Source organism: Lygodium microphyllum, chromosome 8 (genome assembly GCF_053477565.2).
Source record: "Lygodium microphyllum isolate KBCC chromosome 8, Lygodium_microphyllum_v1.1.10, whole genome shotgun sequence".
NCBI classification, from domain to species: Eukaryota; Viridiplantae; Streptophyta; class Polypodiopsida; order Schizaeales; family Lygodiaceae; genus Lygodium; species Lygodium microphyllum.
In genome coordinates this window covers 866,412-938,500 of record NC_141142.1, presented here as the reverse complement: position 1 = coordinate 938,500, position 72,089 = coordinate 866,412, and the positions used below count along the sequence as shown (strand labels likewise).

The following is a 72,089-nucleotide window of genomic DNA, read 5'->3' as shown; positions in this document are numbered from 1 at the left end:
ACTTATTAGCAGACATTTCTAGTTCAACATTCTCTTGACGCCCACTCTTCAAGTTGTAAACCACCTTTTGATCGTGGCCTCAACTCCAGATCCCCTGTTGCCCAATCTTACCTAGCTCCGATGCCCCTAAGCCAAGTTCTCCCTAGGATGAGGGGATATCATTCTCCCTTTACTGGCATCACATAAACATCCACTGTTGCAGTGATTCCAAAAACAAAAACTCTCAAAGCTTTCACTACACCCACACATGTGACCGCATCATTGTTGGCCATCTTTCCCTAAAGGTTGAGGATCCTATTTCTAAGCCTAATTGATACATAAGCTTTTCTGTCATGACACAAACCTTTGCTCTACTATCGATGTATGTTTTTCGAATCCATTGACATTTGATTTGAGCCTCCACTAAAGGCACTATATCTTTGAGGCCATATGCCTTAATTACACTAACCATTTTACCTTGCCTTGTCCTTGTCCTTACCATTTTTTACCATTGTCGTCGTAGCTTTGGAGAGGCATGAAGTAGTTGTGGCCAAGTAATTTTTGGCCCTTGAGAGCTCACATTTGCTGTCAGATCATAAGGTTGGGTTCGAGAACCCAAAGGGAAGTCGGAGATATCAATTTTAGACCTAGTTCGAGTCTTTCTCTTCTTCCCTTCATCTCTAGGTGCCCGTGATGTACTTGCCTCATTGATTGCTTCCTTGCTTGCCTCAATTTGGACACGTACCCGCTTGATAGGCATGGTCTCTACTACATCTACCTTCATCTTACCTCTCACTATTTCTTCTTGGAGCCTTCTATCCCTGACCACCTCCTCTATTTTTATGACATTAACATTTGGTTGAATAGCAGGGGTTTCAGCTTGAACATAAGGTGGTTGTAAAATTGCAGGTCGTGACTGCTCTTGCTCTTGAGTCCTAGCACGAGGAGGACTTACTTGTTGTCGAGGACCTCTGGCAGGGTGATCATATCTTCTAGGGTGAGGACAATTGTACATGCCATGTCCATTTTCTCCACAGTTGTAACACAATATCTCCCTTGCTTATCACCGCATTTGTGGTCGATTCCCACCATTCCCCTCGATAGGTCTTCTTGCACCTTGCACAAGATTCACTCTCAAACCCTCTAGTTGATTAGTAAGATTGTTTATTTGTTGGATCATGTCTTCTTGACCTCTAACAAGGCCTGGTGCATTAGATACATTGGGGGAACTTGAGAGGCCTCCATAGTTGTGATGTTGTTTCCTAAAACTACTTGGCTAGCTTGGGCTTGGTAGAGAATCTTTCGATTCTTTTTCCTAGTGATTCTCAAAGCATCTTCAAAAGTGTTTGGAAATTTCACCTTTACCTTCTCCCTGAGCAAGGGGTACAAACCTGAAATAAATCGATCATTTTGAAGGCAGTTTGGAGCTCTCTCACCAGAATTCAGTGAGTCTGACCACTGCCCCCAAAGCTTTAAAAACCCTTCCTCATAAGTTGCATAACCATAAGGATCACTTTGATGGAGGGCCAAAAGCCATTGCTATAACTCTTCAACTAAGTTAGTTTGTTATAATCTCTGCAAGAAAGCTACCTTCAATCCCTTCCATTCAGCTCTTTGGGCCGGATTTAGAGTTTGGAACCACATTCTAGCTTCTTCCTTGAGCACCAAAGGAAAAGCCCTCAACTTTAAAGCTTCATCATCCCTCCCAGAGACAAGGAAGGCCATCTCAAGCTTGTCAAAAAAATCCACTGCATTTTTCCCATTGTGCCCAAAGAAGCTTGGAAATGTCATGTTGCCTTAGTAGAGTACAAAGATGAACACGTCTAGACTTAAGTTGTATTTTATGAGGGAAAGGATGAATGGGTTCACAAATGCATTGATTTCAGCAAGATGTCTAGGCCCCAGTATGCTTCTAATAATGCCTTGGAATCTAAGCTTTGTGCTGGCTACAATGTGCACAGTTTGGATAGCAAGAGGTTGGATTGGTCCATACAATAAAGACATGTACATTGAAGGATGCATTGTAGTCTAGAATTGAAAAGATTATAGGTTTTGGTGATACAAGAATCTCCCTTAATCTTTCAACCCCAAAGTACATGACAAGATACTACTAGAAGAAAATCTTCCTACTGATGCATACATTAACTCGGATGTTTTGTACAGAGTGGAAGGTGTAGAAATTCGGGCCATTATTATTATTCATAAGTGGAGATTACTTGAGGGAGTAGAGAGAATGCACTTTCTTGAATTATAAAGGATTTTTCCCAGAGTATTTCTTTCTGGAACCCACCAACTTTGCTATACAGAGAATTTTCTCACCAATGACTATTCTTGCCTTAATGTGTCCATTCTCGGCGACATATATTTCATAAGGTGTGATGGCCACCTTTTCAACCACACCCAATCTTCAAGCTAGCAACAGTTGAAGGTAGTCTCCATACTTTGCACCTCCACAAAACTCCACACCGTTCATGCATAGTTGTCCTCCTTTGATGTGGATTAGGCCAGAGAGAGAGAGAGGGATTTGATGATTTGGAGATGAGGACCTCCCAAAAGGGCCTTTACTTTGTTTGCAAAACACTCACCACAATTATGAGAACCTAGCAATTGATGGCAACATGATTTTTTCCATTGTGAGAGAATGGAATTTCTAAGGTGAACACCTTTTACCCGTATACGTGCCGCCATCCGATAGGCATACTTCCTTTCTTGGGCTTCCTTAGGAGACCATTGTGGGAGTCATGGACTTCGACCGGCTTCAAAAAGAGTTGGTGAAGGCGTTGGAGAAAAGCCACTTGGAACACTTATTGTAGAGGATGCACAACTATGTGTTGTATCGTCCCACATAAGGAGATAGAGAATTTTGGATGAGAAGTTCCTCAGTGGGGGCACCTATTTATGACAAAGGAAATTCGGTATGGCAGCCTCTATACTATACCAAACTCCCTTTTGCCACAAAGTGAATGAGGTAAGGGCACCACCTAGTCATGGAAGAGCGGACTAGGACGCTATGCAAGAGGGAGAGGAGCTTGTGAGGGAGAAGAGAGGAAAACTGAGAGAGAGAGAGAGAGAGAGAGAGAGAGAGAGAGAGAGAGAGAGAGAGAGAGAGAGAGAGAGAGAGAGAGAGAGAACTACAAAAAATAGACGAATCAATAAAACTTAAGAGGGCACAAGAGATGGAGAACCCTCGAGACATAACCAATATACATGATATGGACACCAATAGCATGGGCTTATTACACTGTAGAGCATGCATAAACTATAGTAAGGGAATGAACTGCATAAGCTCATGAGAGAAAATGGGGAAGGCTCAATAGGATTGAAGAAGGCCTCTTGGCTCTCTCTTGCAAATTACAAAGGAGAAGACCTCTTTATATAGGCCTTGAGAGTGTTTAGGGAGGAGGTTAAGATAGAATAGGAATTAACACCACCAAAGCTACATTAAGGCGGTTCCACTAATGTGGAAGCTCCATCTAAATGTTTTGTTGACCAATTTTGTACTTAATCAAGTTCCATCATAGGTGAGTTGTCTCTATTCTCCCCCCCATAGCTTGAGTCCAAGAGCTCTCCTATATAAAATATAGAGAATCTTCATAAAGTAAGATCATATCTAGCAATAATGAAGAGAGAGTAGTGAGAATTCATACATTACTACTACAATTAAGGATGATTTGAGGGTGATTTAGGAGGGGAATTCTAATGGTTTATTAGCTTGAGAGAGAGGAGAAGAGAGGGGAAAGGGTTGGGAGTCAAGAAAGTGTGGGTGCGTATAAAATTGGGAGGTGGTCTCCACCGCAGTTGGAAAAAGTTGGTGTCCACCATTTTGACCATATCTCCCAATATGTAGCTCCAAAAAATTATAAAAAAATACCAGCAAAAACTTCAGCTCATGCGCTACAACTTTTATGTTGAAAAGTTTTTTTGGATCAGAGTGAAAGTATTTTTAAAAAATCTTACAAAATCATGTGTCTGATTTTTCTTCCACTAATGCTTCCAAGAATGGTCCCATTTGTTTGAATTATCACCCATGTACACACTAAATTAATGAAACGCCCGAAAAGGACAGGCGTCCCCATCAACTTCTCGCACAAAGAATCCACTTTGTGTATGAGCCCTGGTCATCAAAGTTTACGGAATCCACCGTGGCACGGGATCCACCGTGAAATATGCTTCCTGGCATCATACCCCCGGGGTGGGATAGCAATTGACCTCAATTGCTATTAGCTCAATGTGGAGCTAACAGAGTGGGGAAAGCATTTAAGTCTCTAGCGTACATCCATTGTGCTTCCTCTACAGGATGGTTCTTAAATTTAACTAGATATCTAGAATATCTTCGGCCAGTTCTAGTGGTCATAAAGTCAGTGTCTATGATAGCTTCGGGTTCAAGTATTTCAGTCTCTTCCTCTAACAAAGGTGGATTTTCATAAACAGGGTGTACAGGTAATTGGCCTCTAAATAGTCTCAATAAACTAATGTGAAATATGTTGTGAATTTTCCAATGTGGTGGTAATTCTAACTTGAATGCATTGTCATTAATTTTATGAATGATCCTAAATGGTCCATAGAATCTAGGGGCTAATTTCACAACTGGATGTCTATCTACACTTTGTAGTCTACGTTTTTCTATTCTCAACCAAACATAGTCATCAACTTTGAAATTCATTGCTTGTCTTTTCTTGTTGGCTTGTTTGGTATATGATTGCTGGGCTTTGGCAATCATATCTTTAACCTCATCAAAAATAGTATTATGCATACTAGCAATATCATCAGCACTTTGAACTCTATTTGACAAAGATGCAACAGGTGTAGATAATCTATATCCATAAATCACTTCAAACTGTGCTTTCTTTGTAGATGTGTGTGGTGTATTGTTATATGCAAACTGTAATAAATGCAAATGTGTGTCCCATGTCTGTGGTTTAGAGATACTATATGCACGTAAAAGATCTAAAATTGTGCTGTTAGTGGCTTCTGTTTGTCCATTAGTTTTTGGATGAAATGCAGATGAGAAATCAATCTTTGTGCCTAGGTTAGTAAACAGAGTAATCCAAAAGTTGTTACAAAATCTAGAATCACGATTTGAAATAATAACTTTTGGCAATCCATGGTTAGTAAAAACAGTTTTCAAAAACAATTGTGCTGCTTGTAATGCTGTTAAAGTTTTCTTACATGGAATGAAATATGCTTGTTTACTAAATCTATCTACAACTGTCCAAATCATATCATGGTTAGATTTAGTATTAGGTGAACCAGTAATGAAATCCATAGAAATTTGTTCCCAAGGTTTAGATGGAATAGACAAAGGCATAAGTAATCCATACTGTTTACCATGATGTCTCTTAACTCTTTGACAAATCAACCATTCAGAAACAAAGTTAGATACATCAGTGTCCATATACGGCCAATAAAAATCTTCAGTTAACGTACGTAAGATAGATATGATACCTCTATGACCTTGATATGGGGGACAATGAATCTCATTCAAAACAAAAGATCGGAATGGAATTGTAACACACAATCTCTTTTCATAAAACATAAATCCATCATTATATGACAATGAATCAATAGGAATCAAATTATTTTGGACTAATTTATTCCAATCAGCATGAAAAGTAATATCCTGATGATAAGTATCTTTCATAACAATCAAAGAATCAAAAGATATAACAGAAATGTTATGAATAGCAGGTCTTCTACTTAATGCATCAGCCACTACATTTTCTTTTCCAGGTTGGTATTGAATAATAGGATGAAAACTTTGAATAAAGGAGGCCCATTTGATATGACGGTCAGAGATTTGGGGTTAGCTAAGTAAATGTCTAATACTTTGCTGAGATCGGTCTTAATCATAAATTATGAACCCATTAAGTAGTGTTTCCACTGTCTTAATGCTTGTACAATTGCTAATAGTTCTTTGTCATATGTGGAATATTTCAGTTCAGAGGGTTTCAGCTTACAACTAGAATAGGCTATAGGATGGTTGTCTTGCATTAGTACAGCTCCTATTCCTGATCCACTAGCATCGGTCACTACTAGAAAGAATGGTCTATTAAAATCAGGCAATTGTAGAACAGGGGCATGGGTTAATGCATGTTTTAATAAGTCAAAGGATTTCTGTTGATTTTTGGACCAATGATAGACAATACCTTTCTTTAGAAGTTTGGTTAATGGTAATGCAAGTAATGAAAAATTACGTACAAACTTCCTATAGAAACTAGCAAGACCAAGGAATGAGTGTAACTCATGCACGTTTTTAGGTACAGGCCAATTCAATATTGCATCTATTTTCTTAGGATCAACTTTAATTCCATCAGATGATACAATATGACCTAAATACTCAAATTCTGTTTTAAAGAATTCACTCTTTTCAAGATTTGCATACAGTTGATTTTCTTTCAATAACTGAAAAACCAATGACAAATGCTCATAATGTTCTTTATTATTTTGACTAAACACCAAAATATCATCAAAGAAGACAATTACACAATACTGATATTTCAAAAATATACGGTTCATTATTCTACTAAACGTAGCAGGTGCATTAGTCAATCCAAATGGCATTACTAAAAATTCGTAATGACCAAACTGTGTCCTAAATGCAGTCTTGAATATATTTGACGTATCTAGTCTCACCTGATGATAACCAGACTTAAGGTCTATTTTACTAAATATAGCAGATCCTTGCAGTTCGTCCATAAGGTCATCAACTCTAGGAATGGGATACCTATTCTTTACAGTGATCTTATTTAAAGCTCGATAGTCAATGCACATATGATAGGTATTATTGTTTTTCTTGACTAACAGGACAGGTGCACCGAATGGAGAACTGCTAGGTCGAATCAATCCTCTATTTAGTAATTCCTCAACTTGACTCTAAATTTCTTTTTGCTCTATCTGGTTATGCCTATATGGTGCTTTGCAAGGTGGTTGTGTGCCAGGGATCAAATCTATCTTATGGTCTTCTAGATGTGAAGGAGGTAAACCAGGTGGTAGGTCTTCTACAAAATAGTCCTTAAAATGTGCAAGAAATTCTTTATGCCTAGGGTGCATATGATTTTCTTTTACTTGCAATTCATTCACCCAAATGAGATAGGATTTACTACTCTTGCGTAATGCACGTTTAGCTTGAGTATGCGAAAGCAGTGGAAAAACATTAGATGTATGCATACCATATAATGTAATAGATTTTCCTTGAAAGTTAATATTCATTGAATGTGTGGAATAATCTATATCTGGGTTATGCTGATGATGCCAAGGCATACCTAAAATAATGTCACTCGACTGTAATGGAACAACTAGAAAATTTCTTCTTTCTGTGTATTGACCAATTTGAATCTCTAAGTCATGCACTTCCTGTGTACCATTATATCTAGTGCCTAAAAATGCAGCTTTGATGCGATAATGTATAGGTACAGTCTGTAACTTCAATTCCTTTACTAATTTTGCTGAAATAAAATCATGAGTGCTACCGTCATCATGCAAAATAATATTTTCCTTTCCATGCACCAAACATTTCATAGTCAATAAAGAATGCGGAGTAGGCATACCTGGTAAAGTATTCGAAGGTGTAGTAGTGTCGTCCTCATCTTCTGTGAAATCAGGCATATCTTCATGTTCATCTTTGTCCATTGCTCCAAGGTAGTTGATATGGGAAGGTGGCTTCTTTGAATGACAATTTGCTGCTAGATGTCCAGGCTGGTGGCATTTATATCATACTATTGGCTTGGCTTTGGTTACATTGTTTGCAATGGCGGGAAGTCTAGGTACATTAGGATTTGGCTGTGGAATGGGCTTAGGGTTTTGATTGACATTGGATGGTAATGCAGGTGGTTTTGCCCAATTTTTACGGAAAGATGATGAAGAGAAACGACCTGGATTAAATCTTCTAAAATTGGAATTGAATTGCTTAGATCCATAATTACCATTGGCTTGGAATTGCTGTGAACGTCTGTCTCTACCTCGTAGCTTGTCTTTAGTGTCGTGAGCTAGTGAAATGGCGTCTTCAAGAGTAGCAGACTTGAACATGTTAACTTCAGCGTAGTAATGCCCAAGGAGTCCAGACATATACTTGCGCTTGTGTGTCGCTTCAGGTACGTCTTCAAGCATGCGTAACTGGAGTAATGCATTCCAAAAATACTCTGTATACTGAGGAATAGGCTCACGATCCCGTTGCTGGAGAAGATCCCATTGCTTAATAGCTTTCTCATGAAATTGTGGTGGAAGGAAATTCTGTATGAACTTCTTCTTGAAATCTTCCCAAGTAGCAGGACAATCTATACTCTTGCGTACTACAGTCCACCAAAGAGATGCTCTGTCTACTAAATGATTAGTGACACACTTGATTTTATCTTTTTCTGCATAGGTTTCCTCATGGAAATAGTCATCAAACTGACTAATGAATGCTAGAACAGTTTTTCCTTCTCGTATGCCATTGAAAGTACGAAATTTGAAACTTCTTTTACTTATCTTTGATTCCTTACGGATAGTTTGAGCTTCTAGAGTTGCGTCGATGGTACGTCGAATAATATCTTTAGCTTGAGGTTCTTCTTTGTCGGTAGACGCTCTTTGTAAATTTGCCAGTTGAACTTGCAATGCTTGCCTAGCCCTTCGTTCTTCATCCAATTGCATCATGATTAAGTCCAACTTTTGCTCCATCGTAGGCTCAGGTAGGTTGCCTTCAGCCATAAAATCATCCATATGTGGTTCCGTCATCCTACAAAACTCAAAAGACATTTCTCACTCAAAATCAAGTTAGCGGGATGAGCGTAGCTCAAGTTCGGGAATACAAGGCTTATGTCTTTTTGGGTATGGCTTTCTCAATCTTTAGAAAATCTGTGTTTTATCCTTCTTCGTATGCTGAAAATGCTTCAGCAAACCTGCGTATGGGTAGAGTACCTTCCAATGAACAACTTTACAGTTCGGAGTTTCTGCGCAGGAACAGCCCTTCTATGAGTTTTGAGCACAAGTCAGTTCTGACTCCAGTTGACTAGTCTGACTTGCAGAGTTGCAGACTTATGTGACTTGCAGACTTGCAGACTTGCAAAACTTAGTCGCTTTATCTGACTTGCAGAATTTGACTTGAAGATACTTGCTGAACTTGACTGTTTGGGTGTGACTTGGAGTTAGTTGTGACTTGCAGGATTGAAGAGCTTTGTGTGACTTAGGAAACCAAGCTTTTAAGCTTAGCTTAAAAATCGTGAAATCGTGGGGGGGGGGGGGGTTCTAACGCCACCGAAAAATCTGCGACGTCCTCAGATACCTCGCGGGATGATTTTGAAGCTTTAAAGCTTCTTAAAGCTTATAAGCTTTAGTATTAAGCTTATTAAAAGGAAAAAGCTTTTAAGCTTATTAGCTATGGAGGATTTCTCACTGTTTATCCACAACTTGATGAAGGAGATGTAGGAGTGGTCCTCCGCCTCTGTAGCCCGGTCCTTCGCGATCCAATGACGGAAACAGGGGTTCTTGATCGCCAGAAGTCTGCCTATATCGACGGTTCGCGATGAGATTGACCGTAGAGCCCGATCGTTCCAGGAGCTCCGCCTTCGCACGAGATGGGTAGTGATTGGAAGCTCTTGATCTCAGCTCTGCTCTGATACCACTGATGCGCAGATCGGATGCTGTATGCTCGCGTAGTGAATGCCGGAAGGTCCCCAAGAACAATGGAACTCTACTTTTTGCACAAATTACAAGGTAAAAAGCATGAAGGACAAGAGCAAGAGACCAATTGGGTGCAATCTCCCCCCATGCCTTGTGTGAGCGCTCCACGAAGCATGTATTTTATGTATATTTCATCTTCATGCTCAAATAATAGCCCAAATTACAAAATAGCAAGCTTTTAGCTTTTGAGTTTGCTTTTACACAAAAATAGAAATAAAGCTAATGGACGGTGCCCAAAGAGTCTGGCACGCCCAATACAATGTCCAAATAGAAATAACATAACCGTGCGCCCATGCGCATACAAAATAATAATAAATAATCGATGCCTCAATAAATAGGCATGACAAAATATAGGCGTGGCACCTATCAAAATATAATCCATAAATCGAATACTCGCTATCCTCCAATGCTTTCCTCCGCCACTGTTGCTATCTCTACACATCAACTGAAGCATTCACAATCATTAGTAAAATAATACAATTAAACTGACAAAAGTGAATACCTAGCAGTCTTCAGCTACATAAATAAATCAACTGGTTAGAAATAAATCCTAACCTTAATTTATTACGAGTGCGCACTCAAAACTCATAAACGTTTATTAATTTAATATGCATTTTGCGGAATCACCCGCTATGGAATCACCCATGTACACACTAAATTAATGAGACGCCCGAAAAGGACAGGCGTCCCCATCAACTTCTCGCACAAAGAATCCACTTTGTGTATGAGCCCCGGTCATCAAAGTTTACGGAATCCACCGTAAAACCTCACGGAATCCACCGTGACATAGCCAACCATAGTACAGTAAAGCATAAGACATCTATCATAAGAGCATATGGTATTCAGCCATAAAATCAGCCCATAACCATAATGGCAAATATGACTCTGCAGTACATCAGACCACATAGTAGCATCCAAGTCAATGCAAGACCGGTAAGTGGCATAAGATCCTATAATGGTCAAGCTCCAGGAGAAGCCCAAGTATCTGTACAACAACATCCAAATAAGTGGCTCTGTAAAGTACATGACAATAGACAAAGTGCATAGCCGGGTAAGCATCAAGAGCAACTGCTCTCTGACCTGTATGGGCAAAAGCAACCCAACTAGCATAGAAGCTAGGAAACACAGAAGCAACAAAGCCATAAGTGCTAAACCCAAGCACTGTCAAGAAGTCTAGTGATCAAGGAGTAACCCACAAAGTACCAAGCATCAATGAGCAATGAAATCCCAATAACCAATTGCCGAGACAATGGAGCAGGCGCTGCTCAAAACATGTATCTACATCTAAGTAAATCCAAGATCCATAATTGGGGCATTAAGGGCCAAATAGCATCCAAGCTGCATAAGTGATAAGCCAACCAAATGCAAACTGCTCCACAAAATTCTAAAATGCAATTCGATTCAAGCCCAAACATTTGTCATACTACCGTCGAACCCAAAAGCATCCACATTAGACATGAGTCCCATAATGAGTAGCACGGGGCATAAACCTTATCAAGTGAAATGTCAGCTGCAAAGAAAATGACAGTGAACCAAAAATTGAGCTCTACTCTTTGGTCAAGAAGCATTCGGGAGCATAAACATCAAAGTGGAATCATCCAAATACATCAGCATATCATCCCGAGTAGTCGGGAGCACCTGTAGACCATAGGCATAACCAAACTAGAGGTAAAATAACCTGTCAACCAAGGTAGCATAAATCCCAACCAACAATGAAGTGACCGCATCCAAATCAAGGCTCAATAGCTCTCAAATAGCATATCTGGGCATAAACCATGATGACCAAGCATCAATACATCCAATAGGACACCCGAATGTCAACAAAGAGTATTATGCATAAGCCGTCCCTGATAAAACCTTGCTGCGCCCAAACAATGTACAGCAGTAAATCCCTGCATAAATCAAGCTATGGAAGCTCAAACCAAGTCCCAAAGCATCTCAAAACATTGGGCAAACATTCCCAAAGCATTTGGGCATTAAGTACCAAGCCTTGGGAGCCTCACATAAGCTAAGAGCATGGAATTTTCTTATTGTAAATCAACTCAGATATGTTACAAAAAAATCTGTGATCAAAATTTGGCAATCTGATATCACCATTGCATTCGGAGCGTGCCAAAACCCCAAGTTAGACTTTTACCTTGCCTAAATCGGGTTTCGATGGATACCCGAGATATGAGAACAAATGGGATTTTTGAGCCAGATTTTGAAACAGGCGCAAAAAAACATGAGCTGCTACTGTGGGGCCTCCCGGTTATGCTGAGGATAAGGGGGCAAATGGGGGCATACAAGGTGCCCAATGAAGCCAATGAACATATGCAAAGAGCCTATGAGGGCCAGGGAGATGCATAATATGAAATCTTACCTCGAGGGGAAGAAGCCATGGCTAGCATCGAAGCTCCAAACTCTAGGTCTTCAATCCGGGCTGAAGTAATGTCGGGCCAAGCTCCACGATCAAGCTCTGATCCAAAGCTCAAATACCAGTTAAAGGGGATGCAATGGCAGTGGAGAAGGAGAAGAGGAAGATGCGGGAGAGAAGAGCACACACAATGTAGGTGATGTCCAACTGAACTTACATCCTTATTGCACTATCCTATTATATATGAATAAAGAATGGGCGGTCACAGTGTACACAGGCAGGCTGAGAGGCCTTTTACCCCAACACCTATCTATTTATTTCTCTATCCTGGCAAGTGACATCGGCTTTTTTCTTTTGGATTTCCACCATCATTACATTTCTATCTATTTATTTCTCTATCCTTGCAAGTGACATTGGCTTTTTTCTTTTGGATTTCCACCATCAATACATTCCTATCTATTTATTTCTCTATTCTCAAATTTGCTCAAGATACACCAAGTCTTGTCCTCCAACATATGGAAGTTTCATAATACTAACTCCCTATCATTTTAACAACCCTCTCCAAGGATTATTCTCTTCCCCTAGCTAAGGAACTTCCTTACTTTGCTAGACTCTATGTATTACATTTTATCTTGCCAAGCTTTACTTCAAAGGCATACGGGTTAGGAGGTACTACAAGGGTCCAAGAACAAATAGAGCAAAGAACATATTAGAAGAAGTTTGTGTGCTATGATGGCCCCAAAGTGGTGGAGACTTGGAGTGGAACAAGAGGTTGCATGTTAACGAAGTCCCATCACCAACTTCTATTTAAGAACCTTTGGACAAATTTAAAGGAATTTTGATTAATTAAATAATTGATTGATTAGTTACATCTAGTTGGCTATTATTATTACTTGCAACAATGAAGGGTGAATAGTAGTTTTTGTCCATAAAGTCAAGATCCTTGAATATCCTTAAATTATTGTGCATTTAGGAGGGAATTATAGCTTACAATGTCCTTATAATATAGAAATTAATTTTCTACTAGAAACTAATCGTGATTATCCCTTAAAAGATGTAACTACCAGGAGTAATGATAGATGCCTTTCTCATGCATGTTAAAATGTTGCATGTTAAAGTGTTCATTTAGAGAAAAGCTTATGACCTTTGAAAAGTATCAAGAGGGTTTAAGAAGTATCGCATCCTAAACACTAGGGGGACTATCATGTATCACTTGATGTGATTGCACTCTGAGGAGAAATAAGTTATGGATTGTAACTTCTATTGTGGGATATTCAAAGGGAACTATTTTGGTTTTGATGAAATGTTTTAAGATATGCTTGTTGCTTGGAAAAGAGGTAGTTTCTTAGTTGGAAATAGGCTGATTGCCTTGTTTGTGGATTTTGGAAAAGAGATATTATGCCCACATGGGTGAATTCTTAGATATACATCCTAGATTTCCCCCGAGGCTAGTGGCAGATCCCTTCTCCAAGGGGCTAGATTTTTTCGCACCGCGTGTTAAGACCAACCTTGGATGCGAGAGGTCTCTCTGTAGGGATGACGTTAAATTGGGATGTGATAAGGGTGCTAGGGGGGCTGTAGTCGTTAATTCCTTGGGTATTGAGGACCAACCTAACCCCTACAAGCCTAGGATAGATGATCCCAAAACACCCAACACTAGGTAAGGTTGCATTGGTGGATTGTGCCCATGGCAATTAGACACGGGTACCTAGGTACTTTGAGTATATGTCATGGTGTGAGGGATTGAATGTTGGCATGGCATTACACCTTGAAGAAGGTGTAGATATATACTTTGTTTGCAACTATTTTTCAAAAGATCGTTTGAAATTTTATTTGCATCTGTGCCTAATTTATGGGAATGAACATTGTTTAAAGGGGTTAATTAATGAAGTTGATTTCTACATGTCTAACTAAACTATGCTAGATTAATTAGAAAACTAAAGAAATCATTTAAGGAAAGTAGATGGTTAGATTCCTAATGGATTTGAGGGTGGTCTCAGTTAGTTGAGAGGCTTTCATTATAGTTCAAGTGATAGGTTAGGCAAGATTACAATGGGGTACATATTGACTATCCCAACATGTCATCATTAGTACCCAACTAGTGTCATCTTAGGGGGGGCAGAGTTGAGACTCTAGCTTATGGGTAGAGGGGTTGATGTGCATCACTCATCCTTGTTTCTCACTCTCTTTGAACCAATTGCGGCAATAGGACCTAAGGGATGATAGCAATGCAGTCACCTTAGAGCTAACCCTAGATGGTTAATAGAAGACTATAACACTTATATTTAAGTCTCCTTTTTAGGCCAATACTTGTGGGGTTGAGGCTAAGATTCCCATATAAGGTAGACTCAAGTAGTTCAAGATTACTAATGTTCATTTATTCTAAATAACGAGTTCTAGACGGCAATAATCTTGATTACTTCTTGATGGGCTACTAAAATATGTACGATCAATGTTTGTTTTAGGTAGGTGCATTACATGACACATATTAGAAACAACTAGCGCATACAAATCTAATGTATAAGAGGTATTATGAGAGCCAAAATAAGTATGACTTGACAAAGGTGCATCCAATTTATTGTCATGTAATATCTATACCAATCATTTTAGCAAATTTCTAGATTTCTCAATCTATGTTCTCTCACTAAAAAGTGCATCATTTATATTAGTATAAAAAATAAGTTGATATGTGGATTCATACAAACTTGCATAGGCTAAAATTCTACCATGTTTAGTGCTACATTTTACTACCAATCATTGAAAAGAGGTAACAAGTAGTCAATTATATCATGTGACAATGAGAGTAAAGACTACATAGCATCATCTTTCATAGAGATAACATCACAACTAACCAAGACACACTTAGTATATGGATATTATAACTTGTAACTTTGCTTTTAGAACTGTAACACACAAAGATATATTTCGAAACCTTGTCAACCAAATTTTGTGATATTTCATATCTATTAATGCATAAGCCAAGCAACCAAAAACACATAACTGAGCAATAGATCACTTTATATAGAGTGGTAGACTGTAATGCTTTTGTGGGGCACTTGTTTAACATATAAGCTATATACATAATAGCCTTAAGCCAAAACACATATGACAAACTTTGATTTGATCATACATCATACCATCTTCGTGAGAGATCTGTTGTTTCTTTTAGCTATATCATTTTGTTTTAGAGGTATATAATATAGTGTATGTTGGTGTTTTTATCCTATATTCATTCGAAAACACATATGACAAACTTTGATTTGATCATACGTCATACCATCTTCGTGAGAGATCAGTTGTTTCTTTTAGCTATATCATTTTGTTTTAGAGGTATATACAATAGTGTATGTTGGTGTTTTTATCCTATATTCATTCAAAAATTTATTTTAAACATACACCCCCCAACTGAGAGTTTTGGCTTTTGATTCTAACAAATTTTTAGCCATGTATACAAACTCTTTGAAGTATGAAAACACTTCAAAGGCAATGTCTATATACACTTGGAGTAATCATCAATAAAAGACAACAAGTATAGGTAATTGCTAAAAGATGATGTTTACACTAGACAACAAATATTATTGTGTGTACAAGCTAAGGCTTAGATAGCTTTTCACTTAATCATCTTTAGGGAAAGGAATCACATTACATTTTACCCATCACGTAGCCCTCCAATATGTATTTTGCAGTTGCCTCAAGAGTAGGCAATGAAGACATTGTATCATATTTTTGCAAGCATAGTAAACTAGCAAATTTCATATGACCAAAATGTATATGCCAAACTTATGCATCTAAAACAACACATAAATCTACAACTATATATGCCATATCCTCCACACATTCTCCATAATTGTTAAGCTTGTAAACCACAATATGTGAGTAGAACATAATGATTACATCACCACATGATCATGAAAAATACATGAGTTATCCACAACTTTTGATAATGAAGCCAATCTTAGTAAGAGCAAAAACTGATAGTAAGTTCTTTTTAATCTTTGGCACATACAAACCATCTTATATTATGGAAGTATTGCTTTTAATAGTATTCATTAGCACAATCTTACCAACTTCTTTATATTGATAAGAGGAGTTATTGGTGCATGTGATAGAATGCTACCCTTAGGACACAACAAAGAGAAGTGAACAAAGCGTGTGGAGTAATATGCTTAGTGGGACCATTGTCAAAGTACCGCACATCTAAATCCACAATAAACATGTAAGAATCATTTAGAAAAGGATCATAGCTATATCATGCATCAAATGCCCACTCTTTATCCTATATACAATATTTGTAGATTTTGAATTAGAAGGAGCAGTATTTGTGATAGTAGTACTATCCTCTTTCTTCTTAGCCTCAACCTTCTTTGTCGGAACAATATTTGTAGATTTTGGCTTACTAGTAGAAAACAAACTTTTCCTTTACTTTTCTGATTAGACATAAAAGCTTGGTCTATAATACACATAATTGACTTGCTTTTAGATATATTTTCTTACAAGAAAACAAAAATCAACTCCTTAAATGACAAAGCATCGGGACTTCCCTTTCACTACACTTGATGCGAAAGTTGCTTGCATGGAGAAAAAGTTGCATAAACCCAAATTGTGTTACATAACATAAGATGAAGAAAGTTGTAAAAGGACTTACTTGCAAAAAAGAATACTACCAAAGGTTTTGCACAAAAGGATGGAGATATTGGCAATGATGCAAACGGAGCAAAAAAAAAAAAAAAAGAATAAAAAATCTTGTCACAATTATAGGAGATGAAGCGGAAGGTGTGTTGACAACTCTGCCTAAGAGGTCAAATTTGCTTTAATACTAAATGTTGGATTTAGAGTTGTAGGAATATATACACACAACTTAGAGAAGAGGATATCTATGAGGCTAAGTTTGCCCTAGGATGAATGGGTATATATACAAGGTTGGGGGAAGAAAACCTCCTATTTAGAGAAAAGGGTGCCATGATGTTCCTAAGCGTGCTCACATACATTGCTACCAAAGTGTAGCAATAGAAGATGAAGGTGGCAATTTGGTGGTATAATTAGTGTCTTTTGCCATCATCTTGCCTATATTGTGGGAATTGAGCTTCAAAATTGTGATGTTTACTATTGTGTAGTAATTGAGTTTTTAGAGGTAGTTGACTAGAAACTCCCAATTAAAATTGCTAACCTTTTGGAGAGACATTTCACATTTGAGGAGTTGGAGTTTATAGTTCGTAGTATGAGAAAGGGGAAAGCACCTTGCCTTGATGGTACAGAAATAGAATTCTTTAGTAACTTTTGGAAAGTTTGTAGAGGGGATAGTTACAAGTTCTTGAGTGAGGCTAGGAGTTACTAGTGTGATGCCTTAGATTGTTAATGATGGAGTCATTAAACTTATTCCCAAAAACATAGAGAGAGAGAAGCTCTCACATTAGTGCTCTCTCACAATGCTTAATATGCCCTCCAAAATCATAGCTAAGGTCCTTGCTTCCCCCATTAAATATGTCGTGTTTCTACGATGCATGCTAGTCTCTAGACACAGAAGAAAAAAATAAGAAGCAGAAGAAGAAAAAGAAGAAAGGAAGTCACCTGCATTTCTCGAGAGAGCATGACATGCAGAGACCGGGACTTCCTGTAGAAGGAGCACTTCCGAGATTCGTCAATTGGAGCAGCAAGGTAAGGCACCGGAATGTGTTAGAAATTCGTATAGCGATGTCATTCCTTAGAAAGTAAGCACTTCGGACGTTGCCATCACAGAGGGGCCCCGAGCTCAGGTCTCCCGACATCTGGAACAAACAATCAAGGGAGCTTTCATGGGTGGATGATTTGCATAATGATCCGCCTTGGCTGCGAGACGAATTGAGAGAGAGAAGCCTAGTTAAACCTGGAGAGCGCTGTACCGTACGGAAGGTGCACCAGAGCCGTGCTTCCATTTTGGATTTGATAAAGGTTTGTGGTAAACACAAGGACCTATGCAAAGGCAGCAGGATACATGCTGATATTCTCGAGACAGGGTTGCATAACAAGGACATTTCTATAGGTACGGCCTTGATCCGAATGTATGCCAAGTGTGGCGTACTTGCAAAAGCACAAGAAGTGTTTGATGAGCTTCCCGCACGAGATGCAGTCTCTTGGACTGCATTGATTGCTGGATATGCCCAGCATAGGCTTGGTGAGGAAGCGTTGAACTGCTTTGGGCGGATGCGAGATGAAGGAGTCTTGCCAGATGCAATCACCTTTGCGTGCATTTTGAATGCGTGTGGTAGCATAGGAGCAATTGAGATGGGTGAACAGATACACAATGAGGTCCGCAGCCTGGGGTTATTAGAAAAACATGATCATGTGCTTGGCACTGCATTGGTGGACATGTATGCCAAGTGTGGTGCCCTTGCCAGAGCGCAAGAAGTGTTTGATGGGCTTCCAGTGCACGATCCGGTTTCTTTTACTGCCCTGATTGCGGGATATGCCCAGCATGGGCACAGTAGTGAAGCTTTGAATTGTTTTAACCGGATGCGAGACGAAGGTGTCCAGCCAAACACAATCACTTTTGGCTGCATTTTGAAAGCTTGCAGCACTGTTGGAGCAACTGAAAAGGGCAAAGAGATACATGCTGAGCTCTGCAGGCTGGGGTTATTGGAAAAATATGATATTGTGCTAGGCACTGCATTGGTGGACATGTATGCTAAGTGTGGTGTGCTTGCCAAGGCGCAGCAAGTGTTTGATGAGCTTCCAGTACGGGATGCAGTGGCTTGGACTGCATTGATTGCTGGGTATTGCCAGCATGGGCAGGATGATGAAGCTCTGAACTGCTATGGTCGGATGCGAGAGGAGAGTGTTCCTCCAAACCCAATCACCTTTGCTTGTGTTCTGAAAGCTTGCGGTAGCGTAGGAGCGACCAAGAAGGGTGAAGAAATACATGCTGAGGTCTGCAGGCTGGGGTTATTGGAAAATCATGATATTGTGCTAGGCACTGCATTGGTCGACATGTACGTCAAATGTGGTGCGCTTGCCAAAGCACAAGAAGTGTTTGATGGGCTTCCAGTACACAATGCAGTCTCTTGGAATGCATTGATGGCTGGATATGCTCGGCTTGGTAAAGCTAAAAGAGTCTTTAACTTATTCAACAAAATGAGAGGAGGATGTGTAGAGCCAGATGGTGTCACCTTCATTGTTTTGCTTACTGCTTGCAGTCATGCATGCCTAGTGGAGGAGGGGCAAATGTACTTTGATATCATGAGCACTGTCTATTGCATCCTCCCAACTTCAGAACACTACACTTGCATGGTTGATCTTTTCAGCCGTGCAGGGCACTTTGATAAAGCAATAAGAGTGATTGAGAAGATACCAGACTCTGAATTGTGGTCAACTTTCTTGGGAGCTTGTCAAAAATCGGTAAATGTGGAGCTTGGGAGATGGGCCTTTGAGCATGCCATAAAGTTGGATGATAAGTCTGCCGCAGCATATATCTGTATAAGTAATATATATGCAGCTGCTGCTGGCATGGAAGAAGAAGTGGGCCATGGTGAGCCTTGAGATTGAAAATTGGAGACTGGATAACACCAGGATGTTGTCTGTGGACTGTTGTAGGGAGAGATGTAGAGCCCTAAACTGTGGCGATAAGAACCATCCCAAGAGCTATTGTATGTCAGAAAAAATAATGAGACATTGGTCAAAGGTGATGGCTGGAAGGGTATTCCCCACATTTGCATTGGGTTTTTCAAGCCATTTGGAAAAGGAGATGTACTATATGGCTGAATTTGAGAAGGTGTTCATTGCATGCACTCTCTTTATAACACCCTAAGGTACACTATACATTCATAGGTGTGGAAAGAAGTTGGCCATTCCATGTGCTCTCATTGCACCTGAAGGTACACCTCTACATGGCTTTTGTGGGATAAGAGCCATTGTCTCTTGGTAAAATAACAGGATATTGGCTAATGGTCATGGCTGCAATGGTATTCCCCCACATTTGCATTTATTCTCTTAGGCCAATTCGAAAAGATGTGCTATATGGGCATTGTGAGAAGGCATTGTTTGCATGCATTCTTATTATTGCTCCAGATCAACACTTGTGCAATAATGAAAAATGGCAAGTGTAATGCATGTGACACAAGGTACTGCAATTGCACAACTATTTTTCTAGACAAGCAAAGCAATTGCAGATCAACACTTGGGCAAAGGAAAAAAAGGGCAACAGAAATACAGGAGCCTGGAATACTCACCCTGTGCCCAAAAAACCAAAAAAAAAAACATGGTGTAGCAATGACACAACTCTCTTTCTATCACAAAGGTTGTGGCTAGGTTACTAGAACAAGCAAAGCAGCCCAGTCAAGGATGAAAATTGCACATCACACTTGTGCAAGCAAAAAAGGCAGCAGTCAAAGATATATACCTCCCTCCTCTTCAAGGCAAAACGAGAAGGATAGAAAATCCTGCACAATGTAGTTCCCATCTGCCATGCAACTGCAGAAAAGCTGAAAAAGGAACATTGCTGAGCTCATTGGCAAAACCTATATCCTAGATTCTCCCACAATTATTGATGCAGAGGTCCATGCTGTATATCTTGTTCTTCTCTTGGGCTTCTGAAGCCAAAATGATTCTGTAAGTGTTTGTCTCTCTTTCATCTCTTCCTTGGTTTTTGTTTCATTTCAGTTTCTGATTTGCAAACTCTGTAGTCCACATAGCATGAAGGATGGCGATAAGGATGCGGTTGGGTTCATGTACCCACATGCTTTATGGGCTGCTGACAATCAAATTTTGAATCTGATTTCATGTATGAAAAGGGGAGGGAATAAAGGCAAATTAAAAAAATAAAATCCAGGCAAAAGATTTTTTGAAAATAAATTAGAATAAGTCTATCTTAGATATCCCTCACAAGGATTCAACTCCAATTTGATGACCAATTCGACTCACCTTGTTCTTGTCTTCATTTGGGAATTATTAGTCTTCGTCATTGTTCCCTCGTGCACATCACTGGGTGTAATATAATGAATGGTAGTGGCTTGAAAGGTATCTAGTAGCACCTAAAATCATGGTGCATGAATGGGGGTTGCGGAGATTCAAGTTGTGGGACTACTAATGGGGCCAAGGATTGTAGTTGACCGGAGTGTAGCACAATTCATTGTTGGGCATCCTTTTCTCCCTTGTATGTCATAATTACTATTGTGATGGGAAAGTTTTTTAGGCAAGCACGCATAATTATAGGCAAACATTGGCATTTTCGAAATGAGCAATCATAGATGTAGACAAGGAATGGTAGTTTTAGCTAAACATAGTGTCAGTAGTAGAGTAGGTTTGTTCACACACACACACACACACACACACACACACAGAGTGGGTGTTGGTTAAGTTGAATGCGTGGTGACCAGAAGGTTCTTAGGTCCAACTCCTACATTTTGCACAATCATTTTGTACAAGTGTAGAAAAAAAAGGGAGATTTGAACTTGGGTTAGTGAGTTAATAAAATAAGTTGCTTACCATTAGGGTAGCTACACTCGACTACGAGAGAGAGAAAGTTTCACAAGGACGTAAAATTTTGATACTTTTCTTAGTATTTGATTAAGAGTTAATCAAATGTGCAAATGTGACTTACACATGTGATATGCGAGTTAGTTATTTCACAATGTGAGGCCGTGGATCTTGAGATGTTGTGGGTGTCAAAGGAAAAAGTTATAATAAGTTGTTTTTAACAAGTACTTGGTGGTATTTGGTGTCAAAAATTGGCATATATCACTTAATTAGCCTTAAGTGTCAGTGGTGACACTAGGAATCGAGCACGAATTAATTAATTAATGCCAACCCAAGGGCTAATGAGTGCTCAAAGAGTCAATAATAGTTGGGTTGATAAATTGGTCTAGCCAATTTAACTTTTGACTGACATGATTATTTTTCTAAGCATATAATAATTATTAAAATAATTTAGAATTAATAGTGCCAAAAATTGTATTAGAAATATTATTGGATTGATAAATTGGTCTTGCCAATTTAACTTTTGACTGATATGATTATTTTTCTAAGCATATAATAATTATTAAAATAATTCAAAATTAATAATGCCGAAAATTGGATTAGAAAGACTGCCACTTGGTAGAACTTGCCCGTGCAAGTGGGTAGGTGCTAGTGGGAGGTTGGGAGAGAGAGAATACAGCCATTCTGGAGGTGGAACAATAGGAGAGGAGGCTGTTAGAGCCATAACCAACCAACGCCATGGCACTGTTGACGTGGCTGTGTCTAAGAAATGACTCTTAACACCCCCTCTCAGATCTTGGACAAGGCAACAAACGAAGGGATTTGGAGTGTCGGTGAAGTAAAGCTTGGGGAAGTGCCTTCGCAAACAAATCTGCAAGATTGTTTTCGGTCTTACAGTATTCCACATCGATGGTCTCATCCAGAAGCTTCTTCTCGATGAAGTGATATTGGATCTCTATGTGCTTTGTCCAAGCATGGAATACAGGATTCTGTGCCAAGGGAATGTAACTCTAATTGTTGCATCGCAAAATAGTAGGACGAGTTTGGGGGCAACCAAGCTCCTCCAACAACTATCGAAGCCACACAGTCTCACATGTGGTAGAAGATGCAGTTCGATACTCTGCCTCAGTCGAAGATAGGGGTATTGTGGGGGTTGCTTCTTGCTACTTCAAGAGATAGCACTAGCACCCAAGGTAAAACAATAACCTGTAGTAGACCGCGTATAATCCACGTCGCCAGCCCAATCCGAATCACTCCACCCTGCAAGAACAAGATCAAAAGCACATGTACTTGCTGGATAGGAAATCCCAAGGTCGGAGGACCCCCTCAGAAACCGAAGTATTCTCTGAGCAGCTTGCCAATGCACCTGCTCAGGTGCACTCATGAACCCAACCAAGAGACCTACAACAAAACATAGATCAACCCGTGTGTTGAGGAGCCAAATCAATGATCCAATCAGCTAACGGTAGTGGGTAGCATATGCCAAAGGAGAAACTGCGTGTGAAGTGGCTTTCTTGCTTGGATCCATAGGAGTAGAAATGGACCGACAATCCTTCATTTCAAAAGTCACCAAGAGCTCTTGTACATATCTCTGCTGAGAGATGAAAATCCCCCTTTGAGACTGATAAATCTTGTGGCCCAAGAAGAAATGGAGAAGTCCTAAATCCATCATCTCGAACTTTTGATGTAGGGCTGCCTTTGTCTCTTCGACCTTTTGGGCATGATCGCGTGTAACAATCAAGTCATCAACATACAAAACAAACAACACACGAACACCATCAGAAGTGTGCACATAAAGCTGCGGATCGGCCCTAGAGCACTGATATCCCAACTTGGCCTGGAGAAACGAATCAATCTTCTCGTTCCAAGCACGTGGAGCCTGCATCAGGCCATACAAGGCTGCCTTCAACCTGTAAACCTTTCCATCTGAGGAACCAAAGCCAAGAGGCTACTCTATATAGATCTCCTCCTTCAAATCACCATTTAAGAAGGTCGACTTCATATCCAATTGAAAGACAGGCCATCTCCTATGACTAGCCAAGGCAAGAACAACACGAATAGTTGCCATGCAAGCGGTAGGGGCAAAAGTATCATGGAAATCAACACCTGGGCGTTGTGCAAAACCTTTAGCAACAAGGCAAGCCTTGTGCTTGTCCAAAGAGCCATCACTATGGTACTTGGTCTTGAAGTCCCATTTGACACCAATCACCTTCTTATGAGAGGGGCAAGGCACAAGGTACCAAGTGCCATTCCACTCAATAGCCTCCAACTCGACTTCCATCGCTTTCCGCCAATGATCAGACTGTAAAGCCTCCTTCAGTGATGTAGGTTCTCTATCCTGCATAACATGGGACATCAAACAGTAGTCAGAGCAAACAAGCTTCATAGTATGTGCCTGGTGCGACCGTGACCTTTGCGGTCTGTGGTTGCCACTCCTCAGGGACCCCCTCAATCCCTGAATCTTGGAGCATGTCATCGGCCCTGTTAGAAGATAGGCATCGGAACCCACTATAAGCAAGGGAGTATGAGGGCAAATGGGTGTGAATAGTCCTAGGGGCAGGGGAAACCCTAACCCTAGCCTGGCAGAGGCTATATAAAAAGCCTATGGGTCACTATCAAGAGTGAGATAGAGTGTACCCAAGTTGTACCTTGAGCAACTTATTAAACAAGAACTTGTTATTGTAGTTGAGCCTCTTTCTCCCTCTTGTGCACACATTCCAATGCTGCAACTCTGCTTTCTAACATGGTATCAGAGCCTTCTTGATGTCAGAAGTGGAGCAGCGGTGGAAGCATAAACATGTGCTGAAATAAACTGCTGAAACACAAGACAAAAAGAGAAAAGAAAGAACACGATACAGATGAGAACTCAGATGTATGCACGGGAAATGGAATCCATATATCTGAACACGAGACAATCGCATACAACAGTGAGTCACTGGCTGCGTGGGCACTGGCACTGGCTCCTCTCTCCACAGAGTCTGCAGATGGTGAAGATGAAGTGACTGACTGAGGAGGAGCCACTGAGTATAAATAGGCTGAAAAAGTGGGGAGCAATAATGCTGGTCGGATAGCATTAAAGCTGGCCGACTGGTGCATAAAATGCCCCAATGGCATAAAATGCCATACCAGAAAAATACCTAATAAAAATGCCCAGCCCAGATAAAGCTCAGACTCACACATGAGCTGACAAATACTCTGCTAACACCCTCTCTCAGATCATGGGTGATCTGATACAATATAATAGTACAATGAAAAGGGATCAGAAACTATACAACATAGAACCACCGAGTAGAACCATGGATACCCAAGCAGTGGGTGATCAAGCCACCACCAAGGTGCCTCGGAGAAAACCTAATGTCGATGTCGATCGTACCAAACACCTGAAAATAGAGAAGATCATAGCATGTCTCTGTGTCCATCACCAATATCTCGCAGGAGCATACAAGACCATCCTGTCAAAAATGCCTCTGAACATAGGTGACCATGGATTCCCCGCCTTTGACCAGACCGCCAAAGTGTCCCCTCATGTGAGCGCCAAACGAAAGCCTCCCGCTCTCTGTCAGATAACCAGCTCAGCATGAATCTGGATGTCAATCCCAGCTCCAGGATTTGATTCCGCCAGACTGAAGTCGATGCGTCAGGGACGTCCCTCTCTGGAACCTGTGCACCTGTATAAAAATATAGATGAGGCGCGGCTGCCCCATCTGAACACCCGCTCACACTCCCTCTCTGGCACAAGAGAGTCGTGAGGGATGACCTCATCACCACCACTAGAAAGCAGTCGAGGAAGGGGCCACCAAGCCCTTCCTGCGATCCAAAGAAGAGGATCCCTTCCGCGCCTTGGACTTCACCTTGGTCGGAGGATCGGAGTCGGAGTCTGATGAAGGAGAGGACTCATCGGTAGAGTCAGCATCCCGCTTCGTCTTCTGTTCCTTCTCCTTGGAAGCCGCTAACTTCTTGCAGTCCTTCCGCAAATGTCCCTTCTTGCCACAGTGGTAACACTGGGCCTTCGACTTCTTCTTCCCGTCACCCCTCTCTGAAGCTACATAAGCCTCACCTCCATAATGTGCCGGAAGCCGCCCCTGTAATCTCAAGGATGCCTCATGCTCAAGAAGCATCGAGGTCATATGTGTAAAACTGACAGGAGTCGATGATGTCTGCGCCCGCAAAGCATTGGCCACTCCATCAAACTCCGGGGGGAGCTTGTAGAGGACCGTCCTGACAAGATGCACCTCGGGAAGAGCAGATTGCATGTGCCGAAGCTGGTCCTGTACCTGCGTAACACGAAGAAGAAAAGACTGAATAGTATCTTTCGGCTCAAACTTCATCTGCTGGAGCTGGCCATAAAGTGTGACGGCCCGCATGGTGGAAGGTGCCTCGTACATCTGCTGCAACTTCTGCCATACTTCAGGAGAGGTCCTATAGGAGGTAACCGCCGGTAAGACCGCTTTAGAAATACACCGAAGCAACGCCGAGTAAGCACGGGCATCGTCCGAGTCCCATGTGAGCACCGCTTCCTCATGGTTGTCCTCATCAAAGTCTTCAGGAAGAGGAAAAGGATGGAGAGATCGAGCAATAGCTCCACAGACGATGTACCATAGCCGCTTCTGCACAAACCAAGCTTTCATGGCAGCACTCCATGTGAGATAATCAAGTCCATGTAACTTATCATCAGTGGAAGTGCACGGAGGAGCCATATGGAGAGGATAAGAAAAGTAGAGAAGAGATGGAATTTAGAGAGGAAACACAGCCAAAACACAAGCACAGACTACAGAAAAAGAGAGTTCACATGCAATAGAACCCAAAATCTGATCAATAGAAGACAAAATCTGCTGCAGAAAGTCAAAAAATCAGTCAAAAACTGCCAAAAACAGAGAAAACGACCTGAAGTAACAGTCATCCAGCCACGAGAGATGCTGAATCAGCAAAATGCAGGCTGTAAACTGGAAAAAAAACAGGTAGAAAACTGTCGCCAGCAGCTGCAGATGAAAAACGCAGGCAGCAGAGGGTGCGGAGGCAGCAGGCGATGGCAAAACTGCAAAAAACGCAGGCTGAAAACAGCCCCAAAACAGGTCGCCTGGCTGCGACAGCAGTCGTCTGATCAGCAGGGGTACAAAACAGTCCTGAAATCAGCAAGAAAACACAGCAGAAACACAAATCCTGAAAACTGATACCATGTCAGAAGTGGAGCAGCGGTGGAAGCATAAACATGTGCTGAAATAAACTGCTGAAACACAAGACAAAAAGAGAAAAGAAAGAACACGATACAGATGAGAACTCAGATGTATGCACGGGAAATGGAATCCATATATCTGAACACGAGACAGTCGCATACAACAGTGAGTCACTGGCTGCGTGGGCACTGGCACTGGCTCCTCTCTCCACAGAGTCTGCAGATGGTGAAGATGAAGTGACTGACTGAGGAGGAGCCACTGAGTATAAATAGGCTGAAAAAGTGGGGAGCAATAATGCTGGTCGGATAGCATTAAAGCTGGCCGACTGGTGCATAAAATGCCCCAATGGCATAAAATGCCATACCAGAAAAATACCTAATAAAAATGCCCAGTCCAGATCAAGCTCAGACTCACACATGAGTTGACAAATACTCTGCTAACACTTGATCCCCTCAGCTTCCTATACTCTCAGCCTCACTAAGTGCATAAGATAGTCCATCATCTTCATCTGTTACCTCTTGCCTCCATAGTCAAACCAGACCCACCTCTGATGGAGGACTTGGGGAGGACAAAGGAGACTATATCAGCTCCTGCTTTCTTCTGGACTCTTCCCCACATCAGGGTGCAACTCCTTGTCATGTCTGCCCCCAACATTGTCCACGACTGAGCCCGGCATTGCGTGGTTTCCAAAACAGGCACAATTTTTTGACAGCGCGGAATCCGCACTACTGTGCACGTAGCAGGCGACGTGATCCCAACAACCATCTTGGGGCTTTGATAGCCCCCCTAGTGGGCTATCCTCATCTACAAGGGTTCCTGGAAATTTGCCCTACAGAAAGAGATCTCTGACAAACCCTAACTGTGTATCCTATGGAATCCATAGCCAGTAAGCTCTAAGCTTGGCATTTTTCACTTTGAGCTTTATTGAACAGTGATTCTAATCACTAAAGCATCTTCTTTGAAGCTTGTTTGAAATCTAAAAGCTCTCGGACATGCTCGATGGACATCAGTAAGTGCATTGGGAAGCCGACTCTCAACCAGCTTTCATTCAAGCATTTCACTAAGCTTGACATTAGTGTTTCTAAACACTAATCATTAATCATCTAATCATTTGCTTGCTGGGTATTTACTAAAATCTAGTGAGTGTTATTTCTCTTCGTATATTGTTGTAAGGTTATGTGTACAATTATAAACACATAGACCATCATACACTAGAAGTGTATTGCTTATCTTGAGTGACTTTGTTTCAAGTACACTAGTCAATGAAATCAAAAGGATGAGTGTCATTGTACTCTCCTCGGAATCATCAGCAACAAGCATTGAGATCATAGACCAACCTTGTCCAACACAAGCTTCATCCACTAAGCCATACCACAAGGAGGAGCCTGAAGTCCAGTCTAGGTTTACTTCATTAAAACCTAAAAAGACTATTAAACCTTGGAAGAAGATTGCACATAAGAAAGGACCACCACAGTTATACCTTAAAATATTACATCTGTATGATTTTCAGCCTTTCTCTTCATTGCAACTTTGATTTCAAATTGTCTGATTTGCTTCCGCATTCAGTGAAAAATTCGTAAGGGACTAGACACTGCCCTTGCCCTAACAAGTGGTAAGACCTTCCCAATGGCCACAACATATGTTGATGTCCGTCCTCAAATTTGAAAGTTTGATGGCAAAGATTTCCACCCATGGCAGGTACTTATAAAATACAAAATGATGGAGAGAGGGTATTGGCCTCTCATTCAAGGCACTAGAGTTGTAAACTCTGCAAATCTGGTTGATATAGAGGATAACCAACGTGCTCAAGCAATCATAATGTTACACTTAGATGAGTCCCTAATTCATCATGTTGATCAACTAAACACTGTTAAAGAAAAATGGGATGAGCTTGAAAAGCTCTATGAAGCCACTGGTAAAAATACTAAAATCTTCCTTAAAATTGAATTCTTTAGCTTAGAATATAAATAAGGAGAAGATTTGGGAAAATTCATCTCTCACATGAAGGGACTTATGGCACAGCTTGCCTCTGTACAAGCTCCAATACATGAAGAAGATGCTATTGCTATTCTCCTAAAAGCTGTAAAACAGGTGTTTCCTACTCTTGTAACCACTCTCACCAACATTCCAGATCCTACATTGGCAAGTACCATTCAATCCTGTTTGGATGAAGAAAAGAGGAACCACAAAGAAAGCAGCAACGGTCAGGCATCTTCAACTTCCCGTGATCAAGTATTGATACATACAACTCTCACTAGATGTTCTTTCTGTAAGAAAAAAGGACATTTTGTAAACAACTGTGGGAAGAAGTATCCCGAGAAAATGAAATGTAACAAATGCAAGAAGACAGGGCATATCACTAGTAAATGCCCCAACACTCTTGATGTACCCAAAGAATTGGTGGCCAACTATGCCTCCAATCCATCTGAAGATCGACTGTTTTGACTCTTTAAATCATCTACCTAAAACACTCTTGTAAGCGTGATTTATAAAGGCATCCCAAGAAGGGGGGGACATCTTACATGCCTTGTAACCCAATGCCACCCTGGCATTGAGGGGGGGTGTTAGAAGATAGGCATAGGAACCCACTATAAGTAAGGGAGTATGAGGGTAGATGGGTGTGAATAGCCCTAGGGGCAGGGGAAACCCTAACCCTAGCATGGCAGAGGCTATATAAACAGCTTGTGGGTCACTATCAATAGTGGGATAGAGTGTAGCCAAGTTGTACCTTGAGGAACTTATTAAACAAGAACTTGTTCTTGTAGTTGAGTCTCTTTCTCCCTCTTGTGCACACATTCCAATGCTGCAACTCTGCTTTCTAACAGGCCCAACGAGGAGGAGGCTGAATCTCGCCTCGGCGCTATCCATTTGCTGAAGTTTTTGGAAGGTCCACCATCAATGGAGGACCAATTGGTGAATCCGGTGGCTGGGTAGTAGGCTCCTCATCCGAAGAAGAGTCCTCAAGAGACACAGGCTCGAGAGGAACAGTCGTTGGGGCCTAGCTATCACCGGGATCTCTAAGTACAGGGTGATCCTCACTCCCCTTTGGGGCTGGAACCTCCACGAACCGAACATCATGGCTCGTGTAGACATCCCACTTAACAGGATCATACAATCGGTAGCCTTGAGATTGCGAGCTATAGCCCACAAACACCTGTCATCTGGAAGCCGCTTCAAATTTGTCACGTTGTGTCTTCGGGATGTGAACATAAGAATCACACCCAAAAACCTTGAAATGAGAAACATCGGGCTTTGATCCAAAGTATGCCTCAAAAGGAGTCATACCAACAATAGCAGAAGTAGGGGAATGATTAAGGATGTGAATTGAAGTAGCCACAATCTCAGCCCATAGACACTGAGGTGTCTAACGATGCTCCATCATAGTACGGGCCATCTGGATCACATTATGATTCTTTTGCTCCAAAATGCCATTCTCCTAAGAGGTGTTTGTATTGGGAAACTCCTGGTGTATGCCACGATCTGCACAAAACGAGTAAACTCATTAGAAACAAATTCTCCGCCCTTATCCAATCATAAGGTCTTTAGCTTCTGCCCCGATTGGTTCTCCTCAAAGATCAACCAACCCTTGAAGTTGGAGAAAGCTTCCGACTTTAGCTTCAAGAAATAGGCTTATGTCATCCTATTGTAATCGTAAGGTCTTTAGCTTTTACCTCGATTGGTTCTCCTCAAAGATCAACCAATCCTTGAAGTTGGAGAAAGCTTCCGACTTTAGCTTCAAGAAATAGGCCCATGTCATCCTATTGTAATCATCTACAATGAGCATGAAATACAAACTCCCTCGAAGGGATTCTGCCTCATCGGTCCACAAAGATCGGTGGAAACAAGCTCCAAGGGTGCTAAAGACCATCTCGAAGCCTTGCTGGGAACAACATCACGAGTTTGCTTTCCACGGATGCAGGATACACAAGGCTATTGACTCACCACAATATCTGGTATACCTTGAACAAATTGGTCCTTAGACGCCTTTCGAAGGTATTCATAATTGAGGTGACCAAACCGAGCATGCCAAAGCTTGGACTGAGTTTGGGAGGTAAGAAGAGGAGAAGTCAAGGCAGAAGAAGACTGTAACTTGTAGACTCCATTCTTCTCATAAATTGAAGAAAGAACCGCTCTTGATCAAGAATCTGAAAAGAATCCACATCCAATTCGACCAAGAGGCCAAGGGCACAAATCTTGTGCACTGAGAGAAGATGATACCCCAAAGCCGGCACACGCTCATCTGGAATAAGATGCATGTTGCCGCGTTCCTGAATAGGAATAGATGAACTATCTCCAATAAGAATCTGACCATGAAAAGGCCGCAAATGAGTAACACTTGTTGAAGAAGGAGTCGTGTGCCTAGAGGCACCACTGTCAACAATCCACTCCCGAGTAAATGGGGCGGTCAATGCAGCACGAGAAGTCGGCAGGGTCGAATCCTCAACCACCTCCAAATGGAGGAAAGCAGCCGATGAGGAAGCAGCCACCGCTTCGGAATCCTTTGAAGATTTCTCCTTCTTCTCCTTCTCCTTCTCCTTCTTCTCCTTGTCGGGGCAGTCCTTCTAGTGACCTGTTTAGCCACAAACATGACAAGTAGACTCCTTGTTATTGCCCTTCTTAGATTTATCTTCCTTATTCTTCTTTTGGTCCTTCCCTTTCTTCTGAGAGGATTGACCAACCAAAGCTTCATATTTCGAAGCATTGGTTCCTTTCAGTTGCTCATCTTGGTCCAAGACCATAGGAACCAACTCTTTCCACCGAAGAGTCTCAGATTGCCCTGAAGCAATCAAGGCGGAATAAAAACCAATGAAGCGAGGCGGTAACTGTGAAAGGAGAACATCGCCATGTCTTCAGAAGTGATCACCTTCCTTGTGTTTTGAATCTTCATCTGAAGCTGCCTTAGCTTGTTGATATGCTTCCACATGGATGATGACTTGTTGACACTCATAGGCATCATTTGCACTTCCAAAGAAACTCGCTTCATGACGGTCATCCGATTATACTTTTGATCCAACTCCAACCATATCTCCCTAGCCACCATCAAATGTTCTATATGAGAGATAACAACTGTAGTACATGAGAGAAATAAAAACAAGCGAATGCGAGCATTGAGTTTATCCCAATGTGCCTGAGCCTTTGCCAACTCCGCCTTCTCATTGGAAGAGAGTCTGGACTTGTCGTGCGAAGGACGATTGATAGCCTCCGTAACCCGCTTTGTCAATTCATAAGACTCCAATATGGCAAGCATCATGACCCGCCAGATGCGATAGTTCTCACCATCAAGTTTTTGATTTGAAGGAAGAGCCAGTAGGACGGGCACCTTCTGGTCCATGATCGTGTGAAACTGTGTCTCGGCCTCAGAAGACATCTTCACCTACAATGCCTGGACAAGACACAAAAAGCAGCCCCCTCTAATTGTGAAAGTACACCTTGCTAGGGCTGAGATTTACTCGTTCGGTTCCTTCTTTACCTGTCAGAGGTGATGAAAAGGTAGTGGTAAATTTGTATTTTCAGTTTATGTGAATTCTTATCTTGCTGTGACTAGTGCTTGATTAGGTTAATTACCACCTTGCCCAAGAAGGAAGCTGGTCTCATGGTATTTTCAGTTTATGTGAATTCTTATCTTGCAGTGACTAGTGCTTGATTAGGTTAATTACCACCTTGCCCAAGAAGGAAGCTGGTCTCATGGTTCCATTGCTAGAATACCATCAACTTCCTTGAATTGGTGGGCCCAAAGCACTTGATTGGAGGTTAGAAGCTTTGCTCTAGTGGTTAAATTGTGTTTAGCTTAGTAATTTTCTTATAGTGAGGTGGGATCAAGTAGGGATGATGCATCTCGATTTGAAAATTCTCATAATGAAGGGGCAAATGCAATGCCTAATCTTGGAACCAGCTCATAGCATGGACAAAAAGAATAAAATGTGGGTGTTGATCAAGTAGGGATGATGCATCTCGATTTGAAAATTCTCATAATGAAGGGGCAAATGCAATGCCTAATCTTGGAACCAGCTCATAGCATGGACAAAAAGAATAAAATGTGGGTGTTGATCAAGAACCGGATTCTTCTAGGCCACAAGATGCTAATGACTAGCAAGGAAGTGAAGAATATAGTGAGTTAAAGGCTTGGTTAAGGGCAGTAGCTGACATCTTTGCCCAATTGGCTAAGGATACATAGTTTGAGAAATTTTTGAATTCTCCAAAGAAGAAGAGCAAGGGCAAGAAGAAGATACCACCCTCAAAGGCTTTGGGACAGCAAGAAGCTCCCAAAGAGCAAGCATTGCAGCTTCAAGATGCACCAAATGTTGGTGATGAGCAAAAGCAATTTGTGCTAGTGGGTCTAAATACACAAATGCAAGGCGATCTTGGTAGTACCAATCCAATGGGTTTTTGGACAGCAAGGCATGCATGCGAGTATTTTGTACACTCTTACATTCATTTACAGTATTGATCCATTCACTTCAAAGTTCTCTTCTTTCTTTGTTTGTGTTCGTGTTTTTGTGTTTTGAGTTGTGAGTTTTGCATTTTTTGTTTAGTTCTTGAGTCTTTGTGTTTTAATCGTGGTTATATGTTTTGTGTTCTCTTAGTGTAAAACCTAGCATGTCTTCACACTTGGTGTTTATGGGGTTCAAGGAACGAGTGCTAGTCATGCAAATGTCTCTTATGGTGTTGGTCACAATGCAAATGCAGCAAGCGCACCCTTTTTGCAGCATCCAATTTATGATCAATTGACTCCCAAAGGGACAACAAAGGACTACGATAAGGATGGAAAAGGGGTGAAGTTTGAGGCCTTTAGTGGTGCACAAGATAGGGTGAAAGTTGTGACTTTCATTCAGTAGTTTGATGGAGTCTATTCGAGAGGCAACTTCATTGAATCCTCAAAGATTAAAAAGGCAACCACTTTCTTAAAGGGAAATGCATTGTAGTGGTGGTCTGTACTCTTAATGTAAGGTAAAGCACTGTCAACATGGATATGGGTACAATTTAAGCAAATGTTTGCTTCAAATTGGTTAACAAGTACTTTTGAGGTGGACACTATGACAACTTGGAATAAGCTAAATACAACTCAATGCAAGAATTTGGAGCAGTATAATAAGAAGTTTTGGGATGCATTGCTGTCTGTGGCTTCTTATCATCTAGGTTCTCTTCACGAGCAAGTTGAGAAGTATGCATGTGGGGTATCAAAAGGAATCGTGGATTTTAGCATTAAATCCACTATATCTAGTATGTCACAGCTCATAGAAACAACTAGTACAACAAGTCCTATGTTGCATGGGAAGGATTCGGGCTTCCAAGTCATGGATGAGAAGGTGAATAAGAAGTTTTCAAAGGCTAAGAAAAGGGAAGATCTGAAAATCAGGTTGAAAAGAAGCCACAACAGCAAGGGTTAGAAAATGGTTGCATAATGTAGGGAATTAATGGCTACAAATAACTATTTTGTTTGTGAACAGGAGGGTCACATGGCAAAGAATTGTCTCAATAGGCAAGAAGTTGAAAGATCTGAAAACCAGGGAGATCCCAAGGGAAAGAAGTTTGGTGCTCGATGTGGTTAGTGATCAGCCTAATGATGATGCTATTAAGCTAAATAGGGCAGAAGAAAAATCAGAGATTAGTATGCATTGATCTTTTTTGATGATGGGGTATGAGCCAACTTTATCTCCACAAACATGGCAGCCCCAGGGTTGTCTCCGTACATAGTACGGACTGATCCGTATGGTACGATCCATACAGTACAGTATGTATCCATACAACTTAGTATGAAAAAATAAGCTTTTTTTGGCCACTCTCCTTCAAGCCCGCAATTTTCTTTTTTTCTTTCTCCTCTCTTTTTTTTTCTTCTTTCTGTCTTATTTCTCTCCCCCAAGCCTCTCTCTCTCTCAACCATAGCTGCACTAGTACCAGGTACGAAAGGTTTCATACTATACCATACTTTAGGTACCGTACCTTACGTATTAGTACCATAAGGTACCAACTTAATGGATACATCTTTCCCGTTCGAACTGCACTTTGGGACTTGCTAAATGCTCCTTATATTAATATGATTCTCCCATGAGATTAGGCTATTTGAGATTCAAACAATTTCTCTCAACCTTCTCTCTCTCAAGCCCACACTTCTCTTATTTGTACAATTATGTATGTATGATGTATCCACTCCCATCTATATAGTTGTAAGTTGTAGGTAGCAGTAGTGCATGTTGCACATGCAACATTAGGTTTTGGCATGTTACTCTCAAGTACTCATCTTATATACTCTAATAGCATTGCTATTTAGACTTGAAATATCTATTCTATTATCTTTAGTCCAAAATAATTAAGTTATTATTTTTTCGTACTAATATCGTAACGTACCTTATAAAATCTTAAGGTACCATTTAGTACCGTATTTTATCGTACCGTACCTTTCGTACCTGACAACTACGGGCAGCCCATCTAGGCATTAGAGAGGATGAGATGGAATCCATGGGAGAAATTGGTATGGTATGCAAAGGCCATGCAAAACCTGTCACAACAGTCATTGGGAAGCTTTGCTTGCATGTACATGGATGTGTGGATAACAAAGATTTTCTCATTGCATTGCTTGGGGATTATGATGCATTGCTTGGTATGCCTTGGTGCCATCGCGTACATGCAATCATTGACTCACGTGCTAAAGTGATCACAATTCAGTAGAAGAGCAAGGTGCATATCTTGGATGTAAAATTGAAAGGGGAATCTGTTTTTGTTGTATTGGTTGTTGCCATTTCTAAAGTAATGAAAAATTACATTTCAGCGTACTTAGTTTTCATTAAGGATAAGATTGACAATGAAAATGGTGGAAATATGTCTAAATTAGAAAAGGATTGCATTTCATTTCTGAAAATGTATATGACTGCTTTTCCCAATCACTTCCAAGGCAACTACCGCCTGAAAGACTTGAAGATCATGATATAGATCTATTTCCTAGAAGTAGCTCTCCTAATAAGCCATCTTATAGGGTAAATGCAGCTAGTAGGAAATAAATGAGTTAGGTGAATGAGCTATTAGAAAAGGTTTGATTCAGCCTAGCTTATCTCCATTTTGTTCTCTAGTATTTTTGGTACAAAAAAAGGATGGTTCATGGCGTATGTGCATTAACTATCATGCCTTGAATAAAATTATGATAAAGGATCGATTCTTGATCCCTTAGATTGATGATGTTTTGGATAGTTTGCATGGGCTAGCAATTTTCGGCTGTATTGATTCAAAAAGTGGATGTCATTAGATTCACATTAGATTGGAGGATGTCCCAATGATAGCTTTTAGGACATCTTTTGGGTTATATAAGTTTCTGCTCATGCCTTTTGGGCATTTGTAGGCTCCTTTAATGATATGATTGTCTTCGGAAAGAATGAGACAAAAGCATAGGAAGCATTTGGACACTCTGTTCAATGAGTTACGTAAGCACAGACTAGTCATAAATGACAAGAAAAGTGATTTTTCCTTGTATGAGATCCACTTTTTGGGGCACATTGTGTCGGCTGATGGTATTTGAATGGATCCTACAAAGGTTGAGGCAATACGCATATGGCTGCCCTTGAAGAATGTGCATGAGATCCATAGTTTCATGGGTCTATGCTTCTACTAAAAGCAGTATGTGTGCAACTTTGCTAAAATTGCATCTCCATTGCATGCTTTGCAAAAGAAGTGTATATCTTTTAAGTGGATAGTAGTGGAAATTTCAGCATTTGAGAAATTGAAAGAAAAGATGACTTCAGATCTTGTGCTTGTGTCACCCAAAAATTTCAGCATTTGAGAAATTGAAAGAAAAGATGACTTCAGATCTTGTGCTTGTGTCACCCAATCTAAGGAAGTCATTTGTTGTTTAGTGTGATATACGTGGAAACAACATAGGGGCTATTTTAATGTAGGATGGCCAACTTGTGGCATATGAGAGTTGTGTTTTCCATGGTACAGAGAGGAATTTGCAAGTTTATGATAAATAATTGCTTGCTATAATTCATGCACTTTTTGTGAGAGCATGCAATGGAAGAAGAACACGAACACAGAGAGACAGGAAGAGAGAGATAGCAAGAGAAGAAAGAAAGAAATCTACTATGATTGAAGATGAATGCTGAATACAATAGTGTGGATTAATTAGTCCTTGCATGCAGAAGGTTCTTAGCTAGAGCTATGGTACTCTAGTTGTCCACACATAGCTGAGTGGGTCCTATTTAGGGAAAGTCAATCTTCATCAATATACGGTAGAGCCACAGACAGAGCCACATTGCTTCCATAACAATTGTAACAAAGGGTGTGGTACTTTGCCTCTGTAGAAGAAAGTGCCACAGTAGCATAAAGACTTCTCCATACATGATCTTGTAGGATGGAGTCCCTTGGAGATAGCATAGAACATGCAAAACAGCTCTCCAATGAGTCTAAGTAGGAGTCTTCATGAAAGAAGATAGCAAAGCCACCACAAAAGAGATGTCTGGTTGAGTGTGAATTAGCTATATCAAAGAGTCAACAAGGCACTTGTAATGGGTAGCATGTGGAAGGGGATCACATGTCGCCAATAACTTGGACTTGGGGTCTATGGGGCAAGAAATAGGTTGATAGTCGGCCATACCAAGCTCGGATAGTAACTCGAAGATGTACCTGTGTTGGGACATGAAGATGCCCTGTGCCATCTAATAAATCTCCAAACCAAGAAAGAAGTGGAGGATCCCAAGATCTGTCATATATCGAACTCTTGTCGCAAGATCTTCGGAGTTTGATCAACTTCTTGTGAGTCACTCCCTGTGATAATAAGGTCATCAACTTGCAACATGACCAACACACGTCACCCTCAATCTTTTAATTGTTGGAAAATGGCAGCCAGCTATGGTGAGAGAGAGGAGAGACAATGACAGCAAGAGAGTGAGCTGAAGCAAAAAGAAAAGAGTGTACTTGCTAGAATGAAAGATAGAGTGAAAGTACAACTTATATTTAGGTCAAGGGTTGACCTAACCAGCCTTTCACCAACTAACTAGAGTTAGGTTTGTTTTACTCCAGAGCCTAGTGCCACTACTTTTATTTTCTAAGACACTAGGTGTACACACCTTACATTGACACTTTAATAAGTGTCCACACCACATAAATTTCATTGGGCGCTGCCCATAGAATCGGCAAATTCTAACACCCCCCTGCAGTGCCAATGTGATGAAGTACAAGGATGATCAATCACCAAAGGGTAACAAGTTTAAGGGCTTTCGAAAAGCCTCAAACTTCTCGTGTGGTAGTGTCTCAATGAAAATGTCTGCAACATTTTTCTGTGTGGGTACGTACATCAAGTTGATCTCTCCTGCATAGCATCTCTCTCTAACATAATGGTAATGCACCTCTATGTGTTTCGTGCAAGCATGAAACACAAGATTTCGTGCTAGTGCAATAGCACTGTGACTATCAGAAAGAATGGGTGTAGGACCCTCCAATGGTAAATGTAGATCAACCAACAATTTGCACAACCATACACATTCCACTGTATTGCCGTGAAGGCTGCCCTGTACTTAACCTCACAAGACGAGGTAGCCACTGTAGGTTGTTTCTTGCTTAGCCATGAAAAGCATGAACGGCCTAAAAAGAAATAGTGTCCACTAGTAGACTGCCTAGTGTCTGCATCACCAGCCCAATTTGAATCACTGTAAGCCTGTAAGTGCAAGTCTCCCCCCTAGGAACTAATAATGCATGTGATCGAGTACCTTGCAAATATCTGAAGATCTGCTTAACAGCTTGCCAATGTGTGGTCCGTGGGCTATGCATATACCTGCTCACTTGAGATACTGCATAGTGAATGTCAGGGCATGTGTTGCAAAGATAAATAAGACAGCCAACAACGTGGCTGCAAATTGCAACATCAGACATCTCTTTACCATCATGCATAGACATAGGAGTGCACATAGGTTTGCAATCTTGCATACTAAACCTATGTAATAGCTTATCCACATACTGTGACTGTGACATGATGATACCATGCTGATTTTGGGTGAATTGAATCCCCTAATAATAGTGTAGGTAGCCCATATTTGACATAGCAAATGCATGCTTTAATTCAGCCTTAAAATCTGCAATTTTTTCTTTTGTAAGTCCAGTGAGCAGCATGTCATCTACATAAAGAATGATAATCAGCAAGTCTCTTCCTCATTCTTAATGTATAGAGTGGGAGCAATTGGACTATTTTTGAACCCTTTGCTAGCCAAATAAGCATCGATTTTGGAGTACCATGTACGAGGAGTCTGTTTGAGACCATAAAGAGCTTTATGCAGCTTGCATACCATGTGCTCTTTCCCTTTAACCACAAATCCTGGAGGTTGTGACACATAAATATCCTCATGCAAATCCCCATTCAAGAATGCTGTCTTAATGTCCAATTGATGTACTTTCCAGCCATAATTTGCAGCCATAGCAATCACACATCTCACCGTACTCATACAGGATGTAGGAGCAAAAGTTTCTTCATAATCTATGTGCTTCTTCTGTGCATAGCCTTTTGCTACCAACCGTACTTTGTACCTGTCAATTGTGCCATCAGCCTTGCGTTTGAGTTTAAAAACCCATTTGGTGCCAATGGCCTTCTTGCTAGGTGGTAAATCCACAAGATCCCATGTAGAGTTAGTGGCAATAAAGTCTAACTTATCCCGCATGGTCTGCATAGGCTCATCATCATCCAATAGTGAGCTCATAAACACATGCTCATCACAATCTACTTCCATAAAATCAATCAAATGTGCCTCCCCTACATCATTTGCTGCAAAAAGGGTGCATTTGCTGTATTTACATCATGACCAAGCCCAAATGAAGCATTTGGATGACCAACAGTCATTCCTTGAGCCCCATAAGCATTCGGGGGTGTAGATGCATTACCCAACATTCCACTTTGTGCCCCAGGCATCAAGCCAATGCTACCATACATAGGGTTTTGCACATTTCCAGCCATACCCGAATACAATGGGCCTTGCACACCATGCATTGGCTGCTGCATACCATAGGGATTTGTGCCATTAATTCCTGTATGCGGCCCTTGGCCAACCATTGCATGAAAAATCGTACTACCACCAAAGTATCCTGGCTGCCCCATCATAGCATGCATGCCCAGCTGTTCAAAATCCATTGGATTGGCACTTTCATAATGGCCTTGCATTTGCATTCCTTGCCCCATAGGTACCAATTGTTGAGCTTCGTTGGCCTCTTTAGAAGCTTCAAGTGAAGGATTTGGCACTACCTTCGGTGCACCTTGCTGTCCCGAAGGTGTAGAAGTTGACTTCTTCTTCTTGCCCTTGTTGTCCTTCTTCGGAGCATTCAAAAATCGGGTGAATTGAGGATCCTTTGCCAATTTAGCAAAGAGATTTGCTGCTGTCCTCATCCGGTTCTTGAACCGGTCATCAAATTCCTCTTCACTTTGCTGGTCATCTACCTCATGACGGCTTGAAGGCCTTGCATCTTGCCCAATAGCAACATTTTCAGCTTGTTGTCCATCATGAGAGCCTTGTCCAAGATTAGGTATTGCATTTCCTTCATTCCCATGAGAATGTCCATACTGAGAGGCATCATCACTGCTTGATTCCATCTCACTGTATGAAGACATGTTGCTGTAATTTCTCAGCTGAGCACAAAAATTAGCACTAGCACAAAGCTTTGGCTTGCAATCAGGTGCCTTGGGCCCACCAAATCAAGAGATTTAATGTATCCTGACAATGGAACCATGAAACCAGCCTTCCTTCTTGGAATGGGTGGTGATAACCTGATTTAAGAGTTAATTATAGCAATAACTAAATGCACATAAAATGAAATACACACTTTACCATAACATTCTTGGACAGTAGACACCCTGTTGGCCCCGAAATTGGTGCCCCTTGTGGTATTTCTTTAGCTTTCATTCAATTGGAAGGAGTACAACTTGAGATTCTTCAATCTGCTCCTGCTAACCAATTGCTCTTGTTGTCATAAATGTCCAGCAAGCCTTTTGGGTCATTTACCCCTTGTTTCACCCAGGACTTCTTGTCCAATTTGACCCTTGGCTAGCCAAATGTTGCCCCAAATCAATTCGGGATGGGCTGGCTTCTGAAATCCCTTGATAATCTTCAATTATCAGCTGCTGATTTCAATCCCTTGAGCCTTCAATCTCTGGCACGGATCCCAAGGTGGTTGCTAAACCCTAATTTTTGCTGTGAAGCAGGGTTTACTGCAGAAATTACAGATCAGCCCACCAAAAATGGTTGAGATCTCCTCCGAATGGCTGAGAATTGCTGAGAATGGTTGAGCATAGGCTGAAGGAGACGAGAGAATGCTGTAGAGAGAAAATTTTGAGATTTGTTGCGAAGAACTGATCAAAGTCAGTTGTTGCCTTGCTGTACCAGCCCCAAACGGATGCACCGACAACAATAGGAGCATCAGAGACTGTGATCTTTAGGAGAAAGTGCATCGGCAGCAATTGTCAGCTTCCCAAGGTCAAGAATATGCAATCTCTATCACCAAAATGGTCTCCAATGGTTGGGAATTGGCTCCAAAAGCTGGCAGCAACAGTCCAACATCTCTTTCCAACAGCTCCAAAATGATAAAACGAGATTTCCCTCTCCCTTCAGCCCTATCACAACCATTTGCAGCAGTAATAGTGATTGTCCCAATGCCACATATATCATAACTGCTGCTGTTCGCACATGTAACACGCTTCCCAGCAAGGGCTGAATGCAAAGAGGTAAACAAACACTTTCTGGAAGTGATGTGCTTTGGCGTCCCATTGTCAAAATACCATGTTTGCTGCGTTTCAGTAGCATTAAATGCTAAATCAGCCATTGAAGAATCATAACTGCATGTGAGAAATGCATAGTCCTCCTCTACAAAGGTGGCTGAAGTATCATCATCAGTAGATTTGTGTAACGTGTCCACCTATTCCCTTTAGGACACGCCTTAGCAGTCCATTGGAAAGGAGATCTAGAAAGCTCCGCTCGGCACTCCCATGGAATGTTACGGGGTTTGCGATCTAGGACTTTCTGCGTCTGCCATGTAGCGGAAGTATTCTGGCCGTTCCTACTTAGGACCGACCTGAATCAGGGTTTCCCCTAATGGTCATTTCCTAAACGGCAACTAGCGTCGAACCCTGAACGAACTACTTTACACAGAAATGCCAGGGCCGAAGCGGATTGACGCTGCACTTGATTCAAGGAGAATGGGAAACGAGAGGGATGCAAAGCTCGACCTCTTTGCCATAAGGCATAGTTTCATTCCGTTCCCCTAAAACAGCGTAAACCGGGATTACTATAACCTAGACTCTAGGTCAGCACTCTTACTATTCATTTCCTTTAAGAAGATCTCCTTACTGTCCTTCATGATTGAGAAAAGTTTCCGGCCAACCGGGATCACCTATCCGTAGGACGGACCTATGGCCACATCCACCGCACTTTCCTTAGGTTGTTTTAGTTGTCTAATTACCTACCACATTTAGTTGGACATGCATGAAGCAACTTCCTTAATTAGCCCGTTAGGCACCGGTTCCTTCACATAATCTTAGCACTTGACATAGAAAAGCAGCGTCAAACAAGTTCCTTTTCAATAGGTTATCATATTTATCTTTGGAATACATTCATAAAGTCCAGCCCGTAGGTTTATCCATAATCCGCCCGAAGGCTATCCAGCAATCCACAGGGATTACTAATCCAAGATTCCGCCCGTAGACTAGTATGCGGGCCTCGAGATCCAATCTCGAGTCACGTTGGTCTCTTGTGTAGGGCCCGAAAGGCGAGGGATTTACAGCCAGAGCCCCCCCTGGCACCCAAGCGTCCTCCTGCTTCAAGTAGCGCTCAACGGAGAGACCTCACGCGGCGGGTTCGGTCCACCTTTCCGGCGCGGCTAACAACCCCCTTGGTTAGGGTCAGGCAGACAGTCGGGGGTAACTGAGGCTGCCTCTCCCTTCAGGCCTTCAACCTGAAGCATTAGATATCTTTTCATCCTTTAGTTCATTGAGCAAATAAAGCAAACAATGCTCTCTAAATTGTTACAAACATAATCATTTCCAGTGGTTGTTAATTGGCCAATTGCTAAGGAGTGAATCCTTCTCTCCGAATGCATCCAGCATTCGATCCGGGATCAATTGCGACTCGGCAAGATCCTCAAGGGTTTGTTTGTTAATCCTTATGTCCTTGGGTTAGGGCCGTACCCTACTAACCTAGCTTAACCAATACCTTAAGTTCTATTAACAGTAAATATGTTGCTCCAAATTATTGATTGGTCCTTTGTTTCCAAGCAAATATCTAATCCCCTTATCTTGGTCACTTTTCCCAAGAAATGTGCTATATTAGGATGACTACTCATCCTCTTGCAAGATAAACTTGCGCAAGAATCTGCCAATCTCATTCCGAGGAATTGGCCATTCTCTTGTAATCAAACCACAAGATCATGCGACGTTGCACAAGTGTCGCATCTAATCCATGGGACTATTTCACCCATCGAACGGTGTCTTCTAATCATGGAATCATGATTAGATAGGAAACAGGGTTAGGGTGTCTTCATATCCAATCCATTCCCGATTGCACTAGACCGATATCGTCGGTCCTAGGGGTTCCAACTCAATCCGAGTTTAATCTTTTTAACGAGTGATCTTTAGGGCAGAAACCCTAATTCGTTTCTTGCAAGTACGTCCAATTGTCCCTACATTCCGTGAATGTGGGCAGGGCTTTAGGGTATGAGAGTTTCGACTTGGCAATAAGTGCGACTAGGTCAAGTCCTTAACGTGCTAAACCCTGGTTAGCACTTGGAGTGAGTTGTATCGATTTAACCATCCTAAATGAATCCTTTGCGGTTTAGGTGTTTTGGGTAAACCAATTTACTTGTCTTATGACAAGGACGAATTATTCCTAAAGATATTGTCTTGGTCAAAGAGGGAAAAAACTAGTTGCATTACGTCGTAATTCATGTAAGCATGCGATTCATTTCCTCTAGATTCGCAATCCCTAACTTTTCTTGTTAAGACCAAGCACATGTTAAAATTCACATAACTTCCATTGATCCTACTAGGACATGCATTCACGACTCATGCTACTAAGCTTTTAAGGTTTTATGTTAAACAAACCATGTAACCTTTCCCTAACTTCATTTTTGAATGAAATATTCGTATGCTGATTGAGCATTATGCAACCTTTCCTAACTATTACATAGTTGAATGAGATTTATGCCAATTGACTAGAGTTAACCTACTTTATGCAGCACGATTGTTAGCAACTTTCTTAATGAATCAGTATGAAAAAAGATTTGTCTAATAATGCGACATGCGATTTAATCTTTCCATGCACAATCGAAGGTGTACTACAATAATCTCGACTTTGTAATGATAGTCATTAGTTGTTCTAGATTCGTTACTTTGCAATGCACAGAAGCAACTTGCTAAAAATACATAGACATCTTTCGTTCATTGAGTTACTTCCTTTAAAATAGCCAATGTATTTCAATCGCAAAAGTGTATCCTAATTCCATGAATTAACCATGCATAATTGCAATATTTCGACGTAAATCAAAAATAGGAAGAAAACGTGGACTTGTGGGTTCGGTGAAATATCCACATGAATATTAGGAGCTGATCCTCCTGCGGTTGCGCCTTGTGCCTTTTTAGGGGCCATCGTGAATTCGACCTTCTTGTCTTGGCCGTAGTCTTATGATCTTGGCCCGTCTTCCTCGTACGCGCAATTCCCTTTGAGGTACGGCTTCCTTGACCGAAGTACCGACTTGCGGAATTGGGCTTTGGAAGGTCTTAGGGTTCGGAGCTTGGGCCTTCTTTCTTTCGGAAAAAAGGGATTCGTGAGAGGGTTCTTGCAAAAGCCTTGCGGAAACGGAGGCTTGAGAGATTCTTCTCCTTGAAATTCCGGCTAGGAATGGTTTTATGGGCTTTGCGGAAATGGGGACTTATGAACTTCTCCTTCCTTTCATAGAAGTTTCGGGGATAAAGATCTTTGTGGAGAGGGAGTGTGGGGGGGAAAATTTAGAGATGGGTTTATGGGGGAAATCGAGTGGGAAGGGTTTAGAGAAACCCCTCTTCTTCTTACAAGAACCGGGGCTAGGGCCTTAGTAGCTTCCTTTGCTTCAAAGCCGGGATGGGCTTATTGAGAAACTAATGGGAAGGCTTTAGAACCGGGGGTAAAATGGGCTTATGGGGACTCCATGGGAAGGGGTTTTAAAAACCCGGGATAAAGTGGGCTTTACAGGGACTTGTGGTGGATGCAATGGGAAGGGGACTTAAAATCCCGGGGTCAAATGACTTTATGGGAAATCCACGGGAAGGGGGGCTTAGAGGAGCACCCTTAGAAGCTTCCAAGAAGCTTCTGGGGGCATGTGATGGCCATGTGGAAGAAAAAGGGAATTAAGGACTACGTGGACGAGGAGGATTTTGGAGGCCTTGATGGCGGGCAGGAGGTGAAATGGCGGCAGCAAATCGGTTTGGTAGCTGGCGGCGGCGTGTCACTGGCGTCTTGGAGGCTGGATGGCAGCTTCTGGCGATGGCAGCGGCAGTGTTCAACTCGGCTGGCGGCTCCCTCTCCTCCTCACGGTGTAGCAACACGTCGTTCTATTACTCCTTCCTCCACTCACTCAAGCATAGTCTCCACAGTTTGGCATAGCCTCCTTCTCTCACGGCTACCTTCCACCCCCTTAGGGGCGGTATTTATAGTCTGGGGGGAGAGAGGACCTCCCCCCTACGTGGCCCCTCGCATGGCGTCTTCCCCTTCACCTCTCAGTTTCCCATTATAGCCCATCCCCTTCCCTCAGCCACGCTTCAGTTGGGGGAAGGTAATTAAAAAAATTTGCAATAAATCTAATATTATCCTCTTGACCTCCTCCCAAGAGGGAGTTCACCTGTGGTTATGCGGGTTTTTAACTTTGGTCCCGATTTGCCAATGGAGAGGTCATGATTCCTCGGTATGGTTTATAGATTGCACTGCCGGTAACTCCAATGCCGGAATTGACCTTTGCATGAGTTTCATGCGGGGTGTGGAAAGTCAGACTAGTAATATTTTTCAATGGAAATATTACAATTTGCTAGCTGATGTTTCTTGGACAGCCAAAGCGGAGTTCTTTTTCTTCTCTTTGGCCAATCTCTTTTTGCATTCATCGATATAGTGACCGGGCTTTTTGCAATAATGGCATTTCCCCCTTTTTTTAGTCTTTTCTGTGTCTTGGACAACCTTATTTGATGGCTGTCCAGCATCATCCTTTTACTGGTTTTTTACATTTTGTTGGACTTTTCCTTTGCCTTTGAACTTGGAAAGCATAAACATCAAAGAGGTGTGGAAACCAATATATGACTTTGGAAGAGAGTTCAGTGTGATGTTTACCAATTTAGCATCCTGAATGACCTCATCAACGTTGAGTAGTTGCTCACGTAAATCCTGTACGTGAGTAAGGTGCTCTGTCATGCTATCACCTTCATCCATGATCACATTGGCCAACTCTCTGCGGAGATAGGATATCTTGGCCTCAACATGGCACGCCCTCCCTCCTCCGAATAGTGGACATACAAGCTATAGGTGCAAAGGTCTCAAACCAATCCAAGTTGGCGTGTTGAGAAAATCCCTTGGCAACAAGCCTTGCCTTATACTTGTCCAAGGAACCATCAACAAAATAGTTGGCCTTATAGACCCATTTGACACCAATCACCTTTTGCTTCTTGCTCCCAAGTTTGGTTCTGCTCGATATAGAATTGGGCTTAGCTTGCCTAACACTATGTGCAAGAGACTCAATAACTGTAGTAGACTCATGGTCTTGAAGAATTTGTGACATAAGGGCATAGTTCACACAAAGTGAACTATCCCACTGGGCCTGAATCCTGGCTAAGTTGCATGGGCCAAGAGGCGTCTTAGGGAACTGTGTCATCCTTGAATCTTGCATGAGCTGTTGATACCACCTAGGGATGGTGATAGGTTTAGCCTGCTACTTCCCTCAGTTGCCTTATGTCCCTGGTAGCCATGCTGTCCCCCATTTTCTTCAGCATTCAAATTATTGATTTGACTTATGACTTCTTGAAAATACTCCCTTGCTCGCAAGAGCTGCACCTGCTACTAATCTCTAAAAGCTTGGTTGTTGCACTACTGATCTGGCCCAGACTTCCTGGAGTGACCGTCTCTCATGTGGGCTAGTCAAGCATTGCTACATCTTGCAATGAGAAACTCTCTCTTTTTTCATTCCTCTTCTTTGACAATAGTAACATCCTGAACTTTCTGAAAAAAACAAAAGTTCTTCCACTCCAGAAGAGCTCAAATCCAAATCACGAGAGTACTTTTATACACTGTCAAAAAGCTTGCAAGAAGTATCGTACAGGCATGGCTAATGAGCAGTTCCTGCAGTTTCTGCCTGAAAGCTTCTAGCCTTACTTCAGCCACATACTCCTCCAGACTAGCATTTTCCCCTGCAGCAGTTTTATGATGGCAAATGAGTGTCCGCACTGACCAAACCTTTCCAATTGTTGTCTAACCAGACACTCGAATGTGTCAAAATACTGTTTCTTCTTCACAATCCATATCTGCATCTTGTCCTTGGCCTGGATTATCTACTTCCCCTTTTGTCCCCTCCACCTGAATTGCAATTTCCCTTCTACCCCTGACTCATTTAAATTTCACACTGACTACTCGTTAACAGATGCAACTGCCTGCTGCCTATTCCACATTGGCTATACTCGTAATCAATCTTGTCATTCCCTGTAGGTAGCACAAACAGCTCCAACCATGCTATCGCATTTCCTGAATAATACTCATGATCTTTGGTATTAAGCTTGCTCCAAAGTAGGAGTAATGCTTCTAAGCTACAACTCTTGATTTCATGGCTGTCATCTTGACCATTTCAGATAGACAGGCTGCTCAACACTCTTGCAATGAAGGGATGTAGTCTGAAGTAACCTTTTTGAGAGAAGATTCATCTTGTTTAAGCATGGAAACGATCACTCATGGATGAAAGGAAAAGAGTCTGAATAGTCTGAACTATTGTTTGCTTCTAGATCCCTTTTTTTTTTTGAAGATCTCAAGATTAGGCCTGCCAATGACAAAGAAGTCTAGACCTATGCATGAAATGGAATGGCCTCCATCAGCAACCCAGTAACTTGCTACACAACATACAGAGATCCAGAGTCTTTTGACTGAGAATCAAAGGTTGGCTGCCACTCATGTTGCTCTTATACAAGAGCTAGCTGTAGCTTAGCAGGAAGTTCAAAGGTGGTAGCAATTGCTATCTGGAATTCAAGTGCAGCAGTTTAAAGCTTTAGCTGAGGAATCTGCAAAGATGGAAGCTGAACTTTGTGCTCTTGAACCCCTCAAAGTTGACCTACATAGGCTCAAGCGGAGGCTCATAAGCTCTTAGGTAGTCGCCAGGAGCTTGCAGCTCGAGTACAACAGTTAAATCAATAAATGTTGAAGGTTCACACTAATGCTAAGCAGGTTTTGACACTGAAAGGTGGGGTTGATGGTCTGCAGGTCTTATCAACATAGCTTTTACTTGGTCCAAGAACATCACTTATACAGATCTTATATGGCCTTCAAGATTGTTTGTCTTCTGTATCCTTCTCAGTTTAAACAACTGCTTGCTTGCTGTACCAGAATAGCTTTTACTTGGTCCAAGAATAGCACTACGGCTATACTCCAGTACTATTTCCCACCAGTCTGATGGCAAGCGTCCTTCTGCAACTTCTTCAATAACCTTGACCTCTCCTACTTCACCACTCTGTCTTCAGCAACTTCTCTCTCTCCGAGTGTTGTAGAGATTTTCTATATCATCCCCATTTTACCTGAATCTGCACTATCTGAATGTGAATTTTGTCTCAGAAATAGCATTCCTCTTCAAAATGTTCTTATGACTTTACACTCTTTCAATCAGCAAGGCGCTTGGATGTTAAAATGTAGGGTAAAGGGACCAATAGAATGTCATCTAACAATTCTCCATCATAATTTCATTTCCAAGTGAGTTGCATAAATGTTTTTTAATGGTCAAACTATTTATATTATATAGAGCTCAAAGAAAAAATATTAGGACATTTTGATATTTTTATCAAAAGTAACCTTAGTTACAAATGAAAGGTTCATAAAAGACAGACAATGAGGGGCCAATAGAGTGACACTCGAGGATGCATTACTTCAGGGTTTTACAAAATCTAAAATATAAAAAAAATTACATGGCTCAATTGTTTGACTCAAGCTCATTTGTAATTTTAAAAAATTCATATTATATTGTTAAGTGGCTAAAAAAGCCACATATTTCTTGTAAAATTGTCACTCAATTGGGGTGGGGTGTGTTTTTCTTTTGGAGGGCGTTACCTTATTGGCCCCTTTACCCTAATGGCAAGAGATCACTCTGCAAGATAGCTTTGATGATGTAGTTGCAGGTTCTGAAAGGTCTGAATAGTAGGTGGAAAGAAGTGAAGCCAATGCAATCTCGTGCAGATGGTACAACAGGCAGGTTCATAACCGAGTACCTATAGCTTGCAGATGACAAAATGAATTGTCCAGAAATAATCAACCGTTGAAGAGGAATAGTCATCAAATCTGCTCAAGTAGGCATTATAGCTTGATGAAGCTCTAGTATAGAGTACTTGAGCTCTAATGTTAAGCTCTCAAATCATAGCAATAATGCAGATTCAGATCAGAATCAGAATTCAACAGCAGTAATAGCCTGTTCTCGAGCCTTTCATGGACTGTTTGGTGGCTTCAAAGTTAAAGTGGTACTCCAAGTAACCCTTAGAATACAAGGATTGACAATACAGAGGATTGGAGTGGAGATATCGCCATGGAAGAGGGATCCAAGGTAAGCATCTTGCATGGGAGAAGAGAATAGACATAGGGAAGAGAATAGACCGCCAATGTTTTACCAGGAACCTCCAAAATCTCTTCAACTGTAGCCATGGCTAGCTATAGAAGTCTAGACTTGACACAACAACCAAGATTTGTAACTCCAGTTACTTGTCCAAGGAGATTGTTGTCACACTTGATTTAAAGAGAGTGAGAAACAAGGAAAGTGATGTACGTCAACTCCTCTATCCATAAGTATAGTCTCAACTTCGGCTCTCTAAAATGGCGTTAGTTGGAATCTAGTTTGACACACTAAGATAGTCAATATTCATTCCTTTCTAGCTTATCCTATTCTAGTGTTTCGATTTTTTTAAATGGGAGCTCTCAACTACTAACCAAGATCACCTTGACATAGGAAAGATCCGTCAAGAATCTAACCACTTGCTTCCCTTGGGGAGTGGTTTTAGTTTTCTAATTATCCTAACTCATTTTAGTTTAACATATAAAATTACCTTATTTAATTAACCCATTAAACAATGTTCATCTGAGTTAATCATGTACACAAATACAAGGAAAACGATTCTTTTGAAAAACAAAATATTTACTCAAATTTATTGGCTTTATTTTAATTACAATCATTATTCTAGTCCATATTAAGAGTCCACTTGAAGGCCAAAAATAAATCCACCAAGTCCACTCTCAACCAGTATCAAGGCCCTCTCTGAGATTCATCTTGGGCTTGTAAGGGTGTAAGTTAGTTCTAAAACACTCAAGGAATTACAACCATAGCCCCCTTGGCTCCTTTTGGTCTCCTAGCTAAATAACAAGTTTTTATGGAGAGACCTCTCGCGTGTGGTATTGATCCTAGCATCTAGAGTAATTAATCTGGCTCCATGGTAAAGAGCTAGCACAATTAACCTTAGGGGAGGTCTAGTGTGTAACCTAAGATTTAATCTATTTTAGATAACTTATTTCTTAGAGTCTACAAATAGTTCATGTGTTCCTTTCAATGAGACAGGTAGTATGATAAGTATATTGTGCATAAGTGTTTTTTCAAGTCCTGAGCTTACAAGCATAAGCTTTACTTGACTTTTAAGTCATGATTTTGATATTGGATCTTAGGCTTTGCCATGGAGATACCTTTTATTGGTCTATTTCATTTCCAATCTAAGTAGTAAGAATGAGGTGACGCTTCTATTTTGCCATCAAAGGGCTCCCTCTTTGAAAAATGCAAGAATAATCAAGTTATCTTTTTGTTTAAATTTCAAGATCTTAAAATATACGCACACATGTACACTATAGGTGGAAACCGCCTATCACTATCATCTTTATTCTTTACTACAATAAAATAATAAAGAGAAGGAATGACATACATTGCAGCTATTAGAGTTCCTTCACACTGGTCTTGCTCTCTTGATTTCAAACCTCCATAGCCATCTCTCTTGCTTCAACTTGTTTTCTTCTCTCTCTCTCTTCTTTTCAGCTGTTAATGTTTGAACACTTTCTAGAGGTTAGGGATACTACATATTAACAACCCAAGTGGTATTGTTACGTTGGTTAAAGCCAATGCAGCAATGAAACCGGATTCCATATCTTTACATTGAAACCAATTACTTGGCTAGCTACTATTTGGTCCATGGATTATAAAACTTTGGCTCGTTCCGATTTCAAGCAGGTTGAAAGTTAACCTTTTGGTCTCAGGTTCTTATCTCGAGTGAGATAACATCACAATGCTTGAAAATCCTACAACAATCATGTCGAACAATTGCAAAGTTTTAACTTCTTGATCCTCTTGCATTCCCTACTTGACTTCGTCAATTATTTCTAATGATCGTTCAATATTGGGATACTCTTTCGCTTTTGAGATCACAACCTTCTCGATTTGAGAGTTGATAGTTGCACTCTTGGTACTAGGCACGTGGTAATCCCTTTACTCTACAACATGGGTTTCTCAACTACTCTCTTTTTCCTCTTCTTTGCATTATTCTATTGTATGATGGACCTGTTAAACAAATCTAGTCCTAGGATGCTAATAGGTTTTTTTCTCTAAGCTCTTGTGATAGCATTAATAGGCATCAATATTGTGTCCTCCTCATGGATCATCTCTACTCCAAAGAGCATGAAGGGCATTGATGGGACAACATCCTTACGCATGTTGACTATCCACCTAGGAAACTCAGGATAAATATGTGTTCTTTCACATTCGAGGCATCATTGATCCAATTGGCCATCCTTCAAGGATTCAATTTTTTGTGAACATCTCAAGGACACATCCTAACTTTCTATAGTTCCAACATTTGATTCTTGCCCTAACACCATGACTGGCATGGGTCAAACATTACCCTCCTCGTCATAGGTCATGTATGAATTTAAATTTTCCTCTTCTTTAGTTGGCTTCTCTATGTAGTGGGCAAGAGCATCACTCACTTGGAGTGAAGGTATGCATGAGGGATTGATCTCTACTCTTTGGGTTGTGGGTTTTTGTTCAATGAGAGCTAGCATGGCTAGCTATGGGGGCCTAGAGTAGTATTGCATCATATTTTAATGTAGATATGGATGGTTTTTGAAAGGGGTTGCATAGGGTAACCATCTAGGTGCTCAATAATAAGTTTCTTCATATCCAATACATCTATAGTTTTGTACAAACTCAAGGGAGTCTAGAACACTTGGATGGGAGATGATCACCCCCACAATGCACACATTGAATATTCTGTTGGTATGAAAGTGGTTCTTTCAAGGCTTTATTAATTTTAGCTAGTTTAGCCTACAGTTGTTTAAATGTTGTGAGGAAGTCATGTACTAAACTAAGCTTTGTGTTGCCTCTTGATAATGCAATGTTGCTTCTAGAACTATCCTTTTGTCTTGATTCCTTTCTCTACACAAGTCATCGATGCACATAGACTCATCCAAGTCTACACTAAGATCAAACCTTTCTAGAGTCGAAATATTAGTAGTGGCTTTGTAAACACACTCGTCTCTAATTCCCTCAACAAATGCCTTTATGAAGCCTTGGTATATACTTTGTACCTTGGAGATATATTCACATATACTCTCTTCCTCTTTTTGTTGTAAGTTCATGAGTCGTACAATGAGATTGTCCCCATATATGGCTTCTATAAATTGCATGATAAACAACTCCTTGAGATTAAAAAACATGCTTTTCATTTGCATCTAGCCTTGCGAACCATGGTATTCCTTTCTCACTCAAGCAAAGTCTGAAGGCATGAGTTTTGCACCTCACACACGTGCTCAAATTTCTCTATGAATCTATAGGGGTCATCCCCGTCTCTATGGTTTCTATTTGCATGGCAACCAATGGAATCATTGCTTGGTTTCTAGAACCTAGCACCATGCCATGTCTCGCCAATAGTGAGTTGGGCACATGTCTCGATGTGGAGGATATATAAGTTATATTTAATAGTATTTGTTGTACTTAATGAGTTACGGAGTCACCAAATAAGCTAATAATATTTGTGTTTTGCAACAATCTCATTATATTGTCCATCTTTTGCTGCATATTCTCGTTCTCATCTTGAGCAACTATAGTCAAGTTTAGTAGCTTATCCAATGTGGCTTTTTCTTTCCCAACCAAGACCAATCCTACTAATGATTTCTCATTAACATCCTTTTTGGTTGCAACCGAAAATTTTTCTAGTGCCTCTTTCAACTCTTTACACATATCCCTCAATAACGGCTTCTTCTCCATCGTGATGTAACCTAGTGAGGCTATTTAATCATGCTTTAGTAGTAGTGTTTCTCAAGCCGTGAATTGTCTATGTGTTGATTATTGCCTCTTTAAGGTTCTTAGTTTTTCGCTTATGTTTTTCTTTGTTGTGTTTATTTGTTCAATGGGTTCCTTTTATTGTTGGGTTTCCTTAATTTGCCTCTCTTGGATTTGCAAGATTTTTGTTTAACTTCAATCAATAATTTAAAATGCCTAACAATGTCTCGTGCTCAAATCGGCTTTCTTTTTTCCCAAGATATGTACGTAATGTGATTCCCATTATTCAACTATGTATTGTGATCAATTAGGCTTTTTGCTACTATCAAAACAACTTATGGGTATTCAAGCATTTCCAAATTTTTACAGCTCACTTTCAACTTACACAAGATGATGATCACACACAAGGACTCTCTCTTACATTACACAATTCCTTACGATTGTGTTGTGACAACAAGGTTAGTAATGCAAATTCTAAAAACCCAAGCAAGTGATTAATAGCTCCTACTAGTCCTTAACTTATGACACTTCCATGAGATTGAATCGATCCTTGATGAAGAATGCTGCGAGATGGTACTATTGAGAGCAACTCGATTATTAATTCATGCCTTATATTGAAGGATCCCTATGTGCCAATGATTTGCACGACGAACAGTTGCTACATGTGTGACCCAAAGGCACGTACCTCTAATGACCTATTAAAGTGACTAAGGATTGAGGCTCAATTCATGTGACAATGGGTTGGCCTTGTGACAACTAGTGCATGTCATCGTGAGAATTGAGAGGTTTAGTGTATAAACAAGTTGAGCAATATATGGATGGATTGGTTGAGAATTTTCAAGTACCACCAAGTTGACAACTTTATGTTTTGATGAGTTGATTAGTTTGTGTTGACAAGTTGACAAAATCATTGTGTCAACACATTTCCTTATATCGACAGGTTCACAAGTTTTGTGTACCAAGTTGACATATTTAAGCTTTGATGAGTTGACAAGTATATGTGCTTTTGAGTTCTAATGTGTAAATTAATAACTTAGTAACCACTTCTAGTCATATCTGACTACTTTTAATGCAATAGTACCCTTTAGAGACTCTAACATAATTGTTCATACTACTATATAAAGCTTTTTTAAACAAATTTTTTTCCTTCTTTTCTTTTGATAGAAAACACCATCAACCCTTCTGCATCATCGACATCATCAGCAAACGACCTCATCATCATCATCATTAGAGGAAGCTTTGTTCTCACCACACAAAGGGAGATGAGATTTAGATTGGTCTGACTACACAAAGCCAAGACATGCAACTGGAAAGCATGATGAGAAAGGAAGCTAAGTAAGGCCTATATAAATCCTTAGCTACTAAGGCTTGAAGAGCTACATGAATTTTTGGTTATGTAGAGAGAGAGAGAGAGAGAGAGAGAGAGAGAGAGAGAGAGAGAGAGAGAGAGAGAGAGAGAGAGAGAGAGAGAGATGTGTGTGTGTGTGTGTGTGTGTGAAGATAGAGATGGATAGTGAGAGCAAGTAGAGAGAGAGAGAGAGAGAGAGAGAGAGAGAGAGAGAGAGAGAGAGAGAGAGAGAGAGAGAGAGAGAGAGAGAGAGAGAGAGAGAGAGAGAGAGAGTGTGTGTGTGTGTGTGTGTGTGTGTGTGAAGATAGAGATGGATAGTGAGAGCAAGTAGAGAGAGAGAGAGAGAGAGAGAGAGAGAGAGAGAGAGAGAGAGAGAGAGAGAGAGAGAGAGAGAGAGAGAGAGAGAGAGAGAGAGAGAGAGAAAGAGAGGAGAATAGAGAATTAGAGAGACAGGGAAAGAGAGAGTGAGTGAGAGAGAGAGAGTGAGAGACATAGAAGGGAGGTAGAGAGAGAGATTGATGGAGAAGAGGCTCATGTCCCTAATTGCGACAATCAAGCTAATTCATCTCATCATCATCCTTTCAAATCATCTTGCCTCCACAAATCACTATTCTCACTCCATCCACCTACTTTGTATTTGGGATGATCAAGCTAATTCATCTCATTCTCCTACGAATCATCTTGCCTCCACAAATCACTTCTCTCACTCCATTCAGCTACTCCCAAATCAATCCCAACTATCAACACCAACCCCTATGCATTCCCCATCACTATTTTATCCAATTTTCGCATTTACCCTTGTCATTCCTTCTATTCTTTATCCTAGATTCACCCAAAATTACATCAAAGACCTCCACCTCTTCTTCTATCTTACTACCAAAGCTTACACCTTAAAAGCCAAGGCTTCTTCTCACTCAACTAAACTCTATACTTTCTTTGAGCTTATTTTTCTCGCTTAACAAGCCTTGACTCAAGGATGTGCAAGCCCTATAAGATTGTCAAAGAATCAAAGGAAAATCAAGATGAGGGATGTGCCAGAATAATACGTACAAGCGATATTATCATAACGCCAACTCAAGTCCTGTTGAGTGTTGAAATGACTTGTTTTTTGGCTGATTTTTGTTGTTTTTGAGAGCTGAATGGTTGATTTTATGGGATGATTGGTTGATTTGGAAGTGGTTTGAGAGTGTTTTGGATGATATTGATTGTGTTTTGGAAGATCATGATGTTTGTTGATGGTTCTGTGATGTTCTGATAGGTTCTGAATGGTTCAGTATACCTTCTGTTTTGTTCTGTTTTGGTCTGTTTTGTTCTGATTGTCTTCTGTAAGGAGGGAAGGAGTATTGATTGATGAAGAATGAGATATTGTGAAAGCTTATTGAATGGTTTGTGAGAGTTTGGAATGATTTGAGAATGAGTTATGAAGTTTTGATAACCTTCTGTAACCTTCTGTAGGTCTTCTGTAGAGCTTCTGCTTCTATTCTGTTTCTGTTCTGTTCCGTACTGTCTCTGTTCTGGTACTGTTCTGTAGACTGTTCTCTATGCTTCTGTAAGTGTTCTGTGGAATGTATGTGTGATTTTGGGAAAGTTTTCTAGCCTTGGAAAGAGGTGAATACAAGTGCAAAAGAGCTGAAAGAAGTGGAAGAAGTAGCTGCTGAAGACTCAAGAGAAGACTAGAGTGAAGTGACAGTAGTGAGCTGTGAAGAGACACTGTAGTGGCTCTGGTGACCCTTCATATCAGACATACCTCTTGGGAGGGGTATCCACGACCTAAGAGTGATTATTGAGAGTAATTTTTGAGAGATTGTAGTGAGGATATGATGTATTATTGATGGAGAGAGAGAGAGAGAGTCAGAGATAGCCAATTCTACTCAAACAGAGTGATTGTATATGAGAGATTGAGAGAGAAGACTATGAAGATATTGAAGATGAATACTATGTGATGTATTTCCATTCAAAGATGGTGTACTTCTTTGCTTTCTTTGTTCTATTGATGGATTTTGTGAAGATGTTGAAGAATATGGTTGATTCTATTAAAATCCGTGGGAGATTTACATGATGCTGCATGAAGATTTGTTGTGCCTGGTGTTCTTTTCTTCATTGTGATCATATGAAACATGATAAACAAGCTTGTTGATGTTACAAGATAGATTTTCTTGCAAGAGAATTCCCTTTTCCTTGGTGTTCCTCTCGGGGCTCCATGTTTTTGGTGCGCAGCCGGGGAAACTTGCCATCAACAAGCACCAAAAGAGGCTGAAAATGAAGGAATTGGCATTGCCAAGAAGAGAAGAATTCAATGGATGTTTGTAAAGTTCCTTCTTCCACTGAAGAGTTGGAATTCCTCATAATCAAAGCCACTTTCCACAAGAAGTTCATTCCACAATGGCGGAAACATATCACCATCATGATGCATGCTCTATGTGGTGGACAGTTTCCTTTTCCTATTGAAGCAACAGAAACTTCCATCTTGGTGGCAAACTGTTTGGGAACAAACTGAAGAACATCAACAGAGAGAATGAACATCCATGGAAGATTTGGCATTCATTGAGAAGTTTCCAGACAACATCAAGTGGGAGATTGTGAAGAAGCTTCAGGAGTCTTGGTCTGTAGAGGTTCACAAAGATAAGAAGGGAAAGAGTTGGAATTTGTTCGTAGATGCTCAACAGCAAGATACATAGGATGCTTGGTGTACTGATAATCTTCTGTTTGTTCAATTAGCAACCCAGTGGAAGTTGGTAGACAGAGTGTTTTTCACAACATACACTGTTGAAACCATCAGAAGCTGGCATTACTATGATGATGGCACCACCACAATGCTCAGACGTATGCATTTTGACACCTTCAGAACCGAATACCTTCCTCTGTGCAGTGGCATGAAAGCATAATTCAGGGACGTTGAAAAGAAAGAAGTAGAAGAAATGTTGGCAAGAGAGTCCTCCAGAGATTGAAGCCTTCTGTTAACCCTATGTGGAGCACTAACAACATAGTGGAGCCAACCCCCTGATGAATGACGCAATAAAAAGGCAAGCGTTAGAACGAGTCCAGAGGTACGTGAGAAGAGAGAAAGCAAAAATCAAGGCTGAGAGCGAGCTTGCAGCAGAAGCCGCCTTTGACGCCCTTGCAGAACTCTTTACAGAAGTCCCAATGGCACATCAAGCCCTTCCTCCTCCTGCTGGAGGTCCACTTCCAAGCCAGATCCGTCCTGGAAATATTGATGACAGACCAGCGAATGTAGTCCCATTGCCAGTTTTTAAGAGAGAGTACAATGAAGACCCCGATCTTCATGTAGCAGAGTTTATGGTAGCATGTGTGGCTAAGAATGCCAGAACCCCTGAGCATTGGTTAGCAATATTCTCCGCCACTTTCAAGGGCGCGGCGTTTCAGTGGTATGAGAGACAAGCAGCAGGAACTTTTGGCACATGGGACGACCTGAAGTTGGCCTTCCTCACTAAATTCAGGCGTGAAGGTTTTGAAGAGCGGATGAGAGAGGAATTTATGAACCTAAGTCAGTCCTCTGGGGAAAGAGTGGAAGCCTATGTCTCAAGAATGGAATCCATCCTGAAGAGATGGACTAACCATAATCTAGATGATGGCATTCAGAAGGGGGTGTTTCTCAGAGGATTACAACCAGAAGTCCGTAAGTTTGTGGAGCTACAAAGACCAGCCACACTACAAGCTGCAACAGAAGGTGCAAGACTGTACGATAAAGTGGAAGCTAGACTAGCAATGAATACAGGAAGAGGAGTCCTACCTCCTCTGGTGCCAGGAATGATGTACCCACCAAATGCAGTTCCAGGGACTGTTCCCTATCCCTACCAACAGATGCCCCCGGTATCACAGTACAGTGCACCAAATCCACAGTGGCCACAATCCATGCCTCAAATGGTGGTTCCACCACAACAACAGTGGTCCCAACCAATTTCCTCAATGCCAAATCAGCAGCAACAGTGGAACCCTACCAACTGGAGTCAACAGCTAACAGTTCAAATAGGAGCTCTGAATCAGAACCAGAACAGAGACCCCTCTGTACCAGCCCAACCCGTTTATGCAGTAATTACAGAGACTCCTCAAAACCCTCCTGCCAGTACGTCCGGAGGAGAAAGCTTGAAGGATTATTTATCCAACTCAGTAGCAAACATAAAAAAGGAGTTGATGGATGTGATTACAGAACAACTACAGACGCTGAAAGTGAATACCGCTAGCATATCCAACGTTGCAGGAGCAGGAAGAGATGTGATGCGGTCAAATACTTGGTGTGGTAAGTGTCATCAAGCAGGCCATTTAGCCACTAAATGTACACGAAAACCAACTATCCCTGGAGCCTTCTGTTCCTACTGTTTGCGGAAGAACCATACAGAGGACATTTGCTCTCTGAAGGAGATGTATGATAGGAGAAGAAAGGAAGAAGACGCAAGATTCAACCTGCTGGAATCCAAAATGACAACACATGATATTTGACCCAAGCCTAGAAAGTTTGGTCCTAATTTCAGACCCAGAAGATTTCCTTCTCAAAGTTACAGAGGAAGACAGTCTGGCGGTGGTCAGAGATCAGAAGTGGAGTGTTACAGATGCGGAGAAAAGTGACACATCTCACCAAATTGTCCAAATCCTCGAAGGTCAGTGGATTACAAGCCCTTATGCAGTCGATGCAAAGGAGAAGGCCACACTGCAAAAGACTGTCCAAGCCCAGCCCCAGTGAAAAACAATGCTACTGATAGTCCGTCCAAGGCCCAAGACCCTACCTTCAATTTGGTGGAATTGGAAGTTGCTGCCATCACGCGTGCAAAGCAGAAGGAACCACCTATCCAGAAAGAAAATAACCCTCCTGCCAGAACAGTGAAGTTCAATCTTCCACCAGAAGAACAGAACAGAACAGAGCCTAATAGTGCCGTACAGAGCCCTACAGTGCCACAGAGAGTTACAGAGACAGTTACAGAGACAGGACCAGAGGTCCAGGATACAGAAGAGGAGGAAGTGCCACGAGTGGCAGAAGAAGTTCCTGTAATTCCTCTGATGGAAGAAAGAGGAAAAATGAAAATGGGTGTTGCCCCATTCCCTAATCGGTTAGAGAAGCCAGTGGATCCTATTAAGGAATACGATTTGGTCAGAGATCTAGATACCTTTAAACCAAACCTCACATTCCGACAATTATTGATGTTGTCTCCGAGTTGCCGGAAAAGGTTCAAAAGTATACTAACAAAAAGACGTGGTTTAAGGATTGCTCCCTCAACAGCGACAAAGTCCAACAAGGCTCCAGAGCCTGTAAAAGAAGTGGATGTAGCTAATGCTTTTCTAGATCCGGGTACTCCAGAGACTGGCGTATGGATAGAAGGTTGCTTTATTTCAAATGCACTGATTGATGGTGGTTCATCAGTGAACATTATGACGGATGTGACAATGAAGGATCTAGGCCTACAAGGTGTGCAACCAACCCAATGGCTCATCAGACTGGCGGATCAGAGTAGAATCAAGCCTTTGAGCATTCTTCCATATGTGAAGACTACAGTGGCTGGAAAAGATTATTGGCTGACCTATTTGGTGGTGAAGCCAAACTCTTATGGTACATCCTATCCTCTGTTACTAGGCAGACCATGGCTTTTTGAAGCCCGAGCAAGGACGGATTGGTTTAAAGGAACTTTGACCTTGGGTAGAGGACCCAACAAAGTGGTGCTGAAACTGTATGGTTCTCAAAAAGGACATGGATCCACCTCCTTGGAATTATCTTCTGACTCCCCTAATGAGGTTGCGGATGTACTGTAAGCCGAATTCCAAAAGAGGCTAAGCCATTATCAATGGGTGAATACTTTCTGCCTGAACCAGGAATGACTTCTGAAATCACTTCTGACAGTGAGATAGAAGCATGGATGTACTGCTCTCCCTGTTACATGGTCACAGCAGAAGCAGAAGCAGAGACAGAGGCAGGAGAGGAAACAGAGAATCTGTTCTTCTGTTACAGAGCTCCTACAGAAGCAGAAGCAGAGACAGAAGCAGACGCAGAGACAGAGATAGAAGAGGATGAATATGATATGGACGAAGAAGGTGATGAAAGTGAGCCAGAAGAGTCTATCCCACCTGAAGAGGATACATTTGAGGAAGAAGTTCCAGAAGCATCAGAAGCCGATGAGCTTATGCTATGGGACAGAATGATGATGGTACCATTTGGTCTGGTAAATGAATCTTCTCATATGCAAAACCTTTATAAGAAATGGATTAAGAAGAGCAAGCCGTCTTTTAGCAGTGGCTCATGCCGTCCTAACCTATCCTTGCCAAAGAAAGATGATGATGATGCACCGTATCAACAAGCACCAATCCAACTAACCCAACAAGCATCAGAGGGTCCCTGTTATGTGACGTTCCTGGATGTATCATCAAAAGATGAGTCTTCAAGCCAAGAGGTAATTACTCTTGAAACCAAACCCGAAACAACTTTAATCCCATTCCAATATCTTAAAGAGCAACCTAAGTCTCCACCAAAAGAAGAAATTGGTGCTAGTGGGACATCAGAAGAGGATACCATTCCCTTGAAGGAGTCGGATCTCTACCCAGAAGCAGCCCGCGGGACCTTCATCCGTGAAGTAGAAGGTGAAAGGCAGTTAACCTTTGTGGATGCTGAAGGCACTGAACGCCACTTGAAGGTGGGTAGCAGTCTCCCAGAAGAGGAGTTGTCAACCTTGTACAACTTGTTGAAAGAAAATTTGGACGTGTTTGCGTGGTCCTACAAAGACCTAAAGGGGATTGATCCCACAATATGTCAACATCATATTGACTTGGAGCCTGATGCCAAGCCAGTACGGCAACGACAGAGGCGAATGAACCCGAATTATTCCACATTGGTGAAAGCGGAGCTGCTGAAGCTTCTAGAAGCCGAGTTCATCTATCCAGTGGCAAATAGTGAATGGGTTTCACCCATCGTGGTTGTACCCAAGAAGAATGGCAAATTGCGAATATGTGTGGATTTTCGAAAGCTTAATTCCAAGACAAAGAAGGATCACTTTCCAATCCCTTTCACATACCAACTGTTGGACACAGTGGCAGGACATGAGCTTTATTCCCTTTTGGATGGATTCAGTGGATACAACCAAGTCCAAATCGCAGAAGAAGACCAATCCAAAACAACCTTCACCACAGAATGGGGGACCTACGCTTACCGAGTGATGCCATTTGGGCTCTGCAATGCCCCTGCTACTTTCCAACGAGTCATGATGGCCGCATTTCAAAATCATCTGCACGACTTTATTGAGGTATATTTGGATGACTTTTGTGTCTATAGTTTGATTTGTGAACACTGGGAACATCTGGAACAATGTTTTGACCGATGCCGAGAGTATGGGATTTCCCTCAACCCCGACAAATGCATATTTGGGGTTTCTTCTGGAGTTCTGTTGGGCCACATTGTCTCTGCACAAGGGATATCAACAGACCTTGCAAAGATTGAAAAGATTGCAGCTCTGAAAGCACCCACCAACCTCAAACAGTTGAGGGGATTCCTAGGCCATGTGGGTTACTATAGAAGGTTCATAGCTCACTTTGCAACAAAGGCAACTTCCTTGCACAAGCTTCTGAGGAAAGATGCAGAGTTTACTTGGACGGAAGAATGTGACAAAGCCTTCCACACTCTGAAGCAGTGTCTGATAGAGGCACCCATTCTGCAACCTCCTGATTGGACGAAAGAGTTCCACGTACACACTGATGCATCAATTGAAGGCTTAGGTGCTGTCCTCTGCCAAAAGGGCTCCTCAAAGTTGGATCAACCGATCTATTACGCAAGCCGAAAAGTCACTGATAGGGAACGGAACTATACAGTGACCGAGCTGGAGTGCTTGCCAATGGTGTTTGCCCTGGAGAAGTTTCGCCATTACCTCCTATCTACTCACTTTAAATTTTATGTGGATCATGAGGCCCTGTCCTTCTTGATGAACAAAGCAGATGTGAAAGGACGAATGATGAGATGGCTCCTTCTATTCCAGGAGTTCGACTTTGAGGTGATTACTAAGCCTGGTCGTTCCCATGTTCTGGCTGATCATCTGTCGCGTATCCCACAAACTGCAGACGAGGAGCAGGATGATCCAGACCTCCCTGATGCTTCCTTATTCTTGGTAGAAACTGTCACTCCCTGGTATGCGGACATTGCCAATTTGCTGGCAACCCAATAGTACCCTCCTGGTATTTCTAGTCGGGAAATGAAGAAGCTCATGCTAGAATCAGCCCCATACACCCTGCTCGACGGTGCACTGTACAAGAAGGGCAAAGATGAAGTGCTCAGAAGATGTGTTGCAGGAGAAGAGATTGGGATTGTTCTGAAGGCTTGCCACGACGAGCCATGTGGAGGTCACTTTGCAGGAGAAGCTACAGCCATGAAGGCTCTGCTAGCAGGTTATTGGTGGCCTACCATTCACAAAGATTCCTATGATTACTGTAAAAGATGTGATGCTTGTCAAAGAATGGGAAAACCCACGAAGACAAGTGCCATGCCACTGCAACCTATCCTTCCGTTGAAGCCGTTTGAGAAGTGGGGCATTGACTTCGTAGGTCCAATCGATCCTCCCACTAGAAGGAAACAGAACAGATATATCCTCGTATGTACGGATTATGTCACAAAGTGGTGTGAAGCTAAAGCCCTAAAGCGGGACGATGGTAATAGCGTGGCCCTGTTCATGTATGAGAATATCATCACCCGTTTTGGCAGTCCCTTAGAGCTGGTAAGTGATAGAGGCACTCATTTCCTTAACAAAGTCATGGAAGAGTTGACAGAGTTGTATAAGATCCGCCATCGCAAGTCCACTCCTTATTACCCCAGAGCCAACGGCCAAGTCGAAGTCACGAATCGCATCCTCTGCTCGATTTTGACAAGAACAATCGCCGCACATCGTCGTGATTGGGATGATCGACTTACAGAGGCCCTTTGGGCGTACAGAACCTCCCATAAAGCAGCAACAGGACAGACACCTTTCCAGCTGGTGTATGGAACAGAAGCTGTTTTTCCTGTTGAATTGGAACTACCCTCTTTGAGAGTGGCTATCAAAGAGCGTTTGGGGGATGATGATTCACTGCAACGCCGTCTCCTGCACTTGGAATGTTTGGATGAAATTCGTAGGATGGCTCTACAGTGCATGGAAGCCACGTAAGCTCGACGCAAGGCTTACCATGACAGCTTCATCAAGCACAAGGAGTTCAAAGAAGGTGATTTGGTCCTAGCTTATGATTCACGCTTTGGCAAGTTTCCTGGCAAGCTTCAATAACGGTGGATGGGCCCCTATAAAGTACTTGCAGTCAACCCTAATGGTTCTGTCCAAGTGCAGACCGTTGATGCCTCTGATGATCCCTTTCTGATCAATGGATATCGCCTGAAGAAGTACTTCCCTCCTTGGGGATCTTGACAATTACGGACACTTGATCCTTTCCCTCATTGGCGCGGCACTGTACTTCTTATGATGCTACTTCTGATAGCCGTTCTTCAATCACTCCTGATGAAGTGGGCGCAACCCTCTGTCCCCTTAAACCCCCCTTCCAACTTTGATCTTTTATCCTCTATTTTCCACCAGCGACAGTGGCGAGGTTGGTTTTGACAAACGGTCTTTCCACCATTCCCTTGTTCAATTTGAAGAAAAGAGCAAGAAAAAAAAGAAAAAAAAGAAAAAAAGAAAAAAACATATCGGTCATGGGAGAAAAGGACTTAGGTCCCTGTCATGCCGACCTATTCTTCGAGAAAAGGTGGAAACACCCTCGGGAATAGGGAAAAATAAGAAAAAGAGAAAAAAACAAATCTGTTATGAGAGAAAAGGAAGCAATTCCCTGTCATAGCGGGCCTCGTTCCAAGAAAAGGTGGTAAACACCCTTGGGCGAGAAGCTGGCTGTGGAAAAGGTGGTAACACCCAGCAGTCCAGAAAGCGGATTCATTAATTGATATCCCTAGGATCCAATTCCGAAGCTGCCTCCCTTGGTACGCTGTGTCCTGGGTCTTTCTGCAAAGTGACTACCTGTCCTCTAGCGGACGACATATTCCTATTCAACACAATGTTCGATTTGATGGCTACCTCCCTGGGTACGCCTCCTCAACAACTGATGACGCGATCTTCATCGACAACCCCTTGAGTGATGAGAGCTTTCATCCTAACCGGATGGGGAAGTGAGTATAGGCTGCCCCTCTGTATCTATCAACAGAGAGTGAGACAGAGGGTGGGGCGAGAGACCAGTCTTTTCCCTTCAAATCGAATGAGAGGTGAGTAGTGTGAATGAAGTGTTACACGCACGGGATGGGCCTCTCAAAGCACAAAGCACAATTTGTTTCTGTGTACGGCACCATAAGGCTCCCTGGCTTTCATTCTCGCACCGTATGCTGGCACAGGGCGGGATGCACTGTTGCACCATCAACTGCGCACAAGGCATACACCCTTTGCACAAGTGATTGTGAGGATTACATCAATGGGTTTCAGGAAAAGGCTGCCCTCCTGTATCTATCAACAGAGAGTGAGACAGAGGGTGGGTTGAGTGTAACTGGAGTTTCTTCAATCAATTACCGAGAGGTGAGATTGAGGGACGTTACGACACTTGGAGTCAGGTATGTTCTTGTTTCCCGATGCACCCACGAGATGGGTCTTTACCGTCATCACAAGACACATCACCCTGTTCTGTACACTGCACTGTAAGGCTCCCTTGCCTTCCTCCTTGCACCTATGCCAGACGGGTTGGACGCACTAATGCACCATTAACTGTGCACCCTGGCATACTCCTTCTGCATCATTTTTCCCTTGTCGATTCCTCAACCGGGTATGAGATATGGGTTTTAATAATTCTTCCTCGAGTGATATTAGTCATGGGGCGAGTGACTGTTCTTTCATTCCAATTGAGTGACTGTGAGTTGAGTGTAGTATCCCTCATTATCGACGAATTTCCTGTGATTCCTTCCATCAGTTACCTCCCTGGGTGCTGCGGCGTGGTCCCTTTCATGACGGACGTGTGCCGAGAGGATGCCTTGGTCCCTCCAGCGCCGACAATAACACTGGATGTGCCATCGATTCTCAACCTTGATTCTTGACGAAACGGGCCAAGTTTTTCTAACCCTACAACTTCTGTTTCTTAGTGATGTTCATGTTTTAAGTGTGGGGATGTTAGTGGATGGTCTATGGCGTGGTCCTAGGTCCCTGTTGTTCGGTTAACCCTATCCGTTAAGGTCTTAAGTGTGGGGACACGTCCCTGCGCGTCTGCATTGCATATCCTTTGCATATGCCTTAACTTGCTCATGCATGTATACCATGACTTGATTTTACCCTAATGGGGTTCCCTCCCATCCACCCGGTTATGTTCCACCCACCCTTGGGGCTATTTCCTTGCAGTTTTCCTTCATTCCCTGATTTTGAGGTCCTGCCATGTGAATGCACCCTACGTTCACCAAAGTCCCAATCCAACCTTATAGCCCTATTTCCCCCATTGAACTGATCCATTTTCCTTTTTACCTACCCCTGTTCCGGTGCATGGTTTTTGAGTTATTAATTTTTGAAGCATTTTGCACAATTTAGCCGGTTTTCCATGTGAACGCGCTTTTCTTGCCTCGGAACCGTGATCTGACGTGATAGCCCTGACAACCGCTTTTTCCCTAATATTTTTCCTTTTTATTTCGCATCATTCCGCTACATGGTTTGTCCGTTATTAATTTTCCGGGTTTTTAAGACTTTTTCGTGTGTATTTTTGACAATTTTCCATGTGAACCTGCCCTGTTTGCATCGGAATTCCAATTTGATTTGACAGTCGTGTCCCCCGTGTCTTCCCCTACCTTCTTCCTTTTTCCTCCACCCTCTTTCGACTTTCGGATTTTTACTTATTAATTTTTAAATGAGTTTTCAAGAGTATTTTTGGAGTTTTTCACATGTGAACCCCTCCTATTTCCGTCGGAACTACGTTTTCACAAGACAACCCTGTGCCACTCCTTTCTGTGGACATTTTTCCTTCCTACTGCATGTCATTCCGGTGAACGGTTTGTCCGATATGAATTTCCGATCCCATTTTCGGGTTTGTTTTTTGGGTTTTTCCCATGTGAACGCATCTTACCTTAGTCGAAATTATGTTTTGACGTGATAGGATTGTCGGGCACATCTTTCTGCACAGTTTTCCTTTTTTCTGCACTTCATTCCGATGCACGGATCTTTCGATATTAATTTTTAAATTGCGTTTTTTGGTTCATTTTTTTGTGTTTTTGCATGTGACCGCCCTTTACCCCTCCCGGAACCCCCGTCCCATATTTTTCTTGTTTCCCCCCTGTCGTCTTGCCCACTTTTTGTTTTTACGATATTTCGTTTTGACGTCCGGATTGGGAGTTATTAATTTTTCTTTCTTTTTACGTTTTTTCTCGCGCTCGTTTTGCGCGTGAACGCGCCCTTTTTCGATTTTACGAATCTCCACGCGCCTCGGTCGTGTCCGCGGAACCCGTACCGTCTTCCCGGTGCCATTTCAATCCCGTCACGGCAAATTTTTTTACCCCGTCCCGCGCATGTGCACAAGACGGGGGTACCTACCTTTGTCCCCATCCCATGGCCCCCCCCATGGGCACCCACCCTTTCCCCCCACCCCTTCCCCCCCCCCCCCCCCCCCCCCCCCCAACTGCCCCCCATGGGCACCCACCCTTTTCCCCCACCCCTTCCCCCCCCCAACTGCCACCCCTTCCCCACCCGCCCGTGAGACTCTCTCTCTCTCTTTCTTTCTTCTTTTTTTTCTCTCTTTCTTTCTTTCTCCTCCACCCTCCCTCCCCAGCGGACTCCCTCCTCCACCCTCACCTCCACAGCGCCCCCCCATCCAGTTCCTCCTCCTCCCTCGACTCCTCTTCCACCTCTCCCTTCTCCACCACCTTCCCTCCCTGCGACCACCTCTCCCTCCTCCACCGCCTTCCCTCCCTGCGACCACCCTGCTCCTTCCTACCCCCCCCGGTGGCGCCTTCCAGACCCGCCCGCGACCTTCTCCTCCACCCTCCCGCCCGCGGCTACCTCCTCCACCCTCGCCTCCACAGCGCCCCGCCCGCGCGCCTCCTCCCCCTCTACCACCTCCGCTCGCGCGCCTCCTCCCCCTCTACTACCTCCTCCACCGCCTCCTCCCCCTCTACCACCTCCTCCTATTCCTCTCCCTCCTCCACCGCCTCCTCTCCCTCTGCCACCTCCTCCCACCCTCTCACCTGCCAGGTTAGCAACTAACCTTAGATTAGTGAACACTAACCTCACTGTGATTAATTACTAACCTAGCTTAAGTTAACTTAACTAGACTTAGGTTAAAAGTTAACTTAACTAGACTTAGGTTCACAACTAACTTAACTAGGGTTAGGTTAACCCTAACCTAACTGTAGTTAGTCAACTAACCTACCTTAGGTTAGTCTCCCCCCCCACTAACTAACCTAGGTTAGTTAGTCTCACCTAGGTTAGTTAGAACTTACCTAGACTAACTTAACTAACCTAGACTGACCCCAGACTAACCTAATTGACTTAACTACCCTAGACTAACCCAGACTAACCTAATCAACCTTGACTAACTTAACTAGACTTAGGTAGACTAACCTGACTTATCCCACTAACCTGACTTAATTGACTTATGTTTAATTGACTTATGTGCTTAATGTGATTTAGGTGACTTAATTAATCACTACATTAATTTTTCCATAAAAAAATTTTCAGAAAAATTTCTAAAAATTCCTTTTGCCTTTTGTCAATTTTTGGAAATTTGTCTGCTGGGAATTGCCTACCCTATAATTTCTGAAAATTCCACATTTCCTAAATTTACCCCTAAATTGCCAATAAATATAGAAAATTTATTTAAAAAATTGTAAAAAAGCCTAAAAAATTCTAAAAACATTCTAAAAAATTCTCCTCATCTCCCTTGCTCATTTTTCATTTATTCAAACATAAATAATCACAACTAAAAATAAAAAAATAAATAAAAATAAAAAACCAACACAAACCAACTTAACACATCTGCTAAGGTGTTGTCATTGTTGTTTCACCAGTGTTCTTTACTTTTCCTTTACTGGAACTCTTCCGTGCGCATTCTTGCATTACATACACACCCCTTCCAGGTATTTATTTTATGTGCTTTATTTATTTATTTTTTCTCTTAGTCACAATTAATTGTTAAAATGAATTCTTTAATTCACCCACCATTTCCACGTGCATTCGCGCTAAACACACATTTTTTTAAATTAAAATCAACCAGCCGTTCACTTAGCACGCGCTACGTGCGCTACAGAGGCACTTTAAATTTTAAATTAAAATCAACCAACCGTCACATGAGCACGCGCTGGCAAAAAAGCGCTCCACCACCTTAAATTGTAATCAATGAATTGCATTTAGAGACCCAGTCGGGAATCGAAGTCCGGGAATCGCATAACTGCACCGTTTAACCTAATAATTGGTAATTAAATTTATAATAAGGAACCGTCGTTTTCTTGTTAAGGTTTATCACCTAATAAAAATTCACCCATTCCTAATAATTTATTAAAATGAACCCTTCATTAAATTAATTCCCCCCTCACTGCACTTAATTCCCTTTTTAATGAAGCGTTTCGTGGGATGGGTATACGCAGTCATTAGTGTTCTTTTCCATGGTCCAGTCTTGGTTCTATCATAGATGTCGTATTGATATGTGTCGGATATGGTATGGTTTTGGTTTCCTGTCTTAGTTACGATTACGGGTACGGTATGCAGTTTTTTTCCTTCTTTTGTTGCCTGATACGGGGTTCAGGGTGTTTGTCTGATGCATTGCATGAAGCTTTCGGTCACATTTGTCTCAAGGTCATGTCAAATTTTTTCTAGGATGTGGTTTGCTTGGGGTTAGTAGGTCGTGTCACGTTTTATTTGGTTATTCTCTTATCCTTGGTTTTTGTCTGTTGCTTTGCAGGCATTCTCCTTGATTGTCTGTGTTTGTGGTGTGTGTGTAACCATCTGAATGGCGCCTTCTCATGCTCCTCCCCCTATCCAGTACGTCCCATTAGTTAGTAGGGATTACTCGTCCCTACTTACTTTTGAGCCCCTCACGAAGGCAGGACTTGCTGCTTTTGTGGCCACTCCTTTTCCATTACTTCCAGAGGATCCGTCCGTATGTAATGAGTTCCTGGCCTCTTACAGCAAGAAGACATGAGTAGTCCAAGGCATGTCTATGACATTGACGTCTCGAGGCTTAGGGAAGGCTCTGTCTTTACCCTTCAAAGGAGAACCTTTTGTGACCACTCGTCAGCTCTTCTCTAATGAAAAGATTCTCAAACTGTTGCAGAAGCAGACAAGGGAAGTCCTTGATGTTAAGAAAGTGATAAACTCTTTAGGAGTTTCGTTTTCTATGATTACTGATCCCGTATGGAAGACGATCTGTCAGTTTCTTCAGGACAAGTTCATGCCTGCCAAAACGCCATCCCACTATTTGTCCAAAGAGCTTTTCACAGCTTCCAGGATGGTGCTGAAAGGAGTTGCTATTGATTGGAGCACATACCTCCTTACTAAAATGGATCAGCATTTTGTTAAAGTCACGAGGGGTAATGTTACCAACGTTACATACGGATCCTATTTGTCTGCCTTCTTGACCTATTCAGGTTTACAGAAGACTGTACCTACCTCCTCCATCAGATCCAGTACCTCCTCCTCCACCTTCAGAAGAGTCAGCACCTATTGACATTGAGAATGATGATTCTCCGCCTCCCCTGGTCATACAGCGCAAACGCTTGAAGAGGGTAGCGGATAAAGCCCCTGCTGTACTTCCCTCAGTGCCTATCCCTGCTACTTCTGGCAGTGAACTCCTTGGGTATCTCACTTGCAATAATCTGTTCCGCGCACATAGAGAAGGATCCTTGGAGATCTCAGTTCCCTCCCTGAACAGTCTCGTCTCAGGAGATGCCATTCCTTTCCTCTGCAAGGATATTCAAAGTTCCATTGAGTTGTCAGTGACAGCCTGTGTTCAACAGCTGTACGCATCTTTCTATGAAGAGCTCATGCAGTTCAAAGACCAGTTGCATAAGGCAACATCTGAGTTAGCTTCTGCTAAGGATACCCTAGCAGATCTATTTAAGCAAATGGAATAGCAAACCCAACTGGTTGCCACTCAAAGCGATGAGATTTCTTTATTGAAGACCCAGTTACTCGAGGCTCAGTCACAGGTTACTAGCCTTTCAGCAGAGAAGGAGAGGATGTCCAGCGAAGTGAAAGAATTTCAAGTTCTTTTAGATGACAAGCTTTCAGCTTTACAGATGGCTAATGACATAGTGGCCAACCAAGCCTTCAAAATCCAGCAGTTGCAAGATCAGCTTGCAAAGTCCCGCTCTGTTCCTCCAAGCCCTCTTGTTCCATTAATTCCTTCTCTTTCACAGTAGGACTTGGCTGCCCTACAGAGACAGGCTACTTTGTGCCCTCTATTCCAAGACAGAGTGGAAAGATTGCAGTCCAGAATGGACTTGTTATGGTCTACCTTTGAGCAGTTTCAGGAATATGTCTTACCAGACCATTCTTTCTTTGTCCACTACCACTTGCAGAAGTTGATCTTCTATATGAAGCTTTCCACGATGGATTTACCTTTTTCAGAGGATGGCTGGAGTGGGACTTGGTCTGCTGAGTTGTTGACAGAGGTAGTCAGAATGGTGTTTGAAGATTCTGTCACGCCAGATACCATGTTGATGTCATACATGTATCTCCGAGGAGATTTGTTAATCCCAGATGCAGTAGATATGGCATGGTATGTGGGGGATGTGGTCTTACAGGCTGTTCTATATGTCAATCATTTGGAGTTGCGCATAGCTGATATGTTTCAGAGTTATTCCTCCAAAGTAGCTGATTGTCAGGATAATTCGTGGCATCCCATGATTGATTCGGTGGTCCTAAATCAAAGACAAAACACAGCTCCTACCTTTGCCCAGAGTACTAACCAACTGAGGATGGATCTCTTAACCTATCTTTCAAAACATAATCCATTTGATGCTACCTTCTTTGATGCCTATCATAGACGATCTCTTTTGGGACCTTCTGTTCCTACCCTCCTCTATTACCAACAATTGGCTCACCGCTATGCTATATATTTTTACCTTTGTCAAACTAATTCCACAGTAATTTTACCACTTCTTTTCCAACCTTCAAATTTCCCTCAAATTCCTATTTTCACTTACTGTTCCTTTATTGAGGATAGGGTATTTTCCCCTTCTCCACCCTGTCCTTCACCCGTCATTAAAGTACCCTCCACATTTCCTATTTATCAATTAACACCGTTCCTTAGTGATTCCTTCCAAATTTCTGCCACTCCTTCTTTAACCTTTTCTTCCTTTTATGATTTTTCCTATCCTTCCCTACATCCACTTTCCCTTATTCCATTACCCTCTCCTAACACTTCCATATCTCAACCACCTCAGTTGGTTAGTGACTGTGACGGTTTTGATAATCAGATTTCCAGAAGAAGGGGATGGAGTTCGGATGATTGCCTTACAGGACCACAGATTAATTGGCCAGTAATTCCAGGGGAATGGACAGCTTCAAGTCAAGCTTATCAAAACTATGTTCATTTTGCCCAACAGTATTCACAGTCTGCAGATCCCTCAGTGAGATTAACTGCTCACTTTGCTTGGTACCTGGCGTATATGCATAGGCACTCTCATACTGATTCAAAGCCTATTCCAAAGTTGTGCATGAATGTCAATGTTAGCATTGATTCCTAACAGCTG

General features: G+C 41.9%; 1 protein-coding gene across 3 annotated transcripts; it reads left to right on the top strand.

Moving 5' to 3' along the window:
- The first annotated feature begins 17,420 nt into the window (after nt 1-17,420).
- Nucleotides 17,421-48,482, top strand: LOC148031885 (pentatricopeptide repeat-containing protein At2g03380, mitochondrial-like). 3 transcript variants are annotated; one of them, XR_015691537.1, is made up of 3 exons: nt 17,421-17,647; nt 17,729-20,572; nt 47,576-48,482. XR_015691537.1 is itself a non-coding variant. In XM_087682452.1 (2 exons), the coding sequence occupies exons 1-2, from the start codon at nt 17,585-17,587 to the stop codon at nt 19,502-19,504; spliced, it is 1,839 nt and encodes a 612-aa protein (XP_087538578.1). In that variant the 5' UTR covers nt 17,421-17,584; the 3' UTR covers nt 19,505-20,956. The 3 variants fall into 3 exon arrangements, 1 of the variants encoding a protein (XP_087538578.1); XR_015691538.1 differs by having other exon boundaries at nt 48,048-48,479; XM_087682452.1 differs by lacking the exon at nt 47,576-48,482 and having other exon boundaries at nt 17,729-20,956.
- Nucleotides 48,483-72,089: the final 23,607 nt, after the last annotated feature.

Coding starts and splice junctions, on each gene's coding strand:
- LOC148031885 (XM_087682452.1), top strand. CDS start 17,585: ATGCAGAGACCGGGACTTCCTGTAGAAGGAGCACTTCCGAGATTCGTC. Junction 17,648..17,728: donor TCGTCAATTGGAGCAGCAAG/GTAAGGCACCGG, acceptor TTGCCATCACAG/AGGGGCCCCGAGCTCAGGTC.